Source organism: Macrosteles quadrilineatus, unplaced genomic scaffold (assembly GCF_028750875.1).
Source record: "Macrosteles quadrilineatus isolate MER2022 unplaced genomic scaffold, UCM_ALF_1.0 Scaffold_1__1_contigs__length_201487025, whole genome shotgun sequence".
NCBI classification, from domain to species: Eukaryota; Metazoa; Arthropoda; class Insecta; order Hemiptera; family Cicadellidae; genus Macrosteles; species Macrosteles quadrilineatus.
The window spans coordinates 6278312-6350400 of record NW_026542594.1 but is presented as its reverse complement, the minus strand read 5'-3'; the positions used below and the strand labels follow the sequence as shown (position 1 = coordinate 6350400).

Below are 72089 nucleotides of genomic sequence, written 5' to 3'. Positions count from 1 at the left end.
AGCTGGACGCGGCACCGGTTTACTGTTTGGGCGGCCGCACACCTGATACAGCACGGCACGGCAAGGCGACTTGAGCACCCACATGGTCGATCCCATGGTTTCAGTAAAGTGAGATACTGTGTGTTATGAGGTTGTTTGTACATTTTGTGACACTTTGTAATACACATTTTGTGAGAATGGATGCAGAAGGCCACGAAGAGGCTGCTGCCATCGCTGCTATATGGTACCATTGACTGTTGTGGTTAGTAGTGGCGAACCCACAAAGAGACGCCACTTGGGGCGTTTTTCCCCATAAGAATAACATGGTGAGCTTTTTTGACCACTTTTTTAAAAATCCAGCTCTCGGCCTATACAAGCCTATATAAATGTTCAATACCATTGTATAACACTATTAAAATTTCAAATCCACATCCATTCACATGTATATTCTCAAAATCATCAACTTGACAGTGCGAGCTTTGTACGCGAACTCGTGCATGCTCCCCCATATAAAATGTGTGCTACACATATAAAATAATGTTAAATTTTTTTTTACTTTTTGATTTTTTATGTTGTAATATTGTTTATAATCAAAAGTTGACACCCACTATGTGTACCAGAATTTCAACCGTTTTGCCGTATCTCAAGCCGTTTTCGAGATATAAGTGTTTTTAGACAGTTTTACGGACACTGTCACAAGGGCCAAGTGAAGCGGCCATGCGACTGGGGAATCCCCAGGTGGTGACGTCACCGGGGACGAGCTTATATATAGAAGTGGCGTCCGGGTGATATTTCATTCTCGTGCGCAATGCCGACCTGTCAACACTGCGCTGCCTCGCTCTCCAAGAAGAGCAATTTGGTCCGCCACTACAAGCTAGTACATCAAATGAAGGTGAAACTGTGCAAGGTATGTGATTTAATCTGTGATGATAATGTGGTTCTAAAATCACATATATTACAAAGTCATAAGAATTGTAATTTTCGTAAGAAAAATGTGGTTGGTCATTTGAAAAGACATGTCAATTCTTGCAATAATTGTCCATATACAATGATTGAATTTGTTGGTGAATCGATTAGAAATGAACTTAAAAATACTCTTCAGTCTTGTCCTCTTCCGATAAAATGGACTTTAGTAAGGAGAATTAAATTTATAAAATATTCAATGGATCAAAATGGGCAATTAGTTAATGAAAAAGAATGTATTGCAGATTTTAGAAGCCTTACCACCTTAACTATTGAGAAAAGAGATTTAATACACCAAATTGAAAATGCACTTTTAAAGATTGATGCTTCCATACACAAATAACAAGCCCAAGGTAGTGGATGGATATATGACCATACTAAGTATTGGCAGTTGCACGTTTACAAGTATAAGCCCTTAACTCCAAAGTCATATATCCCCACACCAAAAACTATTCAATCGAAACATGCAGTTTTAAATATAAAAAATGCTGATTATAAATGCTTCCTTTGGTCGATATTAGCAGCTTTATATCCAAGGAACTCTAATGAACATGCTATTAGAGTCTCCAATTATGTACCACATGAAAGTCAACTGAATATGACAAACATAAAGTATCCTGTGAAAATATCCGATATAGATAAATTTGAAAGACAAAATAATATAAGTGTTAATGTATTTGGGGTTGAAGATGATAAATGTATATATCCATTAAGAACAACCAAATTAAATAGTAATACTCACGTAGATTTATTATTATTACAACAAGGTCGTAAATCACATTACTGTTTAATTCGTGATTTTAATAAGTTAATGTTGAGATCTACAAAAGATGACCATAAGAAGTATTTTTGTAAGTTGTGTTTGCAACATTTTTACACTAATGATATATTAGAACGTTACATAACATATTGTAAAAATTTTGATGCTCAACGAGTGGAAATGTCTAAACAAGATACATTACAATTTACAAATTATAAATATCAACTTAAAGCTCCATTTGTGATTTATGCAGATTTTGAATGCTTTATAAACTCTAACAACCATACTCCATCTGGTTTTGCATTTGTCTTAGTGATAGATTCTAAGATTATTTCTGAAGAGTTATATAGTGGTGCAAATGTTATGGATGTGTTTTTAAAAAGGTTATTTGAGACTTATGACTTCATTAAAAGTCAAATGGCGATATATATTCCCCTAGTAATTACTCCTGAGCAAGAGGTATCTTTCCAAAACTCAACGCATTGTCACATTTGTGAAAAGCCCTTATATTTTGATAGGGTGAGAGATCATTGTCATTCATCTGGTCAATACCGTGGAGCTGCCCACAATGATTGTAATTTAAACTATAAAGTAACAAAGAAAATCCCAGTATTCTTCCATAACTTAAAAAATTATGATGGTCATTTAATAATGCAACACTTGGGAAAATATGCAAAGTTAGATCGTAAATTAAATTGCATAGCCAAGGATATGGAAAAGTACATTTCATTCTCAGTTGATGATTTAGTATTTTTAGATTCCTATAACTTTCCGTCCCTTCCATTATACAAATTAGCTTCCAATTTAAATACATTTAGATTCATAGACAATCCACTACTACAACGTAAAGGCGTATTTCCCTATGAATACATGACGGGACCAGATAAGTTTGCAGAGTCTCTACCCCCAATTGAATCATTCTATAGCACTCTAACTAAAGAACATATCTCTTCCAACGAATACGAACATGCTAAAAATGTCTGGACCCATTTTAATATAAATAATTTACAAGAATATCATGATTTATATCTTAAAACAGATGTATTGCTACTGGCTGATGTGTTTGAGACATTTAGAGACCTGTGTTTAAAGGATTACAAACTGGACCCCGTACATATGTATTCACTTCCTGGATTAACATGGGAGGCCTGTCTTAGAATGACTGGTATTAAATTACAATTATTTCAAGATATTGATATGCATTTGTTCATAGAAAGTGCGATTAGAGGAGGAGTCAGTATGATTTCCACACGTTACGCTAAAGCAAATAATAGATATATGGGTGAACACTATGATCCCAATCAAGAGAGTGTCTATTTAATATATTTAGACTGTAACTCACTATACTCTACAGCAATGTGCGAGCCACTGCCTGTGGATGGATTCCGTTGGACTAATGAGATAGACTACAAATACAATCAAAATGATGAGTTTGGTTACATTTTAGAAGTTGATTTAAAATATGATAAAAGCTTACATGATTTACATAATGACTATCCATTGGCACCAGAGAAAATGAATGGTAAATTAATACCAAATTTAAATGACAAAACTAAATATATTTTACATTATAAAGCATTACAAAAATATGAGGAATTAGGTTTGGTTGTTACAAAATACCACAGAATTTTAAAATTTAGACAATCAAAATGGCTTGCGCCCTATATTAATTTTAATATTGAAAAACGAAAATGGGCTAAAAATGATTTTGAAAAAGACTTTTACAAATTGCTAAATAATAGTCTCTTTGGTCGAACAATTATGAACCAACGCAAGTTTCGTGATATATATCTCAAGGATGAGTCACTATTAACAAAATATGTCACTAATCCAAGGTTTGACTGTAGCAAAAAGTTCGATAACAATTTACATGCTATACATTTAAATAAATTAGTTGTAAAGTTTAATAAACCTATTTATTTAGGAATGACAATTTTGGATATCAGTAAAGTAATAATGTATGATTTCCACTATAATTATATGTCAAAATTTAAGAACAAAAGATTTCTAATGACTGATACAGATTCTTTAATGTATGCTATAGTTACAGAGGACTTTTATAAGGAAATAGAATGTGACTTGCACTATTTTGATACTTCTGGATATAGTAAAGACCATTTCTTATACTCTGATAAAAATAAAAAAAGTCACTGGCAAGTTTAAAGACGAATTAGATGGTCATATTATGTATGAATATTGTGGTTTAAGACCAAAGTTATATTCTTATATTCCTCTAAAATGGTTATATGAAGAAGACAAGCAAGCTTTAGAGGTGAAGAAAGCTAAAGGAGCTGATGGTGCCACAGTTAAACATCTCCTTAGACATCAACATTATTTGAACTGTCTTGCAACTGGGCAAGATTACTATGAGAATGTGACAAGAATTAAATCTACAAATCATCATCTTCAAACCTTGACCATGAATAAGAAAGTACTATCCTTTGACGATGACAAGAGGTTTATTCTGGAAGATGGCATCAATACTCTTGCGCTTGGTCATTATAAAATTGATCAAACATAGTTAGGTCCAAATGTGTGTAGAAATATTTAATGATGCAAAATAAATGCAAATGTTAAAAAAACTCCAGTCTTTCATTTATTTACCCTTACCACCCTCTTGATAGAATTGATCAAACATAAATCTATATTTGCCATTATTCTTTGACCTTTCTTTGTCTATTACAAAAAAGCCATATTTGGTTTTATCCCAACATTGATGACAGAGATTTTTAAATTGGTCAAATGAAAAGTCATTACCAACATGATTGTGATATACATGTTTTAAATTGAAATCATCTTGTTTGAATAATATTAGGAAATTTACATTATCACGTAAATGTTTGTGTACTTTGCTGTAAGATTGACACAAGTAAAAACAGTTTATATTTTTATGTCGACCCATTGAGAAAAATTGTGTAATATTTGGACTATTTATGTCATCAAATACAACAACTGACCGTGAAACCACATCATTTGGTGTGATTTCACAGTCAGTAAACGTCAGTAATTTCACTTCTTCACACAAACTAAATATTTCAATTATTTTTTTATATTTTTCTTGTTCTAAAGATTTAGATATTAAATATAAGTTTGTAAATTTTAATCCTTCCTTCCTTACAATTAAATTGTAAATTACAACCGTCTTCCCACTTCCACTTGGACCGCAAATAACACATCGAATATTGGTAGGAAATAGACCCAACTTCTTTGGTATATTTTCCTTAGTATGTACTATTTTAAATTTGTGTTTTTGTTGAATAAAAGACATTTTTTATATAATAAAAATGGTAAAAAATGTTAATAAGAAAACATGTAAAAAGGGCAAAGGTTTATTCCTAAAGCCTTACAGGGGTCAAGGGTTATTGAATACTCTTATAAATAACCTTCCATTCCCACTTCACATACCATCATATCGGTACTGTGGACCTGGAACGAATATACGCGATAATCTAGCCAAAAATGTACCTCCAAAAAATAAACTAGACTCTTATTGTAAAGAGCATGACATATTCTACATGAATAATCCTGATACTGCTGCTCGGAACCAAGCAGACATGAGATTAGCAGACTTAGCTTGGACTAGAGTTACAGCCAATGATGCAAATCTCGCTGAAAAAGCTGCTGCTTATGCAGTGACAAATTTAATGAAGGCAAAAGCAAAAATGGGAATGGGATTAAAATTTAATAAAAAAGATGGACAACTACCAGCTGTTAGAGGCCGCAAAAGACGTGCCTCACTTCAGGGGGGTGTACCTAAAAAACGAACTAAAAAATCTAACACCAAGAGTAAAAGAGTGCGGAATAGTTAATTTAGATAGCTCATCTGGCACACATTGGACAGCATATCGTAAAAATAAAGATATTGTAATTTATTTTGACCCATTTGGAATCCAACCTCCAAAAGAAGTAATTAAATATTTTGAGGGATATAAAATATTCTATACAACTGATCAAATACAAGATTTAAATAGTTCTATTTGTGGAATTTTATGTTTATCATTCATAAAAAATATTTCTTTATTAAAATGGATTCATTTACTATAACATTTTCGGGTACAGAGCCAGAGCTAAAGTCAGTGTTCTTTCTTCCCATAGAATTAAATGATGATTATGTAATTGGATTAGTAGATTTTCAAAGTTATAATTCTATATTTAATGTTAAAAAACCTCTAAATACTTTAACATATTACAAAGTAGAGAAAATGACATTACCAAAAGGAGAGATCTCTGTCGATGATTTAAACCAGTTATTAAATGGTAAACTTAAAGTTATAATAGATAAAAATGGAGAAGCATTAATTAATACTAAATCCAAACTTTTATTCAAAGGGCTTATTCTAAAATTAAATCAACTTAAAGGCAACAAATTAACCATTAGAGAAGGTGATGATGTTTTCTATTATGACCACAATGCTCCAGTTACAATAGAAATTTCTGAAGGAACATATGAGGTGGTTGAGCTTGCAAAGGAAATTCAAAAGCAAATCCCAGACTTTTTCCTTACAGCTAATAATAAAACTATGAAAATGACACTACTTTCTAGCCACGTGTTTGATTTTACAAAACCATGTTTAGGGTCTGTTTTATTGGGATTTGAAGGTGTTTCTACTCCTGGTGTTCAGTTTGAATCTACAAATTAAATAAACCTTAATAATGTAAATGTGATTAGAGTAAAATGTAATATTGCAAATGGGTCCTATTTAAATGGCAACAAATCACACACCATACATAGCTTTTATCCAGAAGCTCCTCCTGGCTACAAAATTATTGAAGTTCCAAGAAATATTATATTTTCCTGTAAATAAGAGAAGTTTAGATGTTGTCAGTATTACATTTGCCGATCAGCACGACAAGGCAATTGACTTTAACGGAGAAGAAACTACAATTACTTGTCATATAATAAAGATATGAGAATTTATAAGAATTTATCTATAAGTGTACAAAATGCTAGGTTCCTAAAGTCAATAGGACTAAAGTTAAAATTTTATATTAATAAAAATGGAAGATTTTCTAGACGTTACAGGGAAATCCCAATTCGACGATAGTGTGGTTAAAATTACAAATCACTCCTATGTTCCCCACAACACTTTGGCAATAAATAATTCTGATGAAATTCGAATATGTATTAATAATCAAGATTTGCTAACTCTCCCATGTAGGAGTTATCTGTATATTAAGGGAGAAATTGAGAATCATGATAAAGGTCATTTTATAAATAATGCATTTTGCGTTCTTATTTGATGAAATTAGATACGAAGTCACAGGTAAAGAAATAGACATTGTAAGAAACCCAGGAATTTCTAGTCTTATGAAAATATTGAGCTCTTACATTAAAACAACTAAATTGTCAAATGTGGCATTTGATTCTGACATAAATTTAAAAGAGTTCCATAAAGGTGGTAAGTTTAGTACATGTTTGCAATTAGAGCTGTTAATGGGTGTATTTGAGGATTTTAATAAGGTATTAGTAAATGTCAACCAAGAATTGGTGTTGAAAAGATCCAAAAATGATTTGAATTGTATATTAACAACCGCTGGTGCTCCAGCCAGTGGCACTGCTGATATGATTCCCAAAATTACACTTAACTCAATTCAATGGGTGATGCCACATGTGACACCATCAGATGGGGAGAAGTTACAATTACAAAAGATGTTATTGCAAAATAAAAATTTGCAAATTGCATTTAGGAGTTTAGAGTTGCATGAACTTCCATCATATCCCAATACTACAAGACATACATGGTCAGTAAAGACATCTTCAAGTTTGGAGAAGCCTAGGTATATTATATTTGGTTTTCAAACAGCTAGGGATAATAGTGCACGAAAAAGAACTGATGAATTTGATCACTGTAAGTTAAAAAATCTCAAAGTATTTCTAAACTCTGAATATTATCCTTATAGTGATTTAAATCTCGATTTTGAAAATGGAGATGTCTCTAAAGCTTATGAGATGTTTATGAGGTTTAGAGAGACTTACTACAATACTATCCCAGATCCTATGATTAGTAGGGCTGAGTTTATGAAAAAATATCCACTAATTGTAATAGATTGTTCTAGACAGAACGAAACAGTGAAGGAAGGAATTGTTGATATTAAATTAGAGATTGAAACTGCAGAAAATGTACCAGCAAATACATCTGCATATTGTTTGATAATACATGATAAAGTGTTTGAGTACAATCCTTTGTCAAATGAGATAAATAAAATGTAAATAAAAGATGAAAAACATTCAACAAGAATTGGTTGACTCTGCAAATTAAATACGAGAGAAATATAGAGCTTTAAAACGTGGCAAGTTTCTAGAGGCTGAAGAGAGGTTCCAAACATTCCAACCTTTAATAGAGCCATTACAAGAATTTAAAAAAATCACATCAGAGAGACCTCGAATGGAGATTCTCCCAATGACTCCATCTAGAATACCAATAATACCAAGATTACAACCATTACAACCATTACAACCATCCACCCCACAGAAATTAGATTTTGGTCTTTTAGCATCAGACTATTTAGGAAATTACCTCAGCAAAAGTAGTATGACAGACACTACATATGGTATTAGACGAGAAGCAAATAAATTTTTTATTGGAAATAAGGAAGTTGATATTGCCAATGATGATGTTACAGTTGCAAATAAAACCTACAAGGGGACAAAAGGTTTGTGGCAGTTGTTAACAATAAAAGAACCTGAGGATTATACTCAGGTTGATTTGCAAAATTATAAAGACATTTTGGAAGCTACAAATGGACATTTAAAGAGTTAAAAAGATGGTGCACCAATTTCAAGTAATAGACATACTAAATATCTTAATATAATTAAACCTCTTTTTATATCTGTTGGTGAAGGTTTGAGACAAGTGACTGGTAATAAAATAGACTATATTTATTGGGATGATCCTAATGAGCTTGTAGATAGGTTAAGACTTCTTTGGCTAAGTCGCCAAGCCGGTAACTCAGGAGTGGATAATGAAATAGATTCCATTATTGAGGAATTGAGAGAAAGTGGTATTATTTATTAAATAAAAATATGTTTATAGATAAATTTTATCGTTTATATAATCCATATAATAAGCCTGCAGAACCCAGGGCTAGTAGTGAACCTACTTTAAATTTAAAAGACGATAGTTGGAATTGTTTAAACCGTAAAATTGGTAATGTTAAAGATGGGGAGTTTGTAGATGATGTATCAACTTTGCGACAAACATTAACTAGAAAAGGTGATGTCTTTTTACAAGGTAAAACTAAATATGAGTTTTTAGAATCTAAGAATAAAAATTGGAATGCTAAAAAACAGAAAATTACTAATGTGGAAAAGGGTTAAAGTTTAGATGATGTGCCCACTTTACAACAGACTTTAATGCGTAAAGAAGGTGGTACATTTGTACATGACAATAATAATTATGAATTTTTAGAATCAGAAAATGGTGTTTGGAATGCTAAGAAACGGAAAATTACTAATGTAGTAAAGGGTGAAAGTTTAAATGATGTGCCCACTTTACAACAGACTTTAATACGAAAAGAAGATGGTAAATTTGTACAAGACGATAATAATTATGATATTTTAGAATCAGAGAATGGTGTTTGGAATGCTAAGAAACAGAAACTTAGCAATTTGATGGAAGGTACAGATAGTAAAGATGCTGTGAATGTTTCACAAGTTCCAAAAATGGAAGCAGGCTATTGGGATTTTAATAATAAAAGGTTAGTATGTGTTAAACCTGCCATTGATGACACTGACTGTGTTACAAAAGAACAGACTATAACTTTTGATAAAAAAGAAAAATTTTGGGGGCCAAAAAACAATATATAAGAAATCTACCAATGGGGGAATATTTAGATGATATTTGTTTAATGTCACAAGCTATGTATTATGATGGATCAAAATTTTTATATGCAGGAAGAAAATTTAATTTGATGGAATACAATCCTGATTTATTAGTTGCCAACCCTACATCTTTGAGCGGATTTAAGTATATAGATAATAGACCATATATACCAGAAAACTATGTATTTAAAAGAATGGAAGATAATCTATTGATTGGGGCTAATGGTAATATATTTACAGTACAAGGAAAGAGTGATGTTATAAAAAATGAATGAAATTGCATACGAACTTCATAAGCCTGCAAGAAAGAATTTCATTAGAAGATCTTTTAAAGTATTAGGTATAAACGAAACTGTACAAATAGATTTAATTGATATGCAAAACTATGCTAGAGAGAATTCTGGCAATAAATATATTTTAACTTTAATAGATACATTTTCTAAAAAAGCTTATGCTGCTCCACTAAAGAATAAGACGGGTTTGGTGGTTACAGAAGCCATTAAAACCATTCTACCAAAGGGGGTTAAAAACATTCAATCTGACAATGGAAAAGAATTTTTTAATCAATATTTTAGCAAACTAATGAAAAAATTCAATATTAATCACTATCACACATTTTCTACAACTAAGGCTGCAATTGTAGAGAGGTTTCAGAGAACTTTAAAGAATTGGTTTTATAGGGAATTTAGTGCTCAGGGGAGTTATAAATGGTTGGATTTACTTCCAAAGTTAATTCGAAAATATAATAATAAGGTGCATAGATCTATAGGTATGAAGCCTAACCAAGTGAATATTAAGAATAGTAAATATGTGCATGAGAGGTTGACTTCTAAAGTAGTGCAAGTTAAAAAGCCAAGATATAAGGTAGGTGATAGTGTGAGGATTTCCAAGCATAAACATGTTTTTAGTAAAGGTTATACTCCGAATTGGACAGGGGAACTATTTACAATAGCAGAGGTAAAGAATACAAAGCCTGTGACTTATATCTTGAAAGATGAAAATGGCAATATAATCAGGGGAGGATTCTATACAGAGGAGTTGTTAAAGACCAAGTATAAAGACATGTATTTAGTAGAAAAGGTAATTAGGAGAAAAGGTGATTTATTGTATGTCAAATGGCTTGGGTTCCCAAGTAACCAGAATTCATGGATTTCTACTAAGGATGTCCAAGGGAGCGCGCCATGAGCCCGGAGCATGCCCGCGCCATGAGCCGGGAGCGCGTCCAAGTTCGCGTACAAACCTCGCTCGATTTTGTGAATGCATGTGGATTTGAAATAGTAATGAAGTTGTACAATGGTATTGAACATTAATATAGGCTTGTATAGGCCGAGAGCTGGATTTTTAAAAAAGTGGTCAAAAAAGCTCACCATGTTATTCTTATGGGGAGAAACGCCCCAAGTGGCGTCTCTTTGTGGGTTCGCCACTACTGTGGTTATATAGTCAATGATGGTACCTAATGAATGTAATGGAAGATCTCCCTAACAGAGAATCGTGGGTGCATCCCATCAACCAAAAAAGGAACTTGAAACTATTCATTGCAGAACTAAGAGCAGATCCGGAAAAAATCATAATTACTAATCGTTGGAAGTGCACACTGATTTTGACAGGGGCTGTCACTGCGCTGAACGTGGTGTCGATCCACGCGCATGCGCACATCGTTTTGCCTCAAGCCTTTTGCCCGAAAGACGAAAATTGAAAAGGCAGAACAAAGCGCCGTGCGGCGCTGTTTTGCATTGCCTTGCCGTGCCCGATGATGTGTGCGACACCCCCATTTTAAATAATAGAAACCTAGTCGCATAAGGCGCCTTAAGGCAAAACGTCGCGCCGTGCCGTGCCGTGCCGCATCTGGTGTGCGCCCGGACTTTTGACGTCCCCAGAGGCCACCAAAACCATAATTCATTCAAATACGTATGAATCTATATTTTATATTTTTGCACGAATCAAGTAAAAATGATACTATTTGTATGACACTTTGAACAAACATTTAAGTCTATGTTTATATTCTAAAAAGTTCACAAACCTCATTTTAAGCTACGAGGCATGTTTTTTAAGCAAGTACCGTTTTTAAACTTCTCCATTCCAGCCCTGCGATTGGCATTTTGGACATTTGCGATGTATATGTGCATCTATTGGCAAGCCCTAGCCGGAAATTCGACAACAATCATACGTGTTTACATCCGGTATCGAGCAATCAAAATGGTGCCACCAATTGATACTGCCGCCGACTGTAAAGTGCGCGCTGTAATTAGATGTTTATGTTTTAAAGGTGTGAAAGCCATTGAAATTTGTCAACAGATTAGTGAGGTGTATGGCGAGATCATTTATGAGTGACCCTTACACAAGTGGGTAAGGCCATCTAAAGACGGCCCCACCAACGTTCATGATGAGCAACGCACTGGGTACTGGGGACAGTGACGCTGCCCAGTGCGTTGCTCATGATGGACGTTGGTGGGGCCGTCTTTAGATGCCCTTCTCTGTTCGCTGGCCCTTACCCACCTGCGTACCATTCCGTCACTCATAAATGTTCTCGCAATACACCTCACTAATCTGTTGACAAATTGCATTGGCTTTCACACCTTTAGCACTTAAAACTCTTAATTACAGCGCGCACTTCACAGTCGGCGGCAGTCTCAATTGGCGGCAGTCTCAATTGGGGGCACCATTTTGAATGCTCGATACCGGATGTAAACACGGCTGATTGTTGTCGTATTTCCGGCTAGAGCTTGTCAATAGATGCACATATACAACGAAAGTGTCCAAAATGCCAATCGCAGCACTGCAACGGAGAATTTTAAAAACGGTACTTACTAAAAAACATGCCTCGTATGTTAAGTAGTTTTTGTGTTATTAAACAACACACATTGAAACACACAAAAACAGATACTGTTAGATTTTTTATATGTTATACTATTTTTATTAATAAATATTGCCTAATTTCAAAAATAAAAACTAAAAAGTATTTAAAGTATACAAGACATTTTAAAAAGTTATTCATACCTGATACAGATGCAATCATTTAACAGCTAAAATGTACACATAAAAAAAAACTTAAGAATTAAACCACTAAATGGTAAATGAAAGTAAGAAAAGTGCTTATTTAAATGCATTGCAATTTATGGATAACCCATCCTCTTAAAAAATTCACTAAGCTTAGGTATTTTTTATAAATTTAGTTTCGTCTTTCATATTTAGTAAACTTGTATAAATAGGCATGTAAGATATGTAAAGTTATGGATTGACTACTAAGTTTTGTTTCCCTGTTTACAATTAAGGTAAAAAAGGAAAATATGAATACACTATAAACAAAAGAAATGTTAATATATAGTGTTATAAATTGTTGATAAATGATGGGCAAATGGGTGTTTAGTTACAAAGAAAAGCATAAACAAAGCATCATTATAAGAGGTTTTATTTAAAAGAGGTTTACTGAAAGAGTTTAAATGTTTAAATCACCTGTCAAAAGTTTAACTCAATAAAAAAAGGAACTAAATATTCACCTTCGTAAAGCTTTTCTTTTATCATCTATCTCTATTATTTTGTTTTTAAATGTTCTTAGGTTTCCTATTATTTGTTTTTTTTTACTATTCGTTCTTTTAACTTCACTTTTATGAATACAGTAGATAAAGATTTAAAGTATTAACACTTCGTCCAGTGTGGTAGTTACTTAATTTTACTCTTGAACTGTTTGAACCTTGATGATTGACAATACTACTCAGTGTTTCTAAGGGTAAAATAACCATTAATATACTAATTTCAATGATCATGGAATATGCAACATTGGTAGAGTAATTTTCTGTAAAGATGGTAGAAGACGAATACAAAGATATTCGTGTAAATGTGGATAAAACAAACTACAGCCTTGTAGTGATGTTATTAAAACTTGAAACAGTCTAACTCCTCATTTATCAACCCAAAAGGGAATTTATTACACCTTTTTCGGTCATAATTTTAGTTTGAATACTAATGATATTCTGATGGTTATGATTTTATTTCAGCTAGTCTAGATACAATGGCAGATAAATATGCACAAGCAATATTTTTATAACATTAAATAAAAAAATAAAATATGTAAGTACAAATATTATATTACATTATTTGGAACAGAATTTGTTGTGTGCTTTGAAAACCAACAACGCAGTCACAATTTAATTAAGGCATTGAGTGATCAATGTGAGTACCGAAGTGATCCTATTCAATATTACAATCATTTGTTGATGATAACTGCTGGCATATGTTTTAATTTTTAGGCTCAATATTTATATGCATATATTTTTTACGTATTCTTTATTTTAAAAATATAGTATTTTTAATTTGAAAGTCAAATATCTGAAATAAAAAGAGAAAAAAAACATTAATGTGTCAATATAAAAGTAATAGAGCATTACAAGCTCTAGCTTAATAGTTAGTTACTAACTAATGTAAACATCACGTATCGTTACAATAAGTGTTCATAAAGAACAGATAAACTCCTGTACTATATATAGATTTATTTATTTGGTTAAGTATTTTTTTTATTAGGAAAACAGTGTTATCAATATGTGAGTCATTAAACATTGTATCAACTAATCTACAGTATTATTAAAAACAGGTCAAATAGAAAACCATTGACGTTTACACCGTTATATAGTTTCACGGCTGAGGCAAAGCCGAGATCGGGAAACGAGTAAGAAGTTAAAAGGACACTTTTTTCCCTTTTGGTGATTTATTTTTTCGTCATATTGCAACATTATTTAAGCAACATAATCTACAAAAATAAAATACAACAAGCTGTTTTGTAGTGAGGGATTCAATCATTTCGTCTATTGTGGTTGTGTTAGTGCATAATTGTACTGCCAATACGAGTATGTCGAACTATTGACAAAAATGTGACAATAAGCATACCGCCTCAATCCATCAATACATTACTACAATACATGCGATTGCTTACAGTGGAGGGTTATAACAGATAAAGCTACTTCAGTCTCGCAACGTTTGTATTGAAACGGCTGTTTTTGCTGCTGTATAAAAGTGTCTTTTCATTCCTGGTCCATTTTCCAACATTTCACCTCAGTCGACTATTGAGCTTGGGTCGAAATGAGTAACTTTACGCCCAAGTGATGGCATTAATACCAAATATTCAATCCTAAATACTCTAATAAAAAATACTAGAGCCAATTTCAACCAGTAGGCCTAATAATTGTTGTTTTTAATGATCAATTATATATTTTTACAGTATAACATCATATTTAATTTGCTATAGAACTGAGAGTATTTAATAAACTATTACAATGATGTTAGAACTACTGTAATAGTCTAAAGATTATCAACGTTCAATATAAAAGGCCCTGTCTTTCACCTACTTTGGTCTTAATCAAGTTAAGAAAATAAATACAGTTGTAATCTAAAACTATATTTATTCCAAACATTGGCTTCATAAAGAAACACTTCCGTAGATATATGTCTGATGTTTTATATAATACAGGGTGTTCATTTGAAAACTTTCCATATCTGTTGTGTGCAAAGGTAAGGCTTTTAACACTTGTTTGTTCTCATTTCCCCCTAATTTGGACATGCCAAATCCAATAAAATTATTTTCAATTTTGAAAAATGCCCCAAAAGGGCCCAATTTGGGGGGTAGGGGTGCTTTTTGAGAAATTTTCAAATGTAAACATGGGTTGTGTGATACATCAATTTAAAGGTCTAATCACCCTGATCATTTTGGTGCAAAAAAAGTTTAATTATCTTTAACCGTATTTACAGGGTGGGTCAAAACGTTTTAAAAAAGGACTTTGAAGTTAAGTACCGTATTACCCTAACTACTGAACGGAACAGCGCCAAATTTCTTTCCAAGCTTATTCTTGAGCTACTCTTTAAGATAACTTGTAGTAAGGGCATTTTCCAAGTTATTTTCTAATTTTTAAAAAATCTCAAATTTTAAGAATAAAAGAAAGCTGAAAACTCAAAATTCTTAAATAGCAAGGTATAACAAATTTCATACCACGTGAAAGGTCCTTTTTTAACAAACATTTTACGTATTTAAGTTTTCTTTCTATCTCTTACCGTTTAAAAATTGCAGTAGTTTTATAGCTGATGAGAAAAACCCAAGCGTGGGCCGCTTTCTGTAGTACCATTGACTAGTCAATGGTAGTACTAATTTCAAAAGTACCATTTCCTGTAGTACCTAATCAAATACGGTGTAAACTTAAAAAAATATACTTTATTTTACTTATTGGTCATAACAAAAGTGTTCCAGGATAACTGCAAAGTGTTTAACAATAGATATCCAGGTATAACCTTGAGTCATATGGCTGTAAATGATTTAGTTAGGAAGTTTTCTGAAACTGGCTCAGTTACCAATGAGAAAAGAACAGGATGAAGGGTGCAAGATGAATTCTGACACACGTAAAAGTAGTCGATCAATTTGTTATGAATCCTACTACATCGTTGAACAAAGTGCAATGTGTTTTATTAGAAAACTAGTTATAATTTTACCATGGAAAATTATGTTTTTCTACTGCAATTTTTAAACGGTAAGAGATAGAAAGAAAACTTAAATACGTAAAATGTTTGTTAAAAAAGGACCTTTCACGTGGTATGAAATTTGTTATACCTTGCTATTTAAGAATTTTGAGTTTTCAGCTTTCTTTTATTCTTAAAATTTGAGATTTTTTAAAAATTAGAAAATAACTTGGAAAATGCCCTTACTACAAGTTATCTTAAAGAGTAGCTCAAGAATAAGCTTGGAAAGAAATTTGGCGCTGTTCCGTTCAGTAGTTAGGGTAATACGGTACTTAACTTCAAAGTCCTTTTTTAAAACGTTTAGACCCACCCTGTAAATACGGTTAAAGATAATTAAACTTTTTTTGCACCAAAATGATCGGGGTGATTAGACCTTTAAATTGATGTATCACACAACCCATGTTTACATTTGAAAATTTCTCAAAAAGCACCCCTACCCCCCAAATTGGGCCCTTTTGGGGCATTTTTCAAAATTGAAAATAATTTTAATGGATTTGGCATGTCCAAATTAGGGGGAAATGAGAACAAACAAGTATTAAAAGCCTTACCTTTGCACACAACAGATATGGAAAGTTTTCAAATGAACACCCTGTATATATTGCAAAGACTATCAATCATGAAACTTTTTTTGAAGTTGGTGGCCTCTTTTAACCGAGCATTTGTCCATCCACATAGACTAAGCGCCCGTGCGCGGAGCGTTTACAGGAGTGAGCCGGTACAGAACAAAGGTGAACTGCACTGATAAATTTTAGTGGCAGTGACCAGGATCCGAACCCACGGCATCGCTGCCTTGAGCCCAAAGTCCGTAAAGCTACCAACTGAGCCACCAACTCACAGCAACATGTTAAGTAGAGATTTCTTGACATTTTGTAATGAAATGAAATTAAATAATTTATTTGCCGTTGATCATGTACATGAAATGGGCCTTGTCATATGATTAACACAATTAAAAAAGTTTGTCATTCATCTATATTACTAAAAACTAATTTCTAAACATTTATTAAAATGTTCATTTATATTGCCTATCGTAGAAGGAGTTATCTAAAAGCCAAGCAGTTACGTATTTTTTGAAGATTTTGGGTGTGTAGGTCCTTGCCAATTCGCGTAGCTTGTTAAAAAAATGCAATACAATTTGTCTTGTGTGATGTGCCAAATTTTGTCAATCTGTGCTGTGGAATATTTAATTTTGTCCTGTTGCGGGTTTTATGTTCGTGTATTTCTTTCTTGGTGGTCATTTATTGAATGAAAAGTGTTCTCTTTTACGTGAAACTCCTTCATAGTTAAATAAAAAAACAAGCCATATACACTCGTATTTAAATTACTGAATAACTGGGATTTTTAAAAATATAAACTATGAAGAACCACTATAAGCTATATGGTTGAAACAAGCTAAATCGATTCTTACAAATGATCAGACAAATTTAGCCTCGACATTAACAACAGTCGCTGGCAGTTCCAGGGTCTTTAATTAGTTTTGTCTTAAATGTCTCCCCTTTATATTGTACTGGTTCCGGTTACAACTTCACTGTTTCCTTTTTAGAACACAAAAAAATGTTAATTGAAGTTTATTGATAATTGGTGGTATAAATCTTTTTATTGGTACAAAACAAAATTGTATATTTTAGGCAAATAAACATTTTAGTGAGTATTAATACTAAATACACACATCACAGACATCGCTTTGAAAACCACTTTTTTGGGTTTAAGGGGACCCAAAACCCAAACTTTAAAAAAAAAATTTTGGAACAAAATAATATTTTATAAGTAAATAAAGTAAAATGGAAAGCCTAAAGAAATTAATAATACACATGCTTGAAATGAAATTATTTTAATTACTGTGAATGTAATCTCGTGATTTGTCGTATTTCATAATCGCAGGTTATTTTACTGTTCTTGCCACTTTAAGTTAAAATTTTTTGCTGAATGAACAATACTTCATAATGTACTATTAATGAGTAATGTGTTATTATTATTACATCTTCGTAGGCCTAGTCCTAGTTCCTAGTACATATAGTGTAAGAAAATAGACCTAGTTTATAAAGGGTTAGAACCTTCTAAGAAACTTTTAATGAAAACGTTCTCAAAAACTAAAAATATAAAATGCATGGCATATCAAAAGTTGATGAGTGTTTAATAAACAACCCATTTAAGAACTGATAGCAACATAATATTTTGTTTTCTTACTTTATCGTACAACAGCGTTGCATCTGATTTACAAGACATATAGTTACATACATGTAAATCTTACATTAATGAAAACATAGCCTAAATAAACTATTTAATGAGGTATATTATCAATATGGTACATTTATTGTGGATAAATAAGTATTAAGAATTATTTTGTCTTTTTAACTATTATTACCATTATAAAGCAATCTATTATTGTATCGGGCAAACTACGACTTGAGCTACTATAAGTGGAAATACAAGAAGGATTAAATGAGAATACATGTTTCTGGCAGGTTTGATATCAATACCGACTATTTAATATATCGTTTATGTCTAAATATTTCTTTTGTTTCTCACATTTCTCACATAGTAAGATAAGACTCTGATCTTCTTTTGATTAATCTTTACTGTATACTGTATATATGATTTAACATTACAAACAAATATGTAATGTCAAATTTATTCTTTGCACTATTTAGGTATATAATTAAAAAAGTAAGTGTCTACAAGATTTTAGTATTGTTTTATAAGTTATTATTACAAAAAAAAAAAAAAAAAAAAATGCCAGTAAAGTATTGATATTCCATGTAAAATATTTGCAGCAACGTCAGAAAAACGAGCCCTAAGGTAATGTGCGAATCATTGACTACATCACGTTCTGCCATAACATTGTTGTTGCTTTATGATGCGTTTCGTGGTCAAAATACTGTATCTAAAACTGTAATCAATTCTCCCTTAAACGTGTAGACTATGCAGGATAAACGGTATATAGTTTCTTATCACGCAAATATACATTGTACAATTGTACATGTATGCAGAATCCACATAGGTAAAGCAATGAAGAAATAATCCAAATAAACACTGTAAATATAACAAAAATAAGTAAAAAAAAAGTATTACTAGTGGTTTTTACTAGTGTAGACAGCAATGTGTTTCATAAAGTTATACTCTTGTAAATTACACTAGTAAATACTTGCTATTTTCTAACAACCTCTCTACACACGTATTATTTGAAGTAGACTAGTATTTTTGGAAAGAGAGTTATTTCATTACTCACATCATAAAAAAACGAATTATTAAATTCTTTTTGCAAGTGAGAATTGGCTCATTTTTGCAATTTAAGATAAAAATAGATCTGTGAGTGCTAAAATGATAATTATTAGATATAAATTACAATCAATAAATGTAGCGTAGTACAAAATGAGTGAAATTGAATTTTATAATGTATGTAAAATCGCCCTATTAGAATTTATTATAATTATAAGTGATCAATTTCTGTAAAATGTTAATACCGTATTACATACAAAGATGTACAAAAATGTATCCAACATTGCAACATTAATCACATTCTGATTATTTTACACCCAAGGCTCTCGGTTTTATTTAAAGACATTTCAATAGGAAATAATAGTAAGACAATTTTAAAGAGGAGTTGCATTGTATTTTTTTTAGGTACTTATTATTAGTTTCCCTAAATAGCTGAAACCCTGTTATGTACTAACAATTTTGTAGGCCTATATTTGATTTTTGGGCGTTGGACTGAACTGCTTATCATAAAAATATTACTTTTTATCCATTTTGGTATTCTGTATTTGTTATTCAAAGTAATAAAAAAATTAGATGTTGATTAGAGCTGTTATTTTAATGTAAAATCATGTAAAAGTTTAATTATTGGAATAAAAAGTATATTGTGTGGCGCGGACTTGAACCAGGGACCCAACTCATGTGAAGCGAGAACTCTACCTCTGAGCTACGCCCAGCCACGTTTAAGTGGCTAACAATCAGCAATTGACTCACCTAGTCGAAAAGGCAACTAACTAAAGCTGATTCAGTTTCAGTACTGTTTATTTTGGTTAATACTGTATGTATTAAAGTGGACATTTCACCAGGAAATTCAGGCAAGGCTAAGGAAGAGACATAATACTGTTGTTGTTTTGGAAATAATGTATTTATTACCCTGTTTTCATAATTGTTTATCATATAAAACATACCAATTCCACATAATGAATCATTAACTTACGATTAAATTTAAATAAACATATATTAAGATGTACTATTAGGGATTAGGAAGTCAACGTTGAAGTTACCATTGAACGGATTTTTTAATGTGACTCTCACAACGCTATTGATACAATTTTCCAATGATACAAAAATGTCCATATGGAAAATTTAAGATAAACATTAAATAACCGTATTAACCACACTTGTGAAAAAACATGGTCGAGCAATTATCCTTATGCTACGAAGTAGAAATTATTGATTACAAAACAGATAATTATTCAGAACACATATTTGACTGTTACATTTATAAAACAATGTTTTATTTTTTACAAATGACATTTTAGCTTGAGAATTTAGCTTTCTCTGTGTAGAAATCAATATTTGCACTTTTTATAAACGCACCGAGGTTGGAAAATGAGCACTGGTTTAAGAGACACTTTTTTCCCGTGTTATGAACTATATTTTTGTCACATTTCACTATTATTTTAGCAAACTAAGTTACAAAAGAAAAATACTGATCATGTGATTACTTCTCAAAACGTCTTACAAATTATTTTCAAATTTGCTTATAGAAACAAGCAGCTGTTTAGTTATAGTGATTAAATTATTTCGTCGATTGCGATTTTGTTATTGTATATTATATTATTGATAGGTAGAACCATAGATAAAACATACTCATTATTGACAAGAAGGCCAACAATTGATACATACTTTTGATCCATGTGATACATGTGCTTTCAATAGAAATTTACAAATGAGTATACAACATCCCATTTTTACTCCCTAAGAATAAAAATAGCTGCTTTAGCTTTTGCTGCAGTATGAAAAAATCTTTATAACCAAGTAAAATCCATCCGACTGATAATTTTTTTATATTCATCTTTTGACAGAATAAAATGTTGTGCAAAACAATTTTGTAGTGATGTTGCTGCGTAAAAATACAGTGTAATCTGTGTTTCACTGTTATGCTATGCAAAAACAGATTTTAAACTGTCAGCATCATAGACATTACAAGTGATTCGATATAAAAATATAAAAATGTTTCATAACTATAAAATTATTTTTCTATCGCGTTATCTAAACCATGTACCTTAAATGTTATATTATACCAAAATAAGTATTAAAATATATTTCAATTGAGAGAACATTTTTACCTAATAAACAGTGTATTGTAACTATTTTTGATACATTTTCCGTTGTCTTCAACTTTGAGAATAACTGGTGGGCAAACTATAGCCTAAATCAATCAGCCGTGCCGTTATATAAACCTTGAAATCCAAAAACCAATAAGCACAATTTGTCATGAAAGTCCTGGTCAGATATTTTTACAGTAACAATAATTGTATTACAGCAGTTTACGCAACGATCGCGTAAAGATAGCCTTTAGACTCGAATCGAGCCTTGGCGAGTGCCTTTAAAACTTCTAGTAGTGTCTTGAAGGCCAACTACGTGAGTTGTGGGCAATACTTTTACCTACGGCAGTTTTTTTGTTACTAGTAACTATCACTAATCATAACACCTAAGAAAGGTTGTGTTTTCGTGGATAGCCTCTCATTGCCATTAATAGTGATGCAACGACTCATCATACCAAAAACTCACTTATATTAGCCTATAATCAATTAAATTGGCCTGGTAAAATAATGCTCGAAGCATTACAATTTTAGATAATTTTTTCTTAATCATTGTACCTCATTGGTCCAAACATGTAGCGTTAAGTAACAACACAATACTGTTAAGTAAGTAATCAATACTGTTAAATGAATCTTTTCAATTCAAAGAACTTACTTAAAAAGGCTAGTTTATAAAACGGTCGTAGGTAAAATGTTATAAATCTTCTTATAGTTGTATTTTGTTAACAATAAAAAATCAAATATAGTAGTGTAACCCGTTTTAATATAAACATAAAATAGAGCTACAAATCCTAAATGTAAAAAAATGTTTTCTTTATTTTCCACTGAATGTTTATTGAAACAAACCTAAATCAGTGTAAAATCAATTATACACAATATTTAAGTACAAGGTAAAAAGGGTCCTAAACTTCAACGTCATTCATTGTATACTTTGAAAACATAACAAAATAACATTTATTTGAGCATATAACAATCATAAACAACCGTCTAAGAATGAACACCTAGCATTAAAAATGGTATTTACATATGTACAAAAATATATATACTACACATAACGGACATGATTGTTACAAACTGGGCTATAAACTAGTATTTTGTATTAAAATCTTCGGGACTGTTGGATCTCCAGGAGGACTCTGGTTGCCACCCAGGAGGTAGTCGAGGTCGTGACAAATCCTGTCCATAACATCGGTGTCGACCTCTAAATCATTGAACTCTTCTGATTTTCTTACTGGATCAATGATTTCATCTTCAATAGTGTCTTTTTCCTTCAGCTGAAAACAAGGTAAGTGATTTAATAAACCATGATACCAAGTTCATAAAACATTTTTTTCTCGTTGGCGGTATCTTTTAACCTCATATTTGCCCGTCCTTTTTCAACCACGCTTAGGCATGTGCGTGGGTTGTATCGGTAAAAGCAATAAGTGAGCATATACAGAGAAGTTGATCTGTACTGATATGTAGTGGCAGGTACCAGGATCCAATGTTTTATTTTTATTTCCAAATATTTTATTTTTAAAAGAAATAAAAAAGCATTGCATATTTAAAGTGCTGTAAAAGGTTTTTTTGATAAATAAATGTGTAGGTAGACTGAAATGAGCTATAATCTTCAAAGGTTAGTAAATGTGCAACAATTGGCAGCATTATATTTTTAGTGTCATTGAAAATAATTATGTTTTGGGAGAGATTATAAACTGAAATAAAGCTTGTTCAGATTTTAGGACGCAAATTGTTAGTGAATCGTATTCTTCAAACTTTTCAGTTTAGTTACTAAAATTAATTTGTGATATTAGAAATGTTCTAAAACTTAAATCAGTTAAGTTTTGGTTTGACTGATTCATTATTACGTGTTTCGCGAAATAGTAAACTTTTATCCAATGAAAACTCATACTATTTCCCCCCCAGTAAGATAAATTTGATGTGAAAGTAATAATTAAACCGAGTTTTTTACGGTATTATTATTATTATTATTTGACTGACCAACATAGCTATAAAACGTCAGGTAATTTGTAATTGGTAACATGTAATATACCTTTTACAAAATAATCACTACTAAAATCACCACCCCTTTCAGAGTAAGGCAGTGGCTTACACGCGAGGCGAAAACAACTATCTTGCCCCAAAAAGTAAGTCTTGTGACGAGTAGAAGAAACTTGATACGAGTAGGAGACGAGTAGAAACGATACTGCATCATACTTTGCATCACTCTGAAAATAGCTACACAATGCTCTACGGTTATAAAAATTATAATATTTCATCAAAAAGTGTTAATTCAGTGTTCTCTTTCCAACGTTAAAATATATAGATTTATCGTAGTAACATAATACATACATTAGTGCATCTGATGGGCTTAACGAGAACTGTGTTTGTTTAGGACAGACATTGATTGGAATAGGAAAAGTTGTTTTTAGGATTGACAAACTCATTTTGATTGATATTGACTATTTGACTCATATTAACTATTGATTTAAAAAGTGTTAATTTAAGGCAATGCTATTGTGCATTGATATCACAACATTGTAAGTATTTTGTATTAAGACCTGACTATACCGAACGTGTCAGGACTTTTCCATTCCTTGTACTCGAACTCTCTCTACTTCACGTTGGTAATCCCAGTTTTGGAGTTTACTGCTGCTGTTTGGTCACCTCATTAATTTGTTACTTCTTTCATTTCTAGGAAGTGCATAAAATATTCCTGTGGCTAATAAAATTAAAAACGAGGACAACGTTTTCGGAATGGGACCCCTTGATTTCTAACTTCTATCACTCACCTGTGGTGGACTTCCTGTGGTGGATGGCGCTTCCCCGGAGCTGACAATACTCTTGTTCATCACACTGCAAGGCTCCACGTCCACACTACACACTACCACACTAGCTGTGTCCACTACCACACTGGTGATCACACACACACGTGTAGTCCCTGGCTCAGCCGGACATGGCTTCTCTGACAACGTCCGACGAGGACTCCCTAGCTGTGACGTTATCTTCGCTGTTATCTCTTGGTCTACAGGTCCCGTCGAGAAAATATCTACTCCATTCTCACTCCGAAATACCTTCTCACTCACTAAAAAGAAACATATAGTTGTAACATATATTTGTAACAGCTGAACAACCTATTGTGTAACATATAGTTGTCATTGCCTTATTCGTCATATAAGATTTTTTACTTAAATTTTGAGGTAACATCTTACAAGTAACCACTTATCATGACTTTTAACACATAAACGTTAGCTATATAAGCTATTCAAACATTAAAGAAACTTACTTTTTCTATTTTTTTAGCCTTTATGTGTGGGCACGTGATTTATCGTGCTTAGACTAATATATTTCCTGAATTTTGGAACACAAACAGTTCTTTTCTATATTAGTTTTCAAGACAATTTATTGAATGTTAAAGGTAAAATTGTAATTTACTTTAAAATTCTCTTGTGCATTTATCATTTGGAAAAGAAAACAACTTTCGCAGGTTTTTATACATATCTTTTCTGAAAGAGAAAAAAGTAAAGTAAAATAGTCAAATTTCTCCATGTCTCGTATGACTTTCGTATTCCTATTGTATTGTGTAATGTTTTTACATCATCCAAAAGAGAAACAATTTGAAACTTTTAGTATTTAAACCTCGATATGATGTTTAGGGCATTGTAATAACAAACAAAATGTGAGATATTATTATCCAACAAGAGTAATTGACTAACTTGTTTTGTAACTAACCTGTAGGAAGCTCAATTTTTGTTGTGCTCCCTTTAAATGTATTGAATTCTTCTTTATCTTCAAACCTCCTATACGATCCCGTGGGGGACGTTTTGAAAAAGTCGCCTTTTTTGTTGGAGTTGTTCTTATCTGTTGAAGGCGGCGCTCCTTCGCACTCTACTTCTGCTTCTTGCTTTGTAAATACTAAAACAAGAAAAGCCCACATTACGTAATATACGTTACACGCACAGAACATATCCATCTTAAAATTTTAATTCGTTTTGACGGTTGTCTTTACTGTTATATATTTTCTGATTAAAAATAGCCTTTACAATAACTATATAAGATAATCTTTCCTTAATAAAAAAATCGTCATTTTCGTAACCGATTATACCCTTAAAGCAATACCAAACCATATTATTAATTCCATTTACCTTTGATTCAAGTTTTCAATCACGGGTTTAAATTGTAAGAATTTAAGTTAAGTTTCAAACAAAGTTATAGATAATAATATATATCCTTTACTAGAGGTTGTATTTTTTTGACAGGGAAAAATATCAATTAGTTTGAATTTGATCTATGCCATACCTTTCTGTACACAACAGCACTATATTCCAGAAATGGATTTCAAGCCACAGTACAGGATAATAAGTACAAACATTTTACTAAAATGCACAGATTATAAATAAACGCCTTTGTTAAAATAAAATGTTAGGCTATCTGCAAACATTGTTGAAATCGACCTGTAACTATTTTTTTTATCAAATCCATAAGCTCTCTCGATCTAAACATAAAACTTTTATAAAATCTGAAGAACGGTAGTTTTTATCTTCTGACCGAGTAAATTTGTGTGAAACTAGGTTAGGCTAGACCAAATTGATAGTCAAAATTATTCCTGTAACGTTATCCCTGAACTGCCATACAAAGTAATTCCAGAGTATTGTAAATTTAAAATAAGTTTAACTTTTGCCTAATAAAGAAATAAAATTAATGGAAAATGAGGAAACCACTTAGATCTGACACATTCCAAAATGGAGACAAAATGTAAAAGGCCTAAACAGACCCAGAGCATAAGAAAAACGTGTATTGGTCCTCAAATTAGTTGCATAGACTTTTAAATTTAAATCATACTTTTGAAGTGAAAATTGTGGTAAGCATCTTTTTATATTCAAGATTTCAATGTCTACTGAATAGACATTTTTTGGACGCTTTATTGTAGGAAGCTTTTATTTTATGTTATACAAGACAGCCTCAGCCCTTCAACATTAGGACCAATCAAAATATTTACTTTAGCACTAATATAGTTATGGTAGGGTAAACTGTTACTGACTGCTGAGTGGACTGCTATCAGAATCCGAGCTGAATACTGGGTTCTCGGCGTGCTGCAGCTTCACGTGTACATGTAAATGGGACTCCCCGTGCAGCACGTAGCATACCAGCAGCAGAAAACCCTGCGAAACATCGATCGATTATGAACAATAATCAATATGTTAAAAGATATTGAAGTAATCAACGTGTTGTATACCTGAAACAATATTTCAAGAAACATATGTGTTTTCCTGGTTTGTTAGTTGATAGTATGAAAGTATTCATGTACGTAACATTGCATTTATTTTATTTAAATATTAGGATCTACCGTAAATTTATAGTGTCAATTAGATTATTACCAGTAAGGCACATGATAGACAAAACAAATACTGAGTCTTAAGAGACGGGTAGTTCACGTAGACCACGCTAGACGCTGCCATCGCTGCTGTCGCACTGAACATTACACCAGCGCGACGCAACAACCCAAGTCTGGAACAAACAGAGAGGTTGATCATTTTATAGTTTACTCAATTTAACTTATTTAAATCACTATCGTTTGTTTAAATAAATACTTGATGCCAACACAAGATTCTCTAACTTCCCAATAATTTGACAATAGTTCCATTGACACAACAATGGCTTGCTGTACTTTCTAGATAATACTACGGGCTTAATAAATATAACGAACCTGCAGAAAGATTAACCAGATAACGGATGAAAAGATTGCGAGGAAAACAAGAAGACTATTGATAATTTAATTAGGAATTAAATCCAACAGAATAATCTAACTGGTTATGGTTACTTTACAGAGAAAATACTGATGGCCATATATTCTATTTCAATACAATTTCAACAAACATATTAAAGGGTAAGCAGACTATTTTGTACCTTCTTTGAACTGCCTTCCTTGTATCCTCACTCTTCAAAGATAACAATGACCTCAACCGTCTGTTGACATGGAAGAGTATGAAAATGAAGAGAACTATAAGCAGAAGCACAGTGAACACGCAGGAGTAAAATATCACAGTTCCTCTGACCAACCACCAAGAGTTCTCTCTCCTGTTCATTGAGATCTGTGAGATGTGGTTGCAAAGGACAACAAGTAGAGGCACCCCTGGAATAAGAACATCATTTAGTTACGCTTATTACATTAAATATACATTCAAGGGCTGGCAATAGCCATTTTGTTACATTAAAGAAAAACATTGTCGAGTGAAACTCTCATAGAAAGCTTACATTAGCTTAAGAATTGAGATCGTAATCAAATTTCCAATTAATTGATTAATTAAGCTATCAGTATTATGTAATTAGTATACAGTATTGTTTTTATTAAACAGATCTATACAATCGTCAGTGTTAATTATTATATGTAGCTAATAAACTATCTATATAAAGTTACTTCTGCAAAAGATAAGCGTCAAGGCAGCCAGTGCAACTCCGAGGATCGTGGACCAGATCGGAAAACCCCCACCACCGCTCCGTGCCGATGGCGTGACGTCAACCATTACCGCAACGATACGGAGCTAAGATAAGAGCCTTGGTGGTGTAGTGGATAGCGTATCGGGCTGATAATCGAAAGGTGCCGGGTTCGAATCCCGCTGAAAGCTTTAACCTTTTTGTCAACATTTTTTTCTTATCAGGAGGTTTGGTTAGGTTATTACCGTTTAATTTTATAATAAAAAAAAATATATAATTGAATTTGAGACATTTTTAGTTTAATTTTTAGAACAAAATTATTTTCTTTGATTATTAAACCTTCATTCGAGTTTTTCATTATCAGCAAGTTTAGTTAGGTTATGACAGTTTAATTATTTTAAATTCAAATTTAACCCACGAACGATACGTTTTGACAGCGACAGTGATAGAAATAAAAATTTTCCGCGAACAGTTAGGCTATGCTGATGCGCCTGTATGATTCGGAAGCGTACGACATGGTGCGGTGGTGGGGGGTGTTCTGATACACGATCCTCGGAGTTTCACTGGCTCCCTAGACGCTTCTCTGCAAAAGTTTTCTTCACTGGGTTAAGCAAATCGTAAAGGAACTGTGATTTGTTCAATGTAGAGAAAGAACGAAATAAAAACTGATGGTTTACGAGGTGGACATCAAAGCAAAAATGACCAAGGAAAGCGGAAGGATCATACGTGATTACACTTTATCCACAACGTTGTCAATAACTGTTAGTCTTTGACTTTGGCAACTCAACTGTTGTGGCTTTAGATGGTATTTGGATGGATTCGTTGGCTTCAAACCGATTTTGTAAAAGCCAATGCGAGTTAAAGACATTTTTATCACAGTTAGTAAGTGTTTTATATGTCATGAGCGATATTTGTATCTAATCGCTATCACTTACACACAATTTAAACTTAAATGGTATTGTATTAAATGAAATATATCTAAGAGTGAATTAATTTTACAATTAATTGCAAAGAGTTTTGGAATGAACATGTAAGAATTAAGTAAATACTCACCAGACATGATGAATATTATTGTTTGTTTCAAATTCTTTACGTTTGGGAGGTAAATGACTTCAGTGTAGACGAGAAGTACTTTGCTAAGATGACTGGACAAGCTAATTAGAATAATGGCTTGAAGAGACGTAGAAACTGGTGGATATAAATCCTGAAAACATCGGAAGAGTTATATAGACTTTATATTATTACCCTGTGTACTTGCGTTGAACTTGAACATTAAATCCTACCATTAATCTGAACAATAGATCAGTGTGCCACAGTTGTGTATAAAACTATTTAACCATACGAGTGTTTATTTAATACATCATATTAATTATTGAAATAGCAAAATATAATATCAAAGCCATCAAGTATAAACAAACAAAAATGTCTGACTAAATCGTGGCTATTGCAATGGTGTGTAGTGTTGAGTGCATCTCCTTTCAGTCCTTGGATTACTGAAATTTACTATTCAAAAGAATTAAATATGCTGATGAATTGTAGTAATTTTTTCACCTTTTCCCTTTTAACTATACTAATTTTAATTCTGAGTTACAAACCAATGCTTATAATACTTACTTACACCCACTAGTAACATATTTTTTTTCAAACTGCTAAGAATGGCACATACTATCTTAGTATGACATATGCGATGAACACGCGAAAAAAACTAAATTTAATAAAGTCGCAAAGCACAAACACAAAATACGACAAGTAAAATAACTATTTCGGAGTTAGTAGTTAATCTCAAAATGTTTTACAGTTTAAATCCCATTACCTGGGGCAGAGATCTGCTACAAGCGTAGAGAAAAACGACCATAGATGCCAAGATGGAAGCACTACACTGAAGCTTGAGAAACATTAGACAAGTCCTATGTCGCCGCCATCTCACCACCAGGAGCGCTAGTGTCAGTAGGGACTGGACTAGACAACATGCACATCCAAGCAACACGACACGAGGAGTGGTCTTACGTTGTGAATGGTCTTTCTAGATTAGAACAAAAACAATAGAGCATGTATGAGTTAGTTTTATTCCAGATTTTATTAATAATTTGAAATATAATCTCAAACAATTTCTACACATGTTTAATGCAAAATAACATGTTTGGATCATTAATTAATTTATAATTATTTGTTTCTAAACCTTCTTTGGTAGATTTCTAAATAATTAGATTTATGAAGCTATTATTGTAATCAATTTGTTTATGCCTCTAGAATACCTGCAATCAGTAGCCAGTGAAAGTTAATGCACAAAATATCATATCATTATTTTATTTCATAAAAGTGAGGAGTTTTTTTTCAAACACTTTGAATCAACCACGTGACGGATTTTCGTACATCTTTTGTCAAAAGAAAGATAAGTTTGCGAGGAACGGGATGTCAAAATTATAATTTGAAGTTTGGGTATCCGTTTTCTTCAGAAATTGACATTTTATTTTCACAAAAAATTTGCAACGATTACGTTTTTAGTTTGTTTCAGTGCCATTACATATTTAACATACTCCCTCATGGCGCAATATAATTTCGCTAAACGGATCGCTGGTTTTATTTATGCAATCTGTCAATGGCATTTTTAAGTTTTTTCTAGTTTACAGCTTATTGATCATTTACTAAATTTTTTTATGATCGTACGCAAGTTCGAAATCATGTACCAATCGGTACCAACCGTTCGGTACTACACTATGACTTTGTAATGACCATAAATAAAATACAAAAGATAAATTATTTATTTATTTTACATACCATCAGACAAACTCCATTTTTAACTAACTTCCATTTTTTAACTCCATTATTTCACTATTATCTAATAATATAATGTGTACGGTAGGCCTACATGCTGCACCGTTGTTTATAATAGAAATAATTTTGGTACAGCGTTATGACTTGAAGTTGACGTGGGTTATATTTTAACTATTTTATTTAACTTATCTATGAAATCATAATAAGATGCTAGCAATATAGTTAGTCAGAAAAAAAAAACAAAAAAAAAACAATAATTTTGGAAAAGAGACGAAAAAAGCAATAAAACTAAAATAATATGAGCTTCTTTCCCATTGCAAGCATTTAATTTAAAGCAAAATCCTCAGCCAACATCGATTAAATCTTTTGAAACCCACTCTTGTGAAGGAGTTATTTAAAGTGCTTTAGAAGTCAAATAGATCTCCCGCCACAAAGTGTTCATCGCATGGTTGAACTGCGGAGTTTTCAGTGCACGGATGGAGTAGGGCCACTTAACGAGATACAAAAATGTAGCTTTGACCTTTCAAGAATATAACGTGTCGTATAATTTTTAACAGCTCTTCCCGTAGTATGTCTCTTAGTTAAATATATTCGTATATTGTTTTAAATATTATCAGAGTAGTCGATATGAAAAGTTCGTGAGAACGTTAAAGTACTTGATTATGCTAACTAATATTCAGAACGCCACTAGCTTGATTGTCTTGGGATTGGTGACCACAGTATAGGAAATGAAACAGTTATTTAAAGCTTTGATTATTACCCTGTTAAGAATAGCATAGCTATAACATTATACAGGGTTAGTAAAAAGTGTGGAGACCCCCTGTTATTTTTTTAACGACCCATACTAGAAAAAATAAACTCGGCACACCTTTATGGCATGTTATGAAGTACTTTTTGGGCATAACCGTCACTTGGTGTACATCCCCAAAATGGGGGAGTTTGGGGGAAACTAATAAATTTCAAATACAAAGACCTATCGAGTAACCCCTCATTTTGAAGTTCCTGGTAAAAGAAAACCAAAAACGCAAACTAGAGGTCTTTATCTCAATCTAGTAAAAAATGGCAGCCAATTGAAATTCTCAGAAGTTGAATTTAACTTGCAGCTTTCCAAGTCTGGAAACCCCCTGTAAATTTTGTAGCGGCTCACACTAGGAAAACTAAACTCTACACACCTTTTTGGCATGTTATGAAGTACTTTTTAAGCCTAATACCCACTTGCTTACTAAACCCAAAATGGGGGATTTTGGGGGAAACTTAAAAGTTTTAAATGATAAGCCCCATCAAGTGACCCCTCATTTTTAAGGTCCTGGTAAAAGAAAACTAACAACGCAAACTAGAGGTTTCTATCTCAATCCAGTAAAAAATGGAAGCTGATTGAAATCTTTAGAAATCGGAAATAACTTGCAATTGTATATTCATTTGGCTGCCATATTTTACTGTGTTAAGATAGAGACCTATAGTTAACGTTGTTAGTTTTATTTTATTATGACCTTCAAAATGAGGGGTCACTCGATGGGGCTTATCATTTAAAATTTTTGAGTTTCCCCCAAAATCCCCCATTTTGGGTTTGGGAACTTATGAGAATTTCAATTGGCTCCCATTTTGTACTGAACTGAGATAGAGACCTCTAGTTTGCGTTGTTGGTTTTCCTTTACCAGGACCTTCAAAATGAGAGGTCACTCGATGGGTCTTTGTATTTGAAATTTTTTAGTGTCCCCCAAAATCCCCCATTTTGGGGATTAACACCAAGTGGTGGTTATGCCCAAAAAGTACTTCATAACATGCCATAATGGTGTGCCGAGTTTAGTTTTTCTAGTATGGGCCGTTAAAAAAATAACAGGGGGTCTCCACACTTTTTACTAACCCTGTATATAGAGATAATATGAAGTGCCTTATACTCAAGACTGAGAAAGCAGTAGAGTATTGTTACAATTTTGTCTTTGCGCCATACACATTTGACCTTTTTAATTTTTTTCCTGAATATTTTGACACAATCTATCTATGATATTATGTGCTGAAGATTTATCTACTACCTACCACAAAGTTCTAGTAAATAATTTAGTAATTATGGCTGTTTTCTGTGTTTCCAATGCCGTATGGAAATTTTAGTTTGATAATAAACCATTGTTAAAAACCAATGCATGTTTTAAATGATAAAAGATCTATGCTTCATTATAGGCTAATGTATGTATTTTAATAGAATGTCTGTTCAATTAATTTCGTATTGTTTAGGTTGCCGCGACACGAATACTCAAACATTGATGGTAATTACGACATAAGGTTACCTGTGAGAAATGGGTATGGTATGTTTCTTAGAGTATAAGACTTTTCTTTAATTTCCTTAGATCTTTTACTATCAGTACTAAATTTTACATTAGAATATTAGCTAAAAGCTAGTTTAACCTCACGGTCACAGGCACTCACGTGGTGTATGACCTTGACCAGAAGTGCAGCGAATGTACTGGGTCCGTCACACAGGCACAGTGTTCTGTTTGCTCCCAGGGGTGTCACTTGACAAGTAGTGAGGTTCCAGAGGATGCTGGGTGCGGCGGAGGTGCCACAGTAGAGGTCCCAGCCAGGGCGAGAGACCACCGCCAGTTCTAAAGACACCGAGACTACTAGAGGTCCTCTTGACACCACAGTCACTAGTTCTGAGACTACCTCGTACTGTACCTCCACGCCACTCCTAGAACAAGCATTCGCATTAAAAATACTCTTATAAGGATGTTACAGCAATATATAAAGAGTTAAATTGGTGTCGTCTTAGGCCAGATTGTAGGACATGGAGTGCTGAACAAGGGGTGCGGCTTTTAAAAACATTTTTTAATTTTATTGATAAAATTGTAACAGAAGACTTTGAGTAAATTAATGATGTTTTTAAATTCCTAATAATGTCTGGGCGTATTGTAACTCATTATAAATTTCACTATTTACAGCCATTACCAAAGTAAGGGGTATAACTATTCTGTTACAGAATACATAACAACGCCAACGAGGATAAAATGAACAATAACATTTGCTCAAAAAGGTGACTTGCATAGATATTGAGAGACTAAGATATAATGATAAAGTTAGACGTAGTTGGTACATAACACGAATATTTTATATTTGTATTTATATTTAAAAAATATGTGCTCAAAGCTTACTAATGGCAGTATAGAGAAGTTAATCAATCCTGCGTTGGACAATCATGAGAGATAATGTAACGTGTTAGGCAGCTCTAATATCTTATTAACTAATAATTTGAGCATATAAAAATAACATTTAACAACAATACAATACTCATATTATTTGCTTAACAAGTATTATACTTACTCTAAAGTTTGTGAATAACGCTGCGGTAGGAAGTCTGATAACCTGTTGTACACAACAACTCCTAGACTAGTAGTCATGTTCGTGTAGACTCTATTGCTACCAATGTCAAAGACTACCCTGGAGCTGAACCATGGTGGATAGCTGTAACAATTAGTAGAAAATCGTATAGTAAATTGTTATTTTACTGTTTTATTTATCACGAGATCCTCGATAACTTAAAATTAAATAAGACTAAACTTTGCTGAAATATTTCTTTAAATAAATGCAGTGAATTTTTTAGCGTTATATAATGCAATCATCGCCTGAATCCTCACCGTTCAATAACTGGAGATATGATTTATATTCTCTGTTGGATTTGTATTATATAACGAGCATTGATAGTGAATCTATTTTATTTAGCCAACAGTTAGGTATACTACCTACATTGCAACAAAATATAATTGTACAAATCCTTAAGTACTTTCACCTTATCTCTTAAACACAAACAAATATTTCAGTAAATGTGTAGATTTACCTATGATAGTTTTTTTTTTTTCTATGGATTTGTAAAAGTATAAAACGTTTAACAATAACAAACCCAACACAAGGCATGATTGACACCTAATAAATGAGTATAATTTTACCAATAAGCATAAATCTTACTTCACATCTAAGAATCACTTGAAACGCCTACGTAACTCAAAGAAACCAACCCTATTGCACTTCGTCTCGCTAGCACGTGAATCACCCCCTTTACACTCAACTGTAATAAAATTAATGTAGGACTGGCTGTCCCTTTCAGATAGTTTAATGATCATGATAACTACTACAGGATATTGATCCCTAATAAGTTAATTTAAAACCAAATTTCTCACAAAGATTGGAATAAAATCAAATTAAAATGTAAAGTGATGTTAAATGTCCCCATATTAATAAATAAACTGCATTACCTGTAAGTAGGTCTAGGAATCCTAATTGTAAAATCGTGGCGGAAGGATGGTTCTTCAAACCGGAACAAGTCCACGACGAGACTGTCAAAGGCAAGGTGACCACTTCCGGTTCCTGCTTGGGCTCCCCACATCCCCGTCCAGGCCGACACTACGCCAACAAGCTCTTCTACCTTCTACAAAACGGGAGGTAAATAACTGCAATATACTTATTACTGTATAATCTTAATAAATCGTTAACGCATGTGGTTAGTTTATTATGCTTATACCCTATAATGAGATAACATTAAATATTATAAAATAATATAGAATGTCAATTACATAAATTTAGCTACCCCCACCTCGACAATCCTGCAGGCAAAGCGTATTTCCATTCGCCTGATTGGATTCTCGCTTAAATATTTTCGTAAACATGTCAAATCTATTCCATATTTTAAAAAGAATAAGGTTTGACAACTATTTAGGTTTGCTGCTAGAGGATGAGGAATAATATGTGCTTTTTTTGTTAAATGTTAATAAATTAGTATAAAATAAATAGGTTGGCAAGGTTTTATCAAATAATATCCTATAGTCATGCAAACCACACAAGTTTATTTATTCTACCAAAGAATACTATAGGAATATAAAATGAATTGTTTTCCTCCGCAACCAATTTTTTTTTCAAAAACACTTAAAAAAAACTTAGTTATTTGTTTTTAACTCTTCAAAATAGTTGGAAAAAAACTGGGAAATTCTATGTTTGAAGATCCAAAAATTAGAAACCTCCTATGGGGACCATGAAACTCCGTTCCTATGGTCTGATCACTAATCATGCTGGTTCTCGAACTCGGTCAAATAATCGAAGTTTACATGCTTTTACTAAATCTAATCAAAATTTGATTTTATTATCTCGATATATCTTGCTAACAGACACAAACACAAACAGAGTTAATTGAATATATATGAGCCATGAATTTGAACGGATTGTGTTTGGACTGTAGGGACATCAAAACTAAAAGATTTAATCGGTCCCGGATCCAGGTCTCACCACGAGACCTACGGTAATATCGTATTTCCCAAATAGGGAATTCGCAAAAATGGCGAGACATGATAGTGTCAATTATGTTACGACATAATGTTACGTTTAGGAATATAACATTTATAAAAGTTGAACATATTTTTGGCCATTTTCGTCTATTAAGGTCGTCATGACGGTTATCTTTATGTGATGAGATGTTAGTTATAATGTAACACTGGTTGAGACTAAGCATTTCGTGTTTTTCAATTTACCATTCAAGGATGAAACTAAACTGTCTCATGAATATAAACAACTGTACAACTGCGTTGAAATATCAGATAATTATTTGCCTTGCATTAATCCAAACCAGTGTTTAATATCTGTGTTGACTTTTCATTTTCGTAATGGAACGTAATCATAGTTTACTATTGTTATTAAACTAGTATTTATTTGGAACTCTATTCCAACGCTACAATGTTATTCGATCCTAAAGCTGTTGTTATATCCTAAATAAATATATTAATTTAACTAATTAATTATTATCGATCTAATAAAACAACAAACTTGATAATATAAGTTCAGCTGTTATGTCGTAACACGAAGGCACATTACGATAAATTACAAATAAACGAGGTGTATACGATATATTTTCAAATTTTCAATTTTTCATCAAAGATCTTGTGTACGTATAAATATAAGTAAATGGAGTCAAAGCTTATGCAGTTTTCAATATGGTGTTCTTCATTCAAAAGCTTGGATCAAAAGAGTGGACCCTAATGTACAAAGTATTGGTCATTTTCAAGTGTTTTTGTACAGTTGATATCCACGGAGACAATTGAAAATTGTACACTAAAAACTCCCATGTTCGTGTTAAGGAGAATAAGTTAGTTGTTGTAGTTTGCTCTTCTATACACATATTTTTATCACATTTGGCAAATTGGTTTATTTTATCCTAAGGAATTTACATTTCCCTAAATTTTTCTTTCATAAATCAGCCAAAGTTCTCGTTAAACCTAATTCTATTAGAATAGGAAATAAATCTGTCATGTGTAATTGAAAATCCAAAGATTACTGTTCAGGTTTGCTGCGGCGAAGGTGTTTTAAAATCAAGCAGACGATCTTCAGAAGTGGATGACTATACAGGATGGCTGAAAAGTAACTAATACCCCCCTTAACTTTTCAACCATTTGAGATATTTGAAATCGGTTTGCGGCAACCCTGTTAGATATGAAGGGCTAAAATAATTATGGTAAAGTTTGCAAATTTTTCCCTTAGGGGTAGCGGGGGTTTGCTTAATGATTTCAAAAAGCAAGTATAGCCAAGTTTGGTATCATTTTGCAGGTCTTGATGAAACATAACAATTAACATAAAGAAAAAATAGAAATCGGACTATTAACAACAAAATGACAGCTAAAAATGATTAAGACAATGGTTATTAAAAGTAATTTCGAACTGCCATTTTGTTATTAATGCTCCGATTTCTGTTTTCTTTATGTTAACTGTTATGTTTAATCAAGATCTGTAAAATGATACTAAACTCGACTATACTTGTCGTTTGAAAATTTTGAGCTACCCCCTACCCTCACTGCCCCAATGGGCAAAATTTTCAAAACCGACCATAATTATTTTAGCCCTTTATATCTAAGAAGATTGCCGAAAAAAGATTTCAAGTATTTCAAATGGTTGAAAAGTTAAGGGGGTGTGTAAGTTACTTTTCAGCCACCCTGTATAGTATGTTCTTGTACGGTCTGGAGATAGCCCCAACTCGGGTGCTAAAACTAGTTGCTGTAGGAAATTTTCAATTAATATTACAAAAGCGATTATTTACACGACGAACGATTGATTACGAATAATTGACAATCTAGAGGCTGTAACACCAACATGAAATATCAATATAATTAATTATAAACTGTGTACTATGATTACCGAAATAATCATAACTACGCTAATTTCCTATTGTTATTTTAAGTATCGCTGCACTTTTTATTATTGTAGGTTGTTCATTATAGCTTGTTAATTATGCTACACATGATGTGAGGCCTGGCTACAACATGGTTAGCAAAGTTTTTGATTGATGGCTGCTCATCTCGAGCCATGTCCACTAACGGATATTGAAACGATAACCCAATCTTCTCCATTTGAGAAAGTTAATAAGCAGTAAACTTAGACAACGGAATATTTTTTACTCTTAGTATTGTACCTTTAGTTTAAAACAAAGGATTGACACATGACATTGGTTTATTCATTACCTGGTGGTGTATGACTGAGTTCCTATGTTGTAACAACGTGTTGACAGCGCTGTAGAAGTAGTTGGTGGCGTTGGCGAGTTCTGACCAGCTGCCAGTCTTGTTTAGGTAAGACTTTACCCTGTGAAGTAGACCAATAGCAGGCTCTCCCTCCCCCGGATATACAACTCCACGGTCCCTCAGTGACGTCAGCACGCCAAACACCGCGTCCAAGGCAGTTGTGTTTCCGTAGCCCAAGGTAATCTTGTGAAACTGCAAATCAAAAGACATTTCTTAATTGTTATATTGAATTTATGACATTTAACGTTTTAACACTCACATTTAACGTTATGCACGTGAGCGCCCCTACTCACCTGCTTTTTATGTTAGCACATGGACGCAAATGTTCTATGTAGGAACATTGACGGTCGGGCAAATACGGCGTGTAGTAAGTTACTAATGTACATATGTATGTAGGTTACTCGTCGTTCCTGTGTGCTAAGTTTACTAACCGAATTCTAAGGTTTCAAATGAATAGAAACTAATAGTAGTATACTCCCTTTTATTGCACAGCCACATATGTAAGTTATTGTGATCTGTATCTTATCAAAACGTATACAAATTTTCATTTGTATGCCTAATATGATGACAATAAGAGATTGATTAACGAATTAGGAACCTGTGATTAATCATTCTTTCCTAAGTAATGTTAAATTCTTATATCCCAAACTACCAAGTATTAATAAGAATTCATTAAGTTAAAGCTATTCAATAAAAAAACTATTCAATAAAAAACATTTAAGTCATTGCTATTTCAAAACTGTACTGTTTAGCCGGTACTATCATTTATTTTATAATGATATGGGGATAAACTTACAATATCTAAGGGACACAGAGAAGAAAATGTCACAAAATATTAATTTTTTTAGCTTGCAGACTAACGGTAACTCACGTTATTGGAAACTGATATGATCTTGTCGGACACGCAGTCTGAGAAGTCTGGAGTCTGCCAGCGCACTTGGCGGTTCTCTACTAGCAGACACAGTCTCGTAGCAATGCCCTGGTAGTGTACAGGGCAGTCTACTCTGGCCACTACCCCCGGCCCGGCCTGCTCCCATCGGATACCACCTACCTGTCATAGGTACAATCTGATAGTGCCTTCATTGTTTGCAACAATGAAAAATTAATTCAATTATCAAAATGTTGTGAGATTATCTGTGTAGCCTTGTTATTAACTAAGATCAGCTGTTTCATCAGTCAGGATCATTTATTTAATGTCCAATGATCAGAGACAGCTGGAGTTTCAAACCATCAAAAAGCTACTACCTTTCTCAGGATCATACTGGCAAACTTTTGATTGTTTGGTTGACTTTAACCACTCTGCTGCCCATCAAAACAATATTTGTATAACAAGCTATTTAGGGTTGTGATGTTTTGAGCTCGAACAAACTGTGAGCTTTACAAAACAAGAAAGTTTGCTGAAAATGAAAAAAGTTCCAAATATTGTACTTCTTTAGGATAGAACTTATGCTTTTTCTTAGCCATTATATTAAAATTATATTAAATTTTGTAATAAGTCTAGGTCCAAAATATTTTGGTGGTTTGGGGAGAAGCTCCCCACCACTTGTTTTGTATTTAATGTATGATGCTTACCCAGCTGTTGAGCTATTATTTTAATGGTAAGGGTCAAGTGGAGGGGATATATTTCTTGCTTTAAAACCACATAAATATTGTGTACGATGTATTGTTAAAAGACCAGTTGGTAGTAAGTTTAAGAAAATTGTCATCAATAAACACAATATAATATTATTATAATTTCCACAATAATAATTATAATTTGTGTAACATTTTTCAGCCCGTGAGTAATGGCTATGTTGGTAAAACTACTAATTTACAACCAAAATACTTAGTCACTGGTTATCCAAACATGTTTGGTAATTATTTAAAGTCAAACCATTTTTTCCTTTATTGTGCTATTAATCAACCTAGCATATTATAAGCAAAGTGAGGATAGTTAGAAGCAATTGTGTGCGTCATGAAATGTAATATAGTTCAACACTTAAACGCTACTTAAGTGCTACTTTTAAACGTTAATATTACGGGAAGGGCCCACACCGTAGTTTCGTTGCCATCTAACATTATCCTAAATTACTGTATCAAATGTTTTTTTGGTATTCATGTTGTATGTGATTTTTATGATGAAGCAATCATTGCTTTCTTGGACAGTTGACTATTGCAATAGGAGTGTTTGGTTATTCTAGTAGCCTACCCCGGTTTCGTCCTCTGGACACCATGGCGCCACTGTCTGATTGAGCACCTCCAGCCTCATACTGCGAGGCACGGAGCGTACACTGCCATGGACGTGGCACGAGTATGTGGCCGACTTCTACAGAGACAGAGAGAGGGTTAGGTTATACATTGTCATAGATTTTAGCAACGATTGTATAAAACAATTGAAAGTAGTAGTAAAGTCGATTTTCCCACTATGAAACCTAAAGTAAAACTTAGACGTTTTAATTAATTTTTCACTAAGATGGATTGATATCACTCACTAAATGTTTCATGCTTATTTACTTATCTTGTTTTGGTCTACAGCAAGTAAAACAAGTTAGCCTGTCCGTATTTTTAAGACTTTACAAAATATTATGGTAGAAACTAGGGTGAATATGGTTATAAGTTAAATTTTGAATTTATTATTGCAATGGTTAATTTGGTCGTAGCTTAAAGGGAAGAATGGCTTTACTACCTTCATTAATGCAGTTAATTTAAAGTGCTTAAACATTAGTTTTTCCAAACTAATTCAAATACCGGTTGGTCACTTACGATGCAAACTGACATTTTTATTATTTATCTAAACCCTCCTTACCATAAATACTAATGCTTGTACTTTTATTTATTATTAAATATTTGTTAAATATTTTACAATACAAATGTGAGTTTTTTTATTATTTTTAGTTGGATAAATTCAAGGTGTATTAATAGCAATCTATTCATGAAAAACACATGTTTACTTATTTGAATAAACCAGATACAAAGGTATGTTTATTTATTACGTACCTGTACATTGTAAATGCGTAGATAACTACCACCAGGGTACAAGTCTTCCCAAAACTCCTCATTTGGTGTCATTTTAAACAAGGCGTTGTTTTTCGTCCAGCTGTATCCTAACTTGCTTTCAAATTGCAGCTCATTTGGAGCGGTGCATCTAACCGTTACATTTTTACCCTAGAATAAATATAGTTTTGTAATCTACTATACTTTGCTCTGGACTCAAATGCTTACAGTAAGTAAATCATAGCATTGCCTATGCATCATAGACAAAAATCTAATTTTTAAATTGCAAGCATGTACTAAAAAAACATACAATGAGTATTTTTATTATAATTATTTAGTAAAATAAACGGTTTCAAAATGTATGAAACAGTATAGTCTAAATTGTTTGTACATTTAACAATGCCTTAAATTGACACAGAATATCAACTATTGGGTCGGCATGGTGCCAAAACACTCAATAAAGCTAGTGATTTACTGTGATTGGCACGTTTGTAACGATCAAAGTATTCGAGGATCACAGAGTAGTTTAACTGCTATTAGGGTAGCACAACCCCATTTGTAGCGTCCATTTGATTCTCTAGCTCTGAGCTTCAATTACTTCTGTGCTTTACATGCTGTAGGCGTTAAAGATACCAAAAGAACAACAACGGTATTTTGGTGTAGTAAAAAAAAAACGTCAAAGTTTTAATATATGTACTTACTTTCCGTGTCCGGAAATCAGACTTCACTTTTACAAAAACTAGCTACCGATATGGCTTTGTCATTCGCTTGTAAAAGATCATCTAATGTGCAAGACTGGTCTCATTATTACATATATGTAATAACTATCAACCAGGAACTCCGTATTTTGCAACTAAACACAATCGTAATTCCTAACACAACTTTTCCATACATAACATTGAACAACAACTTACTTTTTTAAAATTTTAATTGCAATGTCAATAAACAATGCTTGTAGTAAACCCTAACATTCCAAGGTTGTTCTAAGCTTGTACTAAAAGTAGGTGTTAAGCTGTTGCAGGTACAGGATTTCGGCATGTTAATTTTAAATTATTATCCGTTACCTTCTCCACAGTAATACTCATAGGATCCACCCGGACGTTAGGCTCTTGTAGCACCTCTAGGTTGAGGGAACGACACTGCTGATAGCCCCAATCTATAACTTGACACGTGTATCTACCAGTGTCTAGGGGATCCGCCTCAGCCACGCCCAAGAGAGCTGTGTGCTGCTCTGCTGAGTCCAGTGGCAGTACTCGTACCCACATGTTCCTGGACCACATTAACAGTAGAATCATTGATAAGGATAAAACGTGAAAATGGAACTACTGTACTAGTAAATCTGAGTAAAAATCTGAATGAATTCAAGGATTGTAATAGTAGACCTTAGTCTTAAAATGAAATGCACGGCTTGGTGTAAAATATTGATAATTTATTGCGTCGTATTTAAACGTATTAGCGATTAACATTATGAGCTACGTTCGAAATTAAGTTCTATTTGTACCATTCTTCCCGGTAGTGCTGCAACCACAATTCAGCACATGCGTGGCAGTTACTTTGTGTCAACCGGAATGGAAATCACGCCATTTTGAACTCGCTATTGTTGGTATGCACTTTCGTAGAGCTTGTTTGTAATGTCTGTGTTAAATGAGAACCCAACCGATGGTGAAAATCGATCACTGACTCATTTTCATAATGAGTGACGTTAAAACAGTTGATATTCACCGTAAAGTCTGCGAAATTAATGGAAAAAAATGTGATGAGGGATTTAATGGTTTCAAGAGGGATTCAATATTTCAAAGAAGGGTGAGATGCAATTCATGAGGAGCATGAATCGTTATGACGTGGATGGTGATACATTTGTATCACAGATAGTCATGGAATACGAAACTTGGGTTAACTTATGATACCCATGAAACCAAACGTCAATCAAAGAATGAAGGCACACTACTCCCCAACAAAAATCAACCAAAGGAAATCTTGACACCTCGAAAGATCATGTGCACATTTATCTCAGACAGAGAAGGTATTTGGTAATTGAATTTTTGCTGTGCAAACAATGAATACCTATGTTTATTACGTAACGCTTAGGAACCGCGCCACGCAATACTAAACATACGCCGAAGAATGCTTACGAAAGAAGTGGTTTTCATTCACGACAATGCCCAATATTACTTCGGAAATGTGACAAAGATTCTTCTTTAGTGCTATGGCTGGGACGTGTTGCACCATCTGCTGTACAGCCCCGACTTTGCTAAATGAAATGAAATGAAATTAAATGCTTTATTTCCGTGAACATGACACATGTATGGAAAACGCAAAAAAAAAAACTAAAACTAAGTAAGAGTACTGAGTAAGAGTTCGCTCCGAGTGCTTTTCATTTGTTTATGCATCTTATGTCTTTCCCTGGTGGTCAGCGGTTAAACAGGAATGAATATGCCAAAGAAAATGTTACATCACGGTTAACTACATAGGCGGCATCATAAATCAACAATCTACGCACATTCGGCAACATAGAATCTACTCAATCTTGTACCACGCTATATGACAAATGTCAGATACATCATGGGAGTTACGAAAAAATGATTTTTATCAATTTCTTTGCTGTATCTGTGCTTGTTTTTTTTATTTCAAAACAGAACTTACTTTTCGAACGTACCTCGTACCATTTTAAACAATGATTGAATTACATTAGGCCTTAAACCGTAATACAAAAAAACATTGTATTTACCGCATTGACTTAGTGGAATTTATGTATATTCCGTCTTTGAACCAGTGGAATACGAGGTGGGAAGATCCTTGTGCGACGCAAGTCAAGATGAACTCTTCTCCTTGCCGTATCGTAGCTTTGGAATGATTTATCTGGACACTCTTGAAAAAAAAAAACAGTATAGGTTATATCAAACTGACATTATTTAAGAAATTATAAGATGGCACAGCATGAGAATGTATGTGTTACTTTAAAAATGAAGCTTACTGCTTCAAGTATACAATCATTTCATAACACGACACAAAGAAGCTGTTAAATGGTTTGTAATTCCTCGATGATTCCGATTATTTTATTTACTCCCTAGTTGCTGTTACTTGTACTGCACCTGGAGATGTAGTGAAGGCTCCTGCGTGATGGCAAGGTGTGTGGCGACCAGAGTGACATTTCCAAGTCTTCCCCTCTGGACTAATCTGTTGAAGGAGTCTCTCACCTTGGAGCCTTCGGACTTGCTGCCCCAGAAGTGGAATCGAACCTCTCCGCTGAGTCTGTCGAATGTCAAATTGATTGTCAAACAAACATGCCTCAGATTTGTAACTTTTATGATTAATTTAGCGTCATTGTTTCAACCCTTCACATATTGCTACTACTTTAAATGCAAATTTCTGAATACAGACCAAGGTCTTTTTGGGCACATCCCTGGCGTTATAGACGGGGAGGAGTTGGCATAGCCGATTTCCAACTCCAATATATCAATGAGATTGGGACGAAGGATAAATATTTTAATAAAAGAAATAATTAGGCCTATATTGAAAGTAAATTGTTAAATGACCGTGGTTCTTGTAAGATAAATAAGAAATGAGGTTTGGTTAAATGGTATTTGTAATAGGTTTGTAACCTATACAGGGTGTCTCAGACCACCCGGCCGGCTTGTATAGCTCCAATATGAAAGCAAATGGAAACCTAATTGCAACTGGAACCTCTATTTTGACCCCAAGGAATTCAGCTAAATTATTTTCAACCCCAAAAAAGCACTTCAAAGGGCAGATTTTGGGGAGTGGGGGTGGTTTTTGGGAATTTTTCCAATGTAAAGGGGGGTCGTGTTATACCTCTTTTTAAAGGTCCTTTAGTCCTGAGTATTTTAGTGAAAAAAGATTTAAATTATCTTCATCTTATTTACAGGGTGTTCAAAAACGTACAAAAAATAGACCTTTGAACTACTTTTCACTGTAAAGAGGTGGAATTTCGTGGGGGGTTCAAATTTTGATAACACTTTTAATTTTTTAACATAATTAGTTTTAATTGAGACCTAGACGTGTACATTTACAACAGCAAACACTTTGAATACCAGTTAATAAAACATTAAAATACACTAATTTCGTCATATCTCTTTAACCAATGAAGATACCAAAAAACATTAAATACAAAAATTATAGCAAATTTTAGGGGTTACAATGTGGTTTGTAATGAAACCCATGTTGCCATTTGAAATTTTTGAGATAACAGCTTTTGAAACTTCAAAAAGTTTGAAAATGTGTAACATAAGTAAAAAGATAGCAAAAGGGTTGAAACCAGAGTTTTTTGAAAGCTCATTTAGCAATTAAAGTGTTATCAAAATTTGAACCCCCCACGAAATTCCACCTCTTTACAGTGAAAAGTAGTTCAAAGGTCTATTTTTGGTACGTTTATGAACACCCTGTAAATAGGGATGAAGATAATTTAAATATTTTTCCACTAAAATACTCAGGACTAAAGGACCTTTAAAAAGAGGTATAACACGACTCCCCTTTACATTTGAAAATTTCCCAAAAACCACCCCCAGCCCCCAAAATCTGCCCTTTGGGGCGCTTTTTTGGGGTTGAAAATAATTTAGCTAAATTCCTTGGGGTCAAAATAGGGGGTTCCAGTTGCAATTAGGTTTCCATTTGCTTTCATATTGGAGCTATACAAGCCGTCCGGGTGGTCTGAGACACCCTGTATACATTTAAACAAAAATGATGGTTTAATACAGCCTAGTGCTACTGAAACTCAATGTTTGTACGTAGAGAATAGGCTATGTGTTTTGTAAAATAAATTGAAGTGATAGTGGAGTAATCATATTATTTTGTTTATATAAATAATGTCAATTATAAGACAATAGTAACAAGCTGTTATATCTGCAAGTTTATGTTTTCATATCATCAAAAGTGCTACTTTATAATCAAAATAATAGTATTTATACCATTCTATAACTATTTTTTACAAATACACCAAAAGAATGTTAAGTAAATAGAAAGTTTATCTTATGAACATTTCTTAATACCAAGTAATGTAGGCATATAACTACTTACTAAGTATAATTACTAGTATAAGTTGAACCTACCCAACGTCAATAACTCTAATGTCCTCCATTATTGATAGATTGCTGCTCTTGAGATATTTTGAAATCTAAAACATAACGAAACACATAATACAACTGTCCAAAAGAAACGTATTTAACAATACCCTTAGGTACTATTACTTGATCTTAGGTATTATGAATTCATTTTCATTATATTTTAACATACCAATATGTATTTCCATGTCATTATATAGAACTATTATTATCTAATAAAAAATAGATTGTAAAATAATATAAAAATAATAATATATGGAAACCTTTAAGGCTCACTTTTCCCAATTTGTTTTATTTTAAAATGCACCGAACGGGTTTTTATACTTGAAGCTTTGAATAGCCATTTTCGCATACACTACGCCACATAGTATTGCCTGTTGTTCAACGAAAGAGTTTTAGGGTTTTGTTTCCCCATTTGTATCTGTTAAAACGAGTCTAACTTTAATTTTTTTTATGAGAACCATCATATGGTAAAATCCATTAATTTAATTTTCCTACACTGATATCGTAATTGCAGACGAAAACTAAGCAAACTATTAAGAAGCCTACCTATTTATTTATTTAATTTTTGTAAACCCTAATATAAAGTAATAATGGTTTTGAAACATAGTTTACCTGTTTAGTAAGCGTGGGTTTAAGTTGACACATGACACTCTCAACACAGTATCTTGCTGCAGTTACGTTGGCCAACCGTAAAGTTCCCTCGTATCTTGCCTTGTCTGAAAAATAAAAGTATCTACACATTTTCATTGATTTACAAACTAAAGCCAAACCTTAATAGAGTACAGTTCTGAAAGCTTTCAAGCGTCCAAAGATGAAATTGTTATAGGCCTTTGATGGGGCTCACTTTCATATTTAATATTTACCAATTCTAGAGTGGGTTGTATCCTCTAAACATGGACACCTTTTGTTATTACCACTATGACCATCAATTATTGCTACCTGTGCTACTTAACAAAAAACAATCATTAAAAAGAATATTGATAATTCTATTCCATGCTATACCAATATTTCAATACCAACAGCGTTAAAAAACACGAACTAAAATGCGTGAGTGGAACCGATATTTTATTTTCATCGTCAGCTTTAATTTTATGATGCGAGTGGTGTATACAAGATTTGTTGCTGTAAAGCACCCCTCGGTCAATACATAACACATAAATGCATCCATTGTATATCAAGTTTTAGTTGACTTCGTGGTAAGTTATTGTACACACGTTTAGTTACATCTTAAACGTTGGTTTGTTTAGCCTCTTACCATTATTGAGAGGAAGCCCGCGATGTCCGCAAGCACAAGGCTCAGCTGTGCCATCTTCTGGGCATTGTGTCGTACAGCTTTCATTTTCGGAACAATCTGTGAACGGTAAATATTTTATGAGTAATGTTATATATTAATTTATGAATTTCACCAAATTCTGTAACTTTGTATAGTATTTGACATAGTCAATTAGTTACGTTTTAATATTAGTGTGATGAAATTAATGATTCTAAGATTACAGAAAAATATATTTTAAATACAATGCATACTTTGTAAACTTGTAGCTTAGCATATGAATGGGAACTTCTTGGTTTAATGTAAACATTATTAGCATTTACGTCCAAATTACACAGCTTTTAACTCCCCCTTCAAGGTAATATATTTTGCAAGACTTAAGAAAGATATAAAAGAGTATTATACAGTAATCATATTAAAATTAAATAAAACACTACCTTGGTCAGACATCCGAAGCTCACAGCGCGCTCCTGTATATCCCTCAAGACAGACACAAGTACTTGCTATAGCACCTACTTGTCTGAAATCATGAGCGTCAATTTCATTTGGTGTTGAGTACAAGAAAAACTAAAGGATATCTCTAAGATATTCAAATTAATCGTACTAACAAGGGATATTTTGTTCGTAATTTTGTTAATTTGTTATTATAAATTCTAATAGCCTCTTAGGACATGCGCCCGCTGTCCAAAAAGTTCTACCTTTGAAAAAAAGCTGTCAGGGTCCTCTGCGAAGCCCAGCAGTTTGCGCATTGCAAACCCCTGCTGAAGGAAAACTGTATCATTTATGTAATATAATGTATATATTTATCAGTGTTTGTAGAAAATAAGGCTCAGGAAAACACAATGTCCTGCACAGTATTACACAACCATGCAACCAGGAGCTAGTCTTATGTACATAGACATAGGGTTAGAATATCTTGAATCTTGAGTCTAGCTGATTTCGTCGTACATTCAACAGTTAAGATGGCTAAAAATTTTTCTAAAGACGTGATATACGTTTCCATCTACCGTAAATTTGGTTTCTAAGAATTCAACAAGAATAATCAACAGTCAAATTATAAAAAAACACAATTGATATTCTAAGCCGACGGATTAATAAATAGACACATTTCTTTCAAATGAGTTATATTACCTGCCACATAAGGATGTGGCCATACAAATGAAAAAAATATTCAAACCGTCACGTTTGAGTTACGTTTACCCTGATACATTTACCAACATTACGTTATATCTATCACATTATATTTTAATCATTAAATAAAATTCATGTTAAATTAATACATTTAAGATTCGGAAATAAACGGTAATTTTCAGAAGGAAATTGTAATATAATGTGTTTCCTCACGATAGCTGTGTAAATAATCAGTTAAATTGTTTCTCATTGTTAATAAAATAGTGAAATTATATTTGTTTTTATCTTCAACCACAGTCGCACATGTACTGTAAGGTATACAGTACCTGCATGTAGCCCCATTCTCGCACACATTGCTGGTAGGTTGACACAAGGGGCCTTTACCGCACTCTGGGCCGGAGAACCCACGGAAACACGAGCACCAGTACTCCCTGTAAACATATGGTAAGCATCATCAATTCATTTCTTTGCTATAATCTAAAGAATGCAATGGTTTCTATATGAATCGTTCTCGATTGTTTGAGATCCAAAAGCTGCCCAGATCTTTACTAAAACACCCTTTTAATATTCTTAGCTAGGAGAAATATTGTAGCCTTTTTATAATCGAAATATTAAATAGTCAAATATTTGGCAAAAAAATGTTAATCATCTCGTGCAGTAATACAGAAGTTAGTAATGGATGTAAGTATTTTTATGTTTTAATGATATTGAGAGTGCGACTGATGGTTTTTATGTTTTACGGATTGCATCTACTTGATTGTTACTCTATATTTACCACGAACACGACTCTTCAAAATATAGATTTCAAATATCTGTATAGCAATTTATAAAATATCATTTTCAAAACTGTATTGCATAAACCATCACTAGAGGTACTCTAAAACCATGAATAATTGACGTGCAATGACGTAATAGGCACTCTTTTACATTATACTAGCTGTAACCCGCGGGCTTTGCCCCGTTTAACTTCTTAATTTTCAAGATGATCTCGTTCGCATGGCTCAATCACGTCCTGGTTGAAGTTCGTTCGCTACGCTCACTCACCTTTAGGTTGGAGCTCGTTCGCTACGCTCACTCACCTTTAGGTTTGGAGCTCGTTCTCTGCGCTCACTTGCCTTCAGGTTAGCTCGTTCGCTACGCTCACTTGCCTTCAGGTTAGCTCGTTCACTACGCTAACCCGCCTCCAGGTTGAAGTTCGTTCGCTATGCTCACTCACCTTTTGGTTGCAAATTAGCTGTTGTCATAAATGTAAAAGAAATAATAGTGCTGCACCCTGTTGGTAATCCTTGTAACTTTAATGCTATTGAACATCATAGAACAGAACCAACTTGTTTAATTGAAACAGCTGTTAAGATTCATTAATTCCATTTCTCATAAGGTTAACATGGGAAACTCCAGAGCCACTGGGGCGGAGCCGATTGGACGGATCACGAAATTGATGGTGTATAAACCTACTCGCCTTTGGCTCGCTGGGGGCTCCGCCCCCAGGCCCCCTAGCTGTTAGTCGTCATTAGCGGTGGGATGAAGGGGTGTGAATTAGTAGATAGTAGTTTAGTTGTAACAAAGAGGGTAACAAAGCAGTCAATGAAACAGTTCCCAAGAATTTACATAGATTGGGAAAAGTAGCGAAAATTGGGGGTAAAATTTTGTAAGTACAAATGTGCCACAGGGCGACAGGGTGCAAATTTCAGGATTTTTAGCTAATCTAGAAATTGGTAAACGTGATTTAGACCGATGAATCTGTGGTGGCTATAGGATAGATATAAGGGGGATTTCGAGAGGGGGGGACTTTTTAAATGGTCCTTATTATATTCATACCTTGGTGTTAGCTCTAATACAGTAAACTTTGTATAGTTTTAATAACCTTGTGCATACAGAAAAGGTAAAGAGTCTATTATTACCTCGTGAAACTGGTGAAACCTTTTAAATTTTGATATTCAACTTTTAAGTTTTGGGTGTTAAAGAGTAAAGTTACGAAAAAACATGTATGATTAAAACCGAAATTAAGCCAAGGAAAATACAAAGCATTAATAACATTTGCAAAAAGTGATTATTTAAGTATGTAAAAATAGCGAAAACCAGTAAAAATTTGAAAAATACCAATTTCTGATAGCCGTAAAAAAACGTGTTATATCGTCTTTAGATATCCGCCATTTTGGACTTTTGGGGAGTTAAAAATTTTAAAATGTGACTTTTGCAAATTTCACCCTTAACTTAGTATCCCATACTACAATACTGCCAAATTACAAGTCTCTAGCACGATTCTAAACGATTCTGATGACCATAACAAAGTCATTAAATTTCAATGTTATTCTCCATAATAATAACATTGGGCTCGTAGTTTTGGGGGTCAAGGAGTAAAGTTACGAAAAAAAATTAAATGAGTAAAATTTAAAGCAAAGTAAGGGAAAAACAATAATAATATTTGCAAAAATAAATTATTCAAGTATAAAAAAATTTCGAAAACCGGTAAGAATTTTATAGAAATTTACCAAATTTTGAAAGTAGGGGGAAGCTGAAGCAGTGCGATTTTCGGGTAACGCTTAAAAGGGTTTTGTAGAAAATTTAATTCCTGTTCATGAAAAATCTTTCAAATCTTTTCTAGCTCTTACAGTTTTCGAACTATAGCCGACTGAAAAAAAACGTGTTTTGTCGTTTTCAGAGGTCCGCCATTTTGGATTTTTGGGTGTGTTAAAATTTAAAAATTGGAATTTGCAAATTTCACCATTAACTTAGGATCCATTACTAGAATACTAACAAATTTCAAGTCTCTAGCACATTTCTAAACGATTCATTTGACCATACCAAAGTCATCAAATTTCAATCTTATTCTGCATAAGAATAATATGGGGCTCGTAAAAGTGGTAAAAACTTAAGTATTTTGGGTCAAGGAGTAAAGTTACGAAATAACATGTAATGTGTAAAATTTAAAGTAAAGTAAGGAGAACACAAAGCAATATTAATATTTGCAAAAAGGAATTGTTTAAGTATGAAAAAATAGCGAAAACCGGTAAAAATTTGAAAGAAATTTACAAAATTTTAAAATTAGGGTGTTTTTTTAAGCTTAAGGAGTGCGATCTTTGGAAAACGCCTAAGAGGGTTTTGTAGAAAATTTAATTTCCTTTCGCTAAGATCCTTTCAAATCTTTTCTAGCTCTTACCGTTTTCGAGCTACATCCGGTTGAAAAAAAAGTGTTTTTTCGTTTTCAAATGTCCGCCATTTTGAATTTTTGGGGGGGTTAAAATTTGAAAATGGGACTTTTGGGAATTTCACCGGTAATGTAAGATCCCATACTACAATACTACCAAGTTTCAAGTCTCTAGCACGTTTCTAAGTGGTTCAGATGAGCATACTAAAGTCGGCATTTTTCAATGTTTTTCTCCATAAGAATAACATGGGGCGTGTAAAAGTTGTAAAAAACCTTTAAATTTTGACATTAAACCTAAGTTTTGGGGGTTAAGGAGTAAAGATACAAAAAAACATTAAATGAGTAAAATATAAAGTAAAGTGAGATTATTACAGAGCATTAATAATATCTGCAAAAAGAAATTATTTAAATATAAAAAAATAGCGAAAACCGTAAAAAATGTGAATGAAATTTACAAAATTTTGAAAGTAGGCCGTTTTTTGAAGCTGAAGGAGTCCGATTTTTGGAAAACGCCTAAGAGGGTTTTGTATAAAATTTAATTCCTGTTCCTGGATATACTTTCAAATCTTTTCTATCTCTTACCGTTTTCGAGCTACATCCGGTTGGAAAAAACGTGTTTTGTCGTTTTCAGAGGTCCGCCATTTTGGATTTTTGGGTTGGTTAAAATTTGAAAATGGGACTTTTGTAAAATTCACCGTTAATTTAAGATCCCATAGTACAATACTACGCAAAATTCAAGTCTCTAGCACGTTTCTAAACCGTTCGGATGGGCACACCAAAGTCGGACATTTTTAATGTTATTTCCCATAAGAATAACATGGGGGGGAAACCCTTAATTTCGGGGGGGTTAAAATTTAAAAATGTCACTTTTTGGAATTTTCCCGGGGGTTTGGGCACTAGACCTACAAAACACCGAAAATTTCAAGTCTCTAGCTCATCTAGAAGTGGGCTAGAATTTGTATCCCCCAGTGAGTTACATATGCGGCTGTATATATATTAGACTCGCCTTTGGCTCGCTGGGGGCTCCGCCCCCAGGCCCCCTAGCTGTTAGTCGTCATTAGCGGTGGGATGAAGGGGTGTGAATTAGTAGATAGTAGTTTAGTTGTAACAAAGAGGGTAACAAAGCAGTCAATGAAACAGTTCCCAAGAATTTACATAGATTGGGAAAAGTAGCGAAAATTGGGGGTAAAATTTTGTAAGTACAAATGTGCCACAGGGCGACAGGGTGCAAATTTCAGGATTTTTAGCTAATCTAGAAATTGGTAAACGTGATTTAGACCGATGAATCTGTGGTGGCTATAGGATAGATATAAGGGGGATTTCGAGAGGGGGGGACTTTTTAAATGGTCCTTATTATATTCATACCTTGGTGTTAGCTCTAATACAGTAAACTTTGTATAGTTTTAATAACCTTGTGCATACAGAAAAGGTAAAGAGTCTATTATTACCTCGTGAAACTGGTGAAACCTTTTAAATTTTGATATTCAACTTTTAAGTTTTGGGTGTTAAAGAGTAAAGTTACGAAAAAACATGTATGATTAAAACCGAAATTAAGCCAAGGAAAATACAAAGCATTAATAACATTTGCAAAAAGTGATTATTTAAGTATGTAAAAATAGCGAAAACCAGTAAAAATTTGAAAAATACCAATTTCTGATAGCCGTAAAAAAACGTGTTATATCGTCTTTAGATATCCGCCATTTTAGACTTTTGGGGAGTTAAAAATTTTAAAATGTGACTTTTGCAAATTTCACCCTTAACTTAGTATCCCATACTACAATACTGCCAAATTACAAGTCTCTAGCACGATTCTAAACGATTCTGATGACCATAACAAAGTCATTAAATTTCAATGTTATTCTCCATAATAATAACATTGGGCTCGTAGTTTTGGGGGTCAAGGAGTAAAGTTACGAAAAAAAATTAAATGAGTAAAATTTAAAGCAAAGTAAGGGAAAAACAATAATAATATTTGCAAAAATAAATTATTCAAGTATAAAAAAATTTTGAAAACCGGTAAGAATTTTATAGAAATTTACCAAATTTTGAAAGTAGGGGGAAGCTGAAGCAGTGCGATTTTCGGGTAACGCTTAAAAGGGTTTTGTAGAAAATTTAATTCCTGTTCATGAAAAATCTTTCAAATCTTTTCTAGCTCTTACAGTTTTCGAACTATAGCCGACTGAAAAAAAACGTGTTTTGTCGTTTTCAGAGGTCCGCCATTTTGGATTTTTGGGTGTGTTAAAATTTAAAAATTGGAATTTGCAAATTTCACCATTAACTTAGGATCCATTACTAGAATACTAACAAATTTCAAGTCTCTAGCACATTTCTAAACGATTCATTTGACCATACCAAAGTCATCAAATTTCAATCTTATTCTGCATAAGAATAATATGGGGCTCGTAAAAGTGGTAAAAACTTAAGTATTTTGGGTCAAGGAGTAAAGTTACGAAATAACATGTAATGTGTAAAATTTAAAGTAAAGTAAGGAGAACACAAAGCAATATTAATATTTGCAAAAAGGAATTGTTTAAGTATGAAAAAATAGCGAAAACCGGTAAAAATTTGAAAGAAATTTACAAAATTTTAAAATTAGGGTGTTTTTTTAAGCTTAAGGAGTGCGATTTTTGGAAAACGCCTAAGAGGGTTTTGTAGAAAATTTAATTTCCTTTCGCTAAGATCCTTTCAAATCTTTTCTAGCTCTTACCGTTTTCGAGCTACATCCGGTTGAAAAAAAAGTGTTTTTTCGTTTTCAAATGTCCGCCATTTTGAATTTTTGGGGGGGTTAAAATTTGAAAATGGGACTTTTGGGAATTTCACCGGTAATGTAAGATCCCATACTACAATACTACCAAGTTTCAAGTCTCTAGCACGTTTCTAAGTGGTTCAGATGAGCATACTAAAGTCGGCATTTTTCAATGTTTTTCTCCATAAGAATAACATGGGGCGTGTAAAAGTTGTAAAAAACCTTTAAATTTTGACATTAAACCTAAGTTTTGGGGGTTAAGGAGTAAAGATACAAAAAAACATTAAATGAGTAAAATATAAAGTAAAGTGAGATTATTACAGAGCATTAATAATATCTGCAAAAAGAAATTATTTAAATATGAAAAAATAGCGAAAACCGTAAAAAATGTGAATGAAATTTACAAAATTTTGAAAGTAGGCCGTTTTTTGAAGCTGAAGGAGTCCGATTTTTGGAAAACGCCTAAGAGGGTTTTGTATAAAATTTAATTCCTGTTCCTGGATATACTTTCAAATCTTTTCTATCTCTTACCGTTTTCGAGCTACATCCGGTTGGAAAAAACGTGTTTTGTCGTTTTCAGAGGTCCGCCATTTTGGATTTTTGGGTTGGTTAAAATTTGAAAATGGGACTTTTGTAAAATTCACCGTTAATTTAAGATCCCATAGTACAATACTACGCAAAATTCAAGTCTCTAGCACGTTTCTAAACCGTTCGGATGGGCACACCAAAGTCGGACATTTTTAATGTTATTTCCCATAAGAATAACATGGGGGGGAAACCCTTAATTTCGGGGGGGTTAAAATTTAAAAATGTCACTTTTTGGAATTTTCCCGGGGGTTTGGGCACTAGACCTACAAAACACCGAAAATTTCAAGTCTCTAGCTCATCTAGAAGTGGGCTAGAATTTGTATCCCCCAGTGAGTTACATATGCGGCTGTATATATATTAGACTCGCCTTGTGCTCGCTGGGGGCTCCGCCCCCAGGCCCCCTTTTTGGTTAGTGGGTAGTTGGAATGTTCCTCGGGGGACAGAATTTTGTTTAGGAATATTTTCTGCATTTAAAAATAATAATTACTTTGTAGTTGCTAGGTAATTCTTAAAGAGTATTTTTAAGGGGTGATCAAACAAGCCAAAAATATTAGAGTCTCGATGTGTGTTTGGTGCTCTAATACAAAAATTGTTTAAAGAAATTTACTGTAAACCTATATTTAGCCAGTTCGCTGCACTCACTTGCCTTCAGGTTAGCTCGTTCGCTACACTCACTCACCTTTAGCTTGGATCTCGTTCGCTGCGCTCACTTGCCTTCATGTTAGCTCGTTCGCTACGCTCACTCACTTTTAGGTTGGAGCTCGTTCGCTGCGCTCACTTGCCTTCAGGTTAGCTCGGTCGCTACGCTCACTCACCTTAAGTTTGGAGCTCGTTCGCTGCGCTCACTTGCCTACAGGTTAGCTCGTTCGCTACGCTCACTCACCTTTAGGTTGGAGCTCGTTCACTGCGCTCACTTGCCTTCAGGTTAGCTCGTTTGCTACGCTCACTCACGTTTTCAGTTGGAAAAACTAAATTTTGGGACTTTCTGGGTGGTTTGGTACCTCGACAAACCTTTACAAAAAATTTCAGCTCCGTAGCTACTCTAGAAGTGACAAAAATGTTTTTTCTGTCACCAAACGCCCATATTTCACCTACTGACGTTTACGTCTAGTTTGCCTGTCGACGCATGTTAATTCTCCATAAGAAATATATTAAAAAACGATCTTTTTTATTGAAAATCCGCCATTTTGAATTTTTTTTGTGGGTTAAAATTATTGAAGGTCACTCTAGGGACATTCCTTTTAACGTTGGGAGCATTAAAAGTAGAAATATATGTACGAAAAGTCGTTTTAAAAATCAAAAACACGTAAGAAAATCGAGAATTTTCACAATTTTTGGAGTTAGAGCGTTTTTTGAAGGTGAAGGAGTCAGATTTTCGATATGACCCCTCCTAGGAGAAAACTGTCTTGTAGAAAATTTAATTCTGAACCTACGATTTTCCCTCAAATCGTGTCTAGCTCTTACCGTATTCGAGCTACAGCAGTTTTAAAAAAACATGTTTTTCCCAAAAATCTAGGGTTTTACGGGATTTCTTTTGGCAAGTTTCAGTTGGAAAAACTAAATTTTGGGACTTTCTGGGTGGTTTGGTACCCAGACAAACCTTCAGAAAAAATTTCAGCTCCGTAGCTACTCTAGAAGTGACAAAAATGTTTTTTTCTGTCGCCAAACGCCCATATTTCACCTACTCACGTTTACTTCTAGTTTGCTTGTCGTTGCATGTTATTTCTCCACAAGAAATACGTTAAAAAACGATCTTTTTTATTGAAAATTCGCCATTTTGAATTTTTTTTAATACATTAAAATTATAGAAGGTCATTCTAGGAACTTTCCTTTCAACTTTGGGAGCATAAAAAGTAAAAATATATGTGCGAAAAGTAGTTTTAAAAATTAAAAACACTTAAAAAAATCAAGAATTTTTACAATTTTTGGAAGTAGAGCGTTTTTTGAAGGTGAAGGAGTGCGAATTTCGATATGACGCCTTCTCTGACAAAACTGTCTTGTAGAAAATTTAATTGCGAACTCACGATTTTTCCTCAAATCGATTCTAGCTCTTACCGTTTTCGAGCAACAGCTGTTTTAAAAAAACATGTTTTTCCCAAAAAAGGGCGTTTTTAATGGAATTTTTTTGGGGGGGTTGCATTTTGAAAATGTAACTTTTTGGGATTTTCCTGGTGGTCTGGGACCCATACGGACCTCCACCGAAAATTTCAGCTCCCTAGCTACTCTAGAAGTGCCCAATCTTTAGTATACCTGATCAGTGAGTCAGTCAGTTACACATGCGGTTGTATATTAATATGGACTCGCCTTGTGCTCGCTGGGGGCTCCGCCCCCAGGCCCCCTTTTAATAGTAGCCGTGATGAGAAATGTTCACGGGGGACAGGATGTTGTCCGGAAACATTTTTTGTGCGGAAACATTTTTGCTTAAAAGACGTAGTGATAACTTGGCAGTTGCGAAGTATTCCATAGTAGTGCAAACCTAACCAGTCTTTACATGTTAGAGTCTCGATGAAGAATGGATCCCTTGCGCAGTAAAAATCACCAAAAATAGGGAAAAAAGGTAAAATTTCAGGTTTAAACACAAATTTGGGGTGGAGATGGGAAAAAAATTAAACTAAACGCATGGCTCAATCATATCCTGGTTGAAGTTCGTTCGCTACGCTCACTCACCTTTAAATTGGAGCTCGTTCGCTGCGCTCACTTGCCATCAGGTTAGCTCGTTCGCTGCGCTCACTTGCCTTCAGGTTAGTTCGTTCGCTACGCTCACTCACTTTTAGGTTGGAGCTCGTTCGCTGCGCTCACTTGCCTTCAGGTTAGCTCGTTCGCTACGCTCACTCACTTTTAGGTTGGAGCTCGTTCGCTGCGCTCACTTGCCTTCAGGTTAGCTCGTTCGCTACGCTCACTCACCTTTAGGTTGGAGCTCGTTCGCTGCGCTCACTTGCCTTCCGGTTAGCTCGTTCGCTACGCTCACTCACCTTTTGGCTGCAAATTGGCTATTGTCATGAATTTAAAAAAATTTAATGGGGATGAAAGAGAGGGGGTTGGAATGGGATTGGAATACGTTAAGAAATCGTTAAAAACTACCTTTTTGATTGAAAACCCGCCATTTTTAATTTTTAAGTACGTTCAAATTATAGAAGGTAACTCAAGGGACTTTGTTTTCAACGTTGGGTCCATAAAAAGTACAAATATATGTACGAAAAGTCATTTTAAAAATTAAAAACACTTAAAAAATCAAAAGTTTTTAAAATTTTTGGAAGTAAGGCGTTTTTTTAAGGTGAAGGAGTCAGATTTTCGATATGACCCCTGTTTAGACAAAAGTGTCTTGTAGAAAATTTAATTCTGAACCTACGATTTTCCCTCAAATCGTTTCTAGCTCTTACCATTTTCGAGCTACAGCAGTTTTAAAAAAACATGTTTTTCCCAAAAAAAACTAGGGTTTTAAAGGATTTCTTTTGGTGGGTTTCAGTTGGAAAAACTAAATTTTGAGACTTTCTGGGTGGTTTGGTATCCAGACAACCTTCAGAAAAAATTTCAGCTCCGTAGCTACTCTAGAAGTGACAAAAATGTTTTTTTCTGTCGTTAAACGCCCATATTTCACCTACTCACGTTTACTTCTAGTTTGCTTGTCGTTGCATGTTAATTCTCCATAAGAAATACGTTAAAAAACGACCTTTTTTATTGAAAATTCGCCATTTTGAATTTTTTTAATACATTAAAATTATAGAAGGTCACTCTAGGGACTTTCCTTTCAACGTTGGGAGCATTAAAAGTAAAAATATATGTGCGAAAAGTCGATTAAAAAATTAAAAACACTTTAAAAAATCAAGAATTTTTACAATTTTTGGAAGTAGAGCGTTTTTTGAAGGTGAAGGAGTGCGAATTTCGATATGACGCCTTCTCTGACAAAACTGTCTTGTAGAAAATTTAATTGCGAACTCACGATTTTTCCTCAAATCGATTCTAGCTCTTACCGTTTTCGAGCTACAGCTGTTTTAAAAAAACGTGTTTTTCCCAAAAAAGGGCGTTTTTAATGGAATTTTTTTGGGGGGGTAGCAATTTGAAAATGTAACTTTTTGGGATTTTCCTGGTGGTCTGGGACCCATACGGAGCTCCACCGAAAATTTCAGCTCCCTAGCTACTCTAGAAGTGCCCAATATTTAGTATACCTGATCAGTGAGTCAGTCAGTTACACATGCGGTTGTATATTAATATGGACTCGCCTTGTGCTCGCTGGGGGCTCCGCCCCCAGGCCCCCTTTTAATAGTAGCCGTGATGAGAAATTTTCACGGGGGACAGGATGTTGTCCGGAAACATTTTTGCGTAAAAGACGTAGTGATAACTTGGCAGTTGCGAAGTATTCCATAGGGGGGTTGTTTGGTGCAAACCAAACCAGTCTTGACATGTTAGAGTCTCGATGTAGGGCCGGTGCTATGATAAAATAAATTTGCTAAGTCACAACGTCTAAAACTTTCTTCACATAAATAAGCATCGATATAAAGTCTTAAAAGTTAGAGTGAGGTAAAATAATATTTTAAAATAATCTTAGGCGGGGAGTTGGTAAAAATTATCGGCATGAAGAATAGACCCCTTTCACAGTAAAAATCACCAAAAATAGGGAAAATAAGGTAAAATTTCAGGTTTAAAAACGAATTTGGGGTGGAGATGGGAAAAAAATTAAACTAAACGCATGGCTCAATCAAATCCTGGTTGAAGTTCGTTCGCTACGCTCACTCACCTTTAGGTTGGAGCTCGTTCGCTGCGCTCACTTGCCTTCAGATTAGCTCGTTCGCTACGCTCACTCACCTTTAGGTTGGAGCTCGTTCGCTGCGCTCACTTGCCTTCAGGTTAGCTCGTTCGCTACGCTCACTCACCTTAAGGTTGGAGCTCGTTCGCTACGCTCACTCACCTTTAGGTTGGAGCTCGTTCGCTGCGCTCACTTGCCTTCAGGTTAGCTCGTTCGCTACGCTCACTCACTTTTAGGTTGGAGCTCGTTCGCTGCACTCACTTGCTTTCACTTGGTTATTAAGACTTTAATATGCTTGAAATGCCATTTTATTTCCCGCATGCTAATTCTCTATTTGTTTAACATTGGGGATATTTTAAACCATGGGGGGGGGGGTGTTGAAATGAGAAAATAACAATTTTAATAATATTTAAGGTAATTTGAACCGAATACCAACACCGCTAAAAATTCCAATGTTCTATCGCTAATATGAGTGTGTAATTCCAAGGACACAACTATCGAAATGGGGTTTTTTGAGGGGGTTGGAGTATAGATAGGTGAAAGGCGCTATGGAACAAAATGTACACCATAAAATTTTGTATACAAAACATTTGTTTGTTTATATATAATCTTGCGTTTATATAATTTTTAATTGACGAGAATCTTCAAAATCGGTATTTTTTATTTTAACAAAAATTATCCCCCCAATTTTGAGGGTTAAGTATGGTGAGTGAAAATTCCGAAATCGGTTTAGGATAAACTTTAGGCATATTTAAAAACAAGTAATAGGTCAAACGTACCAAAAACGGATTTTAACCTACTCCAGGGCAGCCAACCCCCCAAAAAACAAGGAAAAATGGCAAAATTTCAAGTTTAAGCATGAATTTGGGGGTGAAGGAGTTAAGATGGAAAAAAATGTTAAATTACAAAGTTGTAGATCGTCAAAAGTTAGTACGTAAAGGTTCTCTCTGTTTCTTGACCAGACCAACGGTTGAGCCGCAACCGACGTTTAAACAAAAAAACATGATGAAAAATTCCAAAATTTTGTGTTTAGAGCGAAATATAGGGGGGAAGGGGTGGAGATAGAAAGAAACTTTATATTATGAAATTGTAGCTTGTTTAATTTTAAATACAGTAAGTGTGCTCCGTTTTTTGATTAAACCAACGGTTTAAGCACAATAAACGTTTTAAAAAAACGTCTTTTTCGCACTTTTCAAAAATCCGCCATTTTGAATTTTTTTAGGGGGGTTAAAATTTGAAAATGTGACTTTTGACAATTTTACTGGTGGTTTAAGACCGATACCTAAATTCGTGCCAAATTTCAACCCCGTAGCTATTCTAGAAGTGGGTAAGAATTTGTATACCTGATGAGTCAATGAGTGAGTCAGTTACACAAGGGGCTGTATATAATATAGACTCGCCTTGTGCTCGCTGGGGGCTCCGCCCCCAGGCCCCCTTTTAATAGTAGCCGTGATGAGAAATTTTCACGGGGGACAGGATGTTGTCCGGAAACATTTTTGCGTAAAAGACGTAGTGATAACTTGGCAGTTGCGAAGTATTCCATAGGGGGGTTGTTTGGTGCAAACCAAACCAGTCTTGACATGTTAGAGTCTCGATGTAGGGCCGGTGCTATGATAAAATAAATTTGCTAAGTCACAACCTCTAAAACTTTCTTCACATAAATAAGCATCGATATAAAGTCTTAAAAGTTAGAGTGAGGTAAAATAATATTTTAAAATAATCTTAGGCGGGGAGTTGGTAAAAATTATCGGCATGAAGAATAGACCCCTTTCACAGTAAAAATCACCAAAAATAGGGAAAATAAGGTAAAATTTCAGGTTTAAAAACGAATTTGGGGTGGAGATGGGAAAAAAATTAAACTAAACGCATGGCTCAATCAAATCCTGGTTGAAGTTCGTTCGCTACGCTCACTCACCTTTAGGTTGGAGCTCGTTCGCTGCGCTCACTTGCCTTCAGATTAGCTCGTTCGCTACGCTCACTCACCTTTAGGTTGGAGCTCGTTCGCTGCGCTCACTTGCCTTCAGGTTAGCTCGTTCGCTACGCTCACTCACCTTAAGGTTGGAGCTCGTTCGCTACGCTCACTCACCTTTAGGTTGGAGCTCGTTCGCTGCGCTCACTTGCCTTCAGGTTAGCTCGTTCGCTACGCTCACTCACTTTTAGGTTGGAGCTCGTTCGCTGCACTCACTTGCTTTCACTTGGTTATTAAGACTTTAATATGCTTGAAATGCCATTTTATTTCCCGCATGCTAATTCTCTATTTGTTTAACATTGGGGATATTTTAAACCATGGGGGGGGGTGTTGAAATGAGAAAATAACAATTTTAATAATATTTAAGGTAATTTGAACCGAATACCAACACCGCTAAAAATTCCAATGTTCTATCGCTAATATGAGTGTGTAATTCCAAGGACACAACTATCGAAATGGGGTTTTTTGAGGGGGTTGGAGTATAGATAGGTGAAAGGCGCTATGGAACAAAATGTACACCATAAAATTTTGTATACAAAACATTTGTTTGTTTATATATAATCTTGCGTTTATATAATTTTTAATTGACGAGAATCTTCAAAATCGGTATTTTTTATTTTAACAAAAATTATCCCCCCAATTTTGAGGGTTAAGTATGGTGAGTGAAAATTCCGAAATCGGTTTAGGATAAACTTTAGGCATATTTAAAAACAAGTAATAGGTCAAACGTACCAAAAACGGATTTTAACCTACTCCAGGGCAGCCAACCCCCCAAAAAACAAGGAAAAATGGCAAAATTTCAAGTTTAAGCATGAATTTGGGGGTGAAGGAGTTAAGATGGAAAAAAATGTTAAATTACAAAGTTGTAGATCGTCAAAAGTTAGTACGTAAAGGTTCTCTCTGTTTCTTGACCAGACCAACGGTTGAGCCGCAACCGACGTTTAAACAAAAAAACATGATGAAAAATTCCAAAATTTTGTGTTTAGAGCGAAATATAGGGGGGAAGGGGTGGAGATAGAAAGAAACTTTATATTATGAAATTGTAGCTCGTTTAATTTTAAATACAGTAAGTGTGCTCCGTTTTTTGATTAAACCAACGGTTTAAGCACAATAAATGTTTTAAAAAAACGTCTTTTTCGCACTTTTCAAAAATCCGCCATTTTGAATTTTTTTAGGGGGGTTAAAATTTGAAAATGTGACTTTTGACAATTTTACTGGTGGTTTAAGACCGATACCTAAATTCGTGCCAAATTTCAACCCCGTAGCTATTCTAGAAGTGGGTAAGAATTTGTATACCTGATGAGTCAATGAGTGAGTCAGTTACACAAGGGGCTGTATATAATATAGACTCGCCTTGTGCTCGCTGGGGGCTCCGCCCCCAGGCCCCCTTTTTTGGTTGGGGGTCAGTAGGAATGTTCCTCGGGGGACAGAATTTTGTTTAGGAATATTTTCTGCGTTTTAATATAATGATTATTTTGCAGTTGCTAGGTAATTCTTAAAGAGTATGTTTAAGGGGGTGATTAAACAAGCCCAAAAATATTAAAGTCTCGATGTGTGTTTGGTGCTCTAATACAAACATTTTCTAAGGCATTTACTGTAAACCTATATTTAGCCACAATTATATAACGTCACAATACAAAGGGATTGAGGAGGTAACAATATTTACTCCGCCCCAGGCCCCCTTTTAATAGTAGCCGTGATAATTTCAGGTTTAAACACGAATTCGGGGTGGAGATGAGAAAAAAATTAAACTAAACGCATGGCTCAATCAAATCCTGGTTGAAGTTCGTTCGCTACGCTCACTCACCTTTAGGTTGGAGCTCGTTCGCTACGCTCACTTGCCTTCAGGTCAGCTCGTTCGCTACGCTCACTCACTTTAAGGTTGGAGCTCGTTGGCTGCGCTCACTTGCCTTCAGGTTAGCTCGTTCGCTACGCTCACTCACCTTTAGGTTGGAGCTCGTTCGCTGTGCTCACTTGCCTTCAGGTTAGCTCGTTCGCTACGCTCACTCACTTTTAGGTTGGAGCTCGTTCGCTACGCTCACTTGCCTTCAGGTTAGCTCGTTCGCTACGCTCACTTGCCTTCAGGTTAGCTCGTTCGCTACGCTCACTCACCTTTAGGTTGGAGCTCGTTCGCTGCGCTCACTTGCCTTCAGGTTAGCTCGTTCGCTACGCTCACTCACTTTTAAGTTGGAGCTCGTTCGCTACGCTCACTCACTTTTAGGTTGGAGCTCGTTCGCTACGCTCACTTGCCTTCAGGTTAGCTCGTTCGCTACGCTCACTCACCTTTTGGTTGCAAATTAGCTATTGTCATAAGTTTAACAATTTTAATGGGGATGAAAGAGAGGGGGTTGGAATGGGATTGGAATACGTTAAAAAAAAACGTTAAAAATACCTTTTTGAATGAAAACCCGCCATTTTAAATTTTTTAGTACGTTGAAATTATAGAAGGTCACTCAAGGAACTTTCTTTTTAACGTTAAGACCATAAAAAGTACAAATATATGTACAAAAAGTCGTTTTATTAATTAAAAACACCAAAAATTTCAAGGATTTTCACAATTTTTGGAAGTAGAGCGTTTTTTGAAGGTGTAGGTGTAAGATTTTCGATATGACTTATTCTTCGAGAAAACTGTCTTGTAGAAAATTTAATTCTGAACCTACGATTTTCCCTCAAATCGTTTCTAGCTCTAACCGTATTCGAGCTACAGCAGTTTAAAAAAAAAACGTGTTTTTCCCCAAAAAACTAGGGTTTTACGGAATTACTTTTGGCGGGTTTCAGTTGGAAAAACCAAATTTTGGGATCTTCTGGGTGGTTTGGTACCCAGACAAACCTTTACACAAAATCTCAGCTCCGTAGCTACTCTAGAAGTGACAAAAATGCTTTTTCTGTCGCCAAACGCCCATATTTCACCTACTCACGTTTACTTCTAGTTTGCTTGTCGTTACATGTTAATTTTCCATAAGAAATACGTTAAAAAAAGAACTTTATAATCGAAAATCAGCCATTTTGAATTTTTTTTAGTAGGTTTAAGTTATAGAAGGTCACTCTAGGGACTTTCCTTTCAACGTTGGGAGCATAAAAAGTATAAATATATGTGCGAAAAGTCGTTTTAAAAATTAAAAACGCTTAAAAAAATAAAGAATTTTTACAATTTTTGGAAGTAGAGCGTTTTTTGAAGGTAAAGGAGTGCGATTTTCGAAAAACGCTTAGTAGTGTCTTGTAGAAAATTTAATTCCAAACTCACGATTTTTCCTCAAATCGAATCTAGCTCTTACCGTTTTCGGGCTACAGCTGTTTTAAAAAAATGTGTTTTTCCAAAAAATAGTCGTTTTTAATGGAATTTTTTTGGGGGGGTTGTAATTTGAAAATGTAACTTTTTGGGATTTTCCTGGCGGTCTGGGACCTAGACGGACCTCCACAAAAAATTTCAGCTTCCTAGCTATTCTAGAAGTGCCCAAAGAATCAGTCAGTCAGTCAGTTACACAAGCGGCTGTATATAATATAGACTCCATGAAATTCTACACGTATGTACCAAGTTTCGTGGCAATCGGTTCAGCGGTGTCTGAGTTTATCACTGCCAAACAAACAAATATATATATATATATATATATATATATATATATATATATATATATACATACAAACATCCTCTTTTATACTTATACATAAATACTTTATAAATGGTACTTATTTTTTAAGCTAACAAATAATTTAGTTGATTAAAAAATCTGGATTTTACTAAATAGTGGTTAGGAGTGTTAAGCGAGCAAGTTCATTGCATCGCGTAGAGATTGTTCAGGTAATTGGGTAATGTTTTACTGTTACAGTTGTTGTTCTGATGACGCAACTAGCTTGTTTAGCGCAACAGAGGTAAATTGGGTTTTACCGTTTATTACCTTAATACTTTGACATTTAGATATATGTATGGTATGTGTTGTGTTTTAGTTTTAATTATTTCCTTCCTTTCCTAATATTTCCCTTTAAATTGCTTTATATATTTATCGTTACTTAATCTCATTTTTTTATTGGAATATAAAATGTGACATTTCTAAAAAATGTACTAAATTTGAAATATTACCATTACCAATGAATGATAACTGTTGATGTAAAAGACACAACAATAAAAAAAAAAAAAAAAAAACACCGCATATCCTTAAACTTCAGAATTATTTGGACATACAATATTATAAAGAGTATGAGTAGTATTTTCTTTTTGTCTTATGATCAGTTTATTGAAGCATAACAATAGAATTTGAAACCAAAAAATTTGAACTCCCAAACCATTTTAATGTTTTTTAGCAGACCAAAATCAGCTTTATTCTCTATTTGCTTCAAAACTGCTTTGTGACTTAAAAGTCAAATTGGTGTTTGCAACTAAAACTCAATCTGTCTCTATTTAAAAGTCAACTACACTACAAGATCGTGTCAAAACTTTCAAAGTGTGATGAACTGAAAAGCATTAGTTTCGTTCTTTGTACTTAAATTCATAATGATTCAAATCATCTTCGCTTCTAATGAAAAACAACTTCCTAATATCAAATCATCTTTAAATTGCTTAATTAATTTTGCATTGTTTTTCAGCAGATAATAACCTTGTTTTGATCGAACATCAAATAAATTGTTTGATGAAACGTAAGCTTTTAAGGAGAAGGAAATGATATGAAATATTTAAAATATAATAAAGTAATCAAGAGGTTCATGGTATGTAAATGATATAAAAATATTGTGTTACTAATTCATAGAATACTTTTCTGGGTTGAGATTATAAAGAAAAACCCGTATGCATTGTTTGTGTACACAAATATATATATATATCTATCCATCCATCCATCCATATATATTTTAATGTTTTTAGAATGTAACTTTATTCTTAGTAATTTTTTTACATATATTCAAGAAATCCTTTTATGTTGAGGAAACGCGCTTACTTGAAGTCTTGAGAGGCGTAGCAGTGACCGGACATTGAGCATCCCACCACGCTGCAAGCATGTCTCGGCTCTTGGGTGACCTCGTAGGTGATGTTGAACCCGTAGACATCCAGAAGGTCGTCCAGGACACGGAGATGGTTGCCCTCCAGTCTGTCCAGAGTGAAGTCTACTACCAGGTAGTTCCTTCGGGTCAGTAGCCACTCCACGCGGGTCACATTCTGCTCAGTCACCCTGTGAAGTGAAGATTGTTTAGTACAGAGAAGTGGACTGAGGAACATCTGATGCAATTAGCAATAAGGCAAAGTACAATTGTTTGTAGTATATATTGTTAGCATAAATTTCTCTTAAGCTTGACACAGTACGAATACATTGTATCTGAGTCGTGTTTCCCATCTGAATATTATTTTTATTGTATTTCTTAGTGGATGGTCCAGTATACGGAGAATATTTGGTTAATTTAAAGTTCTCTTTGATTTAGAGACTTGTTCTATTGTTTTCCTTTTAGGCGGTCGAGTTAAAAAAACATAGGGTTAAGGCATTGCTTAACATTGCACTTATAACATTGTAACATTGGAACATTTTATGTTGGTAGGATTTAAAACAAATGGCCCACGCTGTAGCTAGATCAGTCATGTTTTAATTACAAAAATCAGAAGCTCGCTTATGAATATTATTAGGATGCCGGTACATGGTATATATTCTACCAAACACATTAATGACCATGTCCACTAAGTAAGTACGCACTAATGCACCTTCATATAATTTTATAAAAGTGGTTTTATTATAAAATACCAATAACGTGTTTTCCTGGAGATATAACAAACAGAGCTTTGATTTGTGTATTTACTGACGCAACAACGAAGTTGAATATACAATTGCCAATTGGAGTAGGTGGGGGTTAAGGCTTGCTGTTTTTGGGTAAACTAACTCCTACAATCAAATAATGTCCCCTTAATCCTCACAAGGTAAGGTAAATTAATTCAATATTGGACGGTTGTTTTCCAAGAAGTATAATTTTTAAATTGTTTCCCCCCCTCTTAATCTTCAATTGACACTGTTTTTTGAAGAGATAGAAAGGTGACTACGTAGTAACATGGATGAGCCTTAGTATATTTAACATTTTCATCTACGTAGGTAAATACTATCTGGATCCAGAAAATTCTTTTATTTAGCTAATTATTTAAGTATTTATTATTAATAGTATTTTAGTAAATTATTAAAGTAGTACGTGTTATAGGCATGCTTCTTGTGATAAAAAATCTCTCTCTCTATATGTATATTATTTTCTCTAAACATATTTTTTTATAAGAATATGCCTATTAATTGATTTCTTAATAAAAATATATATATATATATATATTTCTACTGACTTTGTTATATGCATCAAAATGCATCAAGATAAAAATCATCATAAAAAAAAAACTATTAGATTTGGATTAAAATTTAAATACAGGGGTTTCATAAAATAATGGTGGGGTTTTAACTGTCTGTAAAACTTAAAAGAAAATTAAATATTTCATTTTGATACCTCTGTATCCTCAAACAGTATTGTTTACGTAAATTGAAACTGCTGTATTGATTGTAGTGCTAATCGACAACCTACTTATTATTTAAAATAGATTTTAAGTTGTACTTTCTTATAAACATGTTTTTCGTCAACAAAAAGCTAAGTGTGTAACTAAGGGAACTTAAGTCAGTGGCTCTAGTATAACGGCCATTAAGGATGTCAAAACATAGTTTATTCTAAAAAAATCTCAAAATTTAGCCCATCTTTTGGAAGCACCAGAGATGCAGTCTCCTTTGTAACGAGATAAATGTTGCATGTGTGGGCTGAAATAGATCATTGTCTGGACGTATATAGAGCTAGAAATGGTTGTAATATTGAAGTTTATTAGCTATGTATAAAATCTTTTTGATAACAGGAATTCAACAAAATAAATATTTTTTTTTATCTGTTTTATGAAAACCCTGTAATTAAGTTTGTATCCACATGTAATGTTTTTTTATACATGATGATTTTTATCTTGATGCATTTTGAAGTATAATAATTGTCCAACTATTTACCTATGAATTTCCTTTCCGCCCAGCTGGAAAGTAGAGTCGTGCTCGTAGTAATCAAACTCTGTAAAGGACAGACCTGTAGTGACGAACAGCTGGGTGAAGTATACGACTATGGAAGCACTCGCCTGAGTGTCACTAGCCTGACTGGCGTCTATCACCCAGTGACAGCGAAGTGGCGTCTGGAATTTGCGAGGGAAATTGGGTGTATGTAGAACTCCTCGTGCTGCCGTCAGCATCCCTCCACACTCTTGTTTGTCTTGCGCTGGATAAACAGTCTCAATTTAGATTTAAATTCTTATTAAAATTTTGTTAAAATGCGATAAATATCATACAATTGTTATAGAAAAATATTAATAAACTTAATCAATAACGGTTATACGTCTTGTGTTTTAATCAATATGCTGTAAATTATACTATGGAGACTACCCCAGTTCTATTTCTCTTTAAAACGAAACTATGTTAATTTAATATTGTGTAAATCTAACTATTGAGACCGGTTGCACGGACATAAATGAATGTTCGTTACTTTTATGTTGTGCTTTATTTATGTTCTTTACGTGTATGTGACATATATCGAATAGCATTAACGGTTTATTAAACTATTGCTACCAGATTTTAGTGAAGAAATATACTGGAATTGTTGATTTTTTAACAAGATTAAAAACAACCATTCTTATTGAAACAAAATATTAGTGCTTTGAACGCAAAATAGTATACATTATCTAAAATATTTTATTAACACTCTTTTTGATGAAAACACACCCACATGCAAACAAATTTTGGAACATGGTGACATCAATGTGCTTACTGTTTTACCACGTTAGTATGCCATTTATTTATATTGATTTCATAACTTTCCCTCTCTTACTGATTGCGCTAATGAAAAAAATGTTAGTCATTGGACAATCTGTTGCAGCCTTCTAATATACCCGACTGTTTTGACCTATCTTTAATATTGGAAGCATGACAAGAAGCGTGTAAAATAGATACAAGGACTAAGACAAGATAGTATGAATTGTCAATTTTTAATACACTTATATCAACCACGCAATGTGAGTATGTACTAACCTTGTCCACGACCTTGACCTAGTGACATGACCCACGCCAGCAGCACCACTAGCACTATCATAGTCACCTGTAGGTAGTGAGTTGCACCATCTCACCACGAGTCTCTCTACCCCATGCTCACAACCCTACAACAGGCTCATCATGATGGGGATAGGAGCCTGAAACATTATGTCATACGTATAAAAGGTTACTTGTGTAATATTTATATATGTATTGAGCAAAATATGTAATTAGATTCCTCAAGTGGAAGAACTACGAGTGACCTTGAGAAATAGCATTATAGTATAAAATAGAGTAATTTATAGCTTTTGCGGAAAATAAATACAAACTTTAAGACTAATTCACTTGTACTAAAACAACAGTAAAGACAAAGTCAAAAAGACAGACATGCGTGTGAGGAAATTCGTTCCTTGTGGTAAGGTCAAATTAGTCAACTAATCTATATATATAATTCCGTAAGTCAAATTTTTGTAAAGAAATTGTGAGTGACTGGATGGCCATAGAAGGATGGGAGGGGTCTTATTTTAAAGGTCTTGACGTGAATTTTGAGGGAAAACTATTCATTTTTCTAATTTTTTAACCATAAATTCGCAACAGAATAAAACTTTTCCCATTAAAACAACATGGGGTTTAATTTGTTTACATCTTTTGAAATTAAAACAGCTGTGCCACAGATTTTAAAACAGTGATCAATACACGCATTTGGTTTACTTTTAGCCAGTCAACTATGAAATGTATACTATAATAAAACTGAAATATTGAAGATTAGTCGGAAAAACGTCTGCAAGTTTCATTTTTTCATGCTTTTACGTTATTGTCGTGTTAAAGGAATAAACGACATAGAATAAATATTCTGTATAAATAATCAAAGAGTCGAAATTAAATCTAACTTCTGTTTTGTTTTTATTTTTAAATCATATGTTCAAGTTTATTTTAAATGATGTTGTTTTCTTTATATTTCAACACATTTTAAGGTTAAGGTTGTGTAAATATATACAACTAAAATAACCTATAAATGTTATTGGTTCTAAAATGGTGTATTTGCATTCCTTCGTAATAAAATTTTTTTATTGCAGTGAATATACAACGTAGAGTAATCATATTCGATCATACTTTTATAAAATCACCAGGGATTCAAGATGTTTTGGTATGTAGGCTGCTGGATATATATTCTTTTCATTATAAGTACTGTAATTAATATGAACGCCAGGGGAATACCACAAAGGCGGGGAACTGTTCATAGGAATGACAGTGCGCGTAGGAGAGCAAGAGTAGATAATGACTAACTTAATCAAGATATGTTACAACCCCTTTTTAGGAGACCCATGGTATACGAGAGAAATGTAAAGATCCATGATGCAGGATTATTGGACCAAGAGTGCATTCAATGTAGTGCTCTTCATTTTAGAGAAGAACTAACGAATAATCATTTTATGACATGTTGCCATAACGGACTTATTAACCTTCCTCGGTCAAAAACTAATGTAGAACTTAAAAGTTTGTTTGAAGAGAGCCCACAACTGTATAAATTCATTCGACAGTGCAACAGTGCGATGGCTTTTGCTTATTTTTCAGCCAGTTAGAAAGATATTCCAGGAAAAGGACCATAATGTTTCAAAATTCAAGGACAGATTTATCGTTCAATCTCAGATTTGCTGCGTCAACATGATGAAGACTCCGTGTATGGCCAATTGTACATTATTGACACATCAACAGCAACAGAAATTCGTCAAAGGCGTCGAGAAAATAGTGACTTAAAACCTGAAATATTGTCAAAACTAGCTGATATTCTATTAGAAAATCCATTTGCACAAATTTACAAAAGACCTTCGGAAGAAATGGTTGTACAAGGAGATAGTGAATTAGAACTTAGGTTTCTTCAATAAGGCGTCTTCAATTCATCTGAAGGCGAACCTCCAATGAATTTTTAAAATTCCAAACAGGGACGCTTTTATTTATCCTCATTAACCACAAGACCAAAGCTACCTTAGTAAACCAGTGTTTATTCACATACAATGATATGTTTGCTGCCTTTTCATGTTAAACCACTGGAGTGATTCAAATTATTTATTGAAAATGACATCAACAAAAGCAAACAAAGAAGAACAACAAACTGGTTTTTACACAAAATATATGGTGTAGGGATGCCTATTCTGACACATAGATAATGTTATTCTGAGTTTGTTTAAATACCGGTATTGCAAAAAGTTGTTTTACATTTGAGCTTTTTAGGGACTTATGTCCCTACAAGCCACTAGTTTTCTTGTAAACGGGTGAGGGTAGTTGTCAACTTTCCCCTTAAATATTCTAGGTTAAGCCACAAAAGT

At 33.8% G+C, this 72089-nt stretch overlaps 1 protein-coding gene across 1 annotated transcript; it reads right to left on the bottom strand.

Annotated features, from left to right (window-relative positions):
• Positions 1 to 22248: 22248 nt before the first annotated feature.
• On the bottom strand, positions 22249 to 69905 carry LOC128992560 (uncharacterized). Its single transcript, XM_054416237.1, has 26 exons — positions 69763 to 69905; positions 68698 to 68956; positions 66634 to 66864; positions 48837 to 48941; positions 47817 to 47899; positions 47365 to 47460; positions 46722 to 46825; positions 46095 to 46159; positions 44121 to 44280; positions 43757 to 43896; positions 42093 to 42297; positions 41032 to 41199; positions 40244 to 40360; positions 38927 to 39106; positions 37999 to 38247; positions 34756 to 34928; positions 33827 to 33967; positions 32936 to 33197; positions 29550 to 29759; positions 28790 to 28940; positions 27209 to 27434; positions 26680 to 26809; positions 26343 to 26463; positions 25034 to 25216; positions 24094 to 24386; positions 22249 to 22596 (listed from the first exon to the last, which is right to left on the bottom strand). Exons 1-26 carry the CDS (start codon positions 69821 to 69823, stop codon positions 22402 to 22404), a joined length of 4308 nt encoding a protein of 1435 aa, XP_054272212.1. The 5' UTR covers positions 69824 to 69905; the 3' UTR covers positions 22249 to 22401.
• Positions 69906 to 72089: the final 2184 nt, after the last annotated feature.

What these genes read in the sequence shown, in the direction of transcription:
- LOC128992560 (XM_054416237.1), bottom strand. Translation starts at nt 69,823, where the DNA reads ATGATAGTGCTAGTGGTGCTGCTGGCGTGGGTCATGTCACTAGGTCAA. An exon ending in GTCTATCATGTGCCTTACTG is followed by an intron (nt 26,464 to 26,679) that starts GTAATAATCTAA and finishes GATGTTTCGCAG; the next exon opens with GGTTTTCTGCTGCTGGTATG. An exon ending in AAAAATTGAGCTTCCTACAG is followed by an intron (nt 24,387 to 25,033) that starts GTTAGTTACAAA and finishes GTTTCTTTTTAG; the next exon opens with TGAGTGAGAAGGTATTTCGG.